This window comes from Malania oleifera, chromosome 13, assembly GCF_029873635.1.
Source record: "Malania oleifera isolate guangnan ecotype guangnan chromosome 13, ASM2987363v1, whole genome shotgun sequence".
Taxonomy (NCBI): domain Eukaryota; kingdom Viridiplantae; phylum Streptophyta; class Magnoliopsida; order Santalales; family Ximeniaceae; genus Malania; species Malania oleifera.
The window spans coordinates 7,457,143-7,529,231 of NC_080429.1; the positions used below are offsets into that span (position 1 = coordinate 7,457,143).

At 34.6% G+C, this 72,089-nt stretch overlaps 1 long non-coding RNA gene across 1 annotated transcript; it reads left to right on the forward strand.

Moving 5' to 3' along the window:
• The first annotated feature begins 32,114 nt into the window (after positions 1 to 32,114).
• Positions 32,115 to 44,871, forward strand: LOC131146811 (uncharacterized). Its single transcript, XR_009134462.1, has 3 exons — positions 32,115 to 32,283; positions 32,683 to 32,730; positions 36,694 to 44,871. It is a non-coding gene; the product is annotated as an uncharacterized LOC131146811 (long non-coding RNA).
• Positions 44,872 to 72,089: the final 27,218 nt, after the last annotated feature.

Consider the following 72,089-nt stretch of genomic DNA (forward strand, 5'->3'; position numbering starts at 1 on the left):
TTCCTGAAAGTCGACTTGATCAAAATGAAATTTCATAGGATGAGCATGATAGACATTGTCTGTACATGTAAATAAGTACATATACATAAAATAATGTTTTAACAGACATAATTTTTAAAAATAAATGGTAAAATAATAATAATAATAATAATATATGCATCTTATGTAGGGTCCACAAGACTATGTGGGGCCCACATAAGTCTCGAAATTGTATGGGGTCTACATGAGTAAACTTGTAGGGCTCATAAAATCGTATGCGGACTATTAAAGTTACGTAGGACCTACCTGGGTCTTGAAGTTGTGTGGGCCCACAAGATCATGTGGGGGCCCACATGAGTTTTCGAAATTCAAATTTAATTTTTTTTAAAATACTAAAAAATAATTTAAAAATAATAACAATGATAATAATAATAATAATAATAATAATAATAATGATTTAAAAAATAAAAAAATAAAAAAATAATTAAATTGAAGTATCGGCAAGCACTCCAATTTCTCCCACATGACCTCCATCCTCATCCCATACATAACCCATCCATGCCCATTTCTTAATTTTAAAAAATTATAATTCCACATCTCTTCCTATACTTTTATAAATTTAATTTTTTTTTTCAAATTTTCCTATAAATAGAAAGATCACAACATTCATTTTTCACAAAAAAAAAATTTCAAATGAAGAGAAGGATTAGTGAATGAAAGAATTAGTGGTGGAGGGATAATTTTTACTATAATTAAAATTTTCACTCACCCACTCTTTCCGATCTTATTTTTTAAAGATATTCGTTATGATCGTAACACAAGATTAAGTTAGAAGTAAGTAAATTTGATTATGTTAGACTTCTACTAAAATTCATACCCGAATTTATTTGTAAGTAAATTCGATTATGTTAGATTTTAATCCAAATTTATTTGTAAGTAAATTTTAATTATGTTAAATTTTTATTAAAATTTATACCCGAATTTATGATAAGTAAATTTGTTAGATTTTTATTTCTACTCAAGTTTATTTGTAAGTAAATTTTGATTATACTAGTTATTTTCATAAAATTTTTCTAAATTTATTTTTATGCCTGTTTGATTATACCAATTTTATCTTTAATATATTTGAATTTATTTTTGAGTCAAAAAATATTCTAAATTTCTCGAGTATTTTACAACATTAATTTTTATTCAAGAAAATATTTTTAACATGAAAATTGTGTGGCATGAGTTTATTTTTATGTTACATATTTTACGAAAATATGAGTAAAAATGACATGAGTTATTTTTTTTACTTTGCGTATTTCACAAAAATATGAATAAAAATGAGATTTTCATGATATTATTGTAATTTTATAAATTTTATAATAAGATATTTTCAAAACCTTTTATGGCACATACGACACATAAAATTATGAATGTTCGGTATTACAGTTTAAAGTTTAAACGGATCAGAGTGCATCCACACTGTTTGCAGAGTGATTTTATATGGTGGCGGATTTCTTTCAAGTGCACACTTGGGTTGGATCAGGGTTTAGTAAGAAAAATCTCACTTAATAATGATGTACGTTGATTTAGTTTGGCTAGCAAGCCAGTTAAGTCCAGTTTTCGAACCACACAACTCAGTCATGGAGGTAAACATGACTTACGATTAACAGATCTAAGAGTGATTTTTATAGTAGTATGCGTATATATATATACATATGTGTGTGTGTGTGTGTGTGTATACAGAGTTATTGATGATTTGAAAGTAAAGTATAAGTTTATATGAACATGACTATTATTATGCTTAAATGATGATATAAAGGAAACGTATAAGGAATATGTATATATATAAAATTAAAAATTATAATTACAGTTTTTAAAGTTAAAAGTTTAATTTAATAGTTATAGTATATGATTATAAAATTTTACTGTTGCAGTTGATGATAAAAAATTTTATGCAGAAAATTTTAAATTTACATTTATTTTAAAAGCATTTTTTGAAGTTATAGTATTAAATATTATTTTACAAAATTATAAAAGTTCATTTTGACCACACACTAATAATAATCTTATTTATTTACTGAGCATCGTATCACTCCAATCATTATTTTACATTTCAGATTATTTTGAGGAGCGTACCGAAAATCGAAAATAACAAGTGCATGGGTAAGAGTAGAAATAGTGAAATAGAATAAAAATTTAGCATAATACAATTTAGAATATGTTTGTACATTTTAAAATTTTACATTTTAATAATTGAGAGATATATTTGTAACAAAGCTAATTAGTACTCTGATAATAAAAATAATTTAGATTTATTTATTTCCACTGAAAAATTTATATGTAAGAACCCAATCGGGTTCGGGTGCTTATGATTGGTATCAGAGAATATGATATAGGTTCTGTATACTCTAACATATAGATTTACCAGAATTTAGGCATAAAACATGATTTGAGTAGGATTTGATAGTTTAGAATATTTATTTTGTTATATTATTATACGTTAATAATAGATTTATGATTTTAGAATAACATTTGATCATTGTTTAATAATGGATCCTAAAAATAGTAACACTGGAGGAAATGAGATTAACGTGAAGGCTCTCAAGAACAGGTAACAATCTTATATTCTCAAAAAAAAAAAAAAAAATGGTAGTATTATTGAAGACACGTTAATTAAGTTCAATATGTTACTCATGTTTGTAAAAATACGCACCCATATTGATGACTCATAATTAATTGCTAGATCATATGCATTAATAATTTAAAATTTATATATATATTAATATAATAATATTTGAGATTTATTTATTTTTGCTGTTATTATTTTCACTAAAAATATAAGAAGTAACACATTAGACCCTACTGGATTTGAATGTGCTACACATACAAATAGATATGAACAAACAGTCTATTCTAAAATCTAGATTTACCCAAAATTTCTTTGTATGTACAAGTTGAATATGAATATGTATTTTTACATTACATATTCAGTTCTCATCAATACATTAAAGCTTAATTTAGGAATATATATTTTGACAAAATCTTTAATTTTAATTCTGTATTAGTTTATAAAGAATTAAATGAGATTTAAATGTTACTATATGATATTTAAATTCAAAAAAAAATTTCTTAACATGTGCAAGTTAAATATGAATATATATATATATATATATATATATATATATATTTTCATTGCATATTCAATTTCCATCAAGTATCTAAGTTTGATTTAGGAGTACAAATTTTGACGGAATCTTTAATTTTTATTTTGTATAAATTTATAAAAGTTAATACAACTTAAATTTTATAATATTATATATATAAAAAACTTTATATAGTAAAAAAAAAAAAAATAGCCTCATGGGTGTAAATCATCGGTTATATCTCACTTACCCCCAAAATAAGATCCGGGCATGAGACCACTTGGGCATAGCGGGGACTCGAACCCGCGATCACATGGATGTACGGCTGGTAGGGCTGGCTCTGCCTTTAGGCAGTTGAGGTGCCCACCTAGGGCCCCCAAATTTTTTCTTAATATAATAATATAGTTTTTGGGTCTCAAAATTTTTTTAATTAAATAATATTAACATTATTTATTATGCTCTATTCCCATAATTAGTGATTTTGCATCTTAAAAAGTTAAAAAAAATTAATTTTAAATAAAAATTAACAAAATATTAAAGGTCCTTGATTAAATCATTCGCCTAGAACCCTATATTGTGAAGAGTTGGCCCTGACGGCCGGTTCCTTACCACTAGACCACCCACCCAAGTGGTGACTTGAGTATGAAATTAGTTATAGTTAAAATATTAATAAGGATGTAGAAACATGAATAGAACCTTGAGTCCACAAATTTGGCAATACGTGTCGCTTGCTCGATTTTCACAGCACGCGTCACTCTCTCTCTATTTTCGTGACACATATCGCTCTCTCTCGATTTTTGAAAACTGCGTCACTTGAGGCACGCGTCACTCTTTCTCGATTTTCACGACACACATTGTTCTCCCTTAATTTTTGCAAAATGCGTCGCTCGATATCGGTGACACGTGTCGCTCTTTCTCAATTCTTGCGGCACACGTCGCTCTCCCTCAATTTTTTGCAAAACGCGTCGCTCGATAACCATGACACGCGTCGCACTCTCTCGATTCTCACAGCACACGTCTCTCTCTCTCTCTCTCTCTCTCTCTCTCTCTCTCTAAAACACGCGGTCATTCCTCTATAAAAAGGGTTTGCCCTCCTCAAACTCTAAGCATCACAACTTTTTACCATCTTGAACAATCACATTTTGGTTTGTAGAGATTAGTTCTTTCTAACTTTTCTCTTGGTTGTCTCATTACTCAAAAATGTTGGCAAATCACCTAACACCCCAAGCTGCTGAAAGCAGCACTAAATCACTAATCCAAAGATGGAAACCCAGCAAGGCACAATTAGATGTTTTAGAGGAGGCCTTCCGCAACAGTCAAGGGGAACTCCCTTCTTTGGAGCGGGCTATCTTGTTTGTAGCATGATTCTGACGGTATGGTCCAATCGACCCAAGAAATGTACGCTCTTGGTTTGAGAACCATAGGCGTAAGTGGGGATCAGTTGAAGAAGCCACTATTTCAACTATTGCCCCACCAATTATCCATCTTACCTCCTCCTCCACTACCGCCCCGAGCAGTGCCCCTATTAGTTTCCCAACCACTTGTACCCTCATCCCTATTGACAATATTCCGTCTATGAAACTTACAACTAACATCACACCAATGAACCATAACCCTTATAATGACAGCATCGCAGTCACCACACTAAGAGTTTGTGATAATGTTAGCCTACTCCATCATTGCCAAGGGATCCAAAATGCGTTGAGACTCATGTACAGGCCACCGATGGCTCGTTATAAGCATCCCCACCAAAGGCCACAAGGGGAAGAGGGCAGCTCTTCCTTCCTTGCCAAACAAATGGACGTTCTCTCCATTTTTTCGACCCAAGCCGGCGACATTACAAAAGGTTAACTCTGCCAAGAAAGAACCCACACAGTTAGTAGTGAAACTACTAGCTCTTCGATAGATGTTGATGTTGACGTTAACTTAAGGCTCTAAAGGTAAGATTTCATTTCATTTTGTTTTATATATAGAACAAGTATAATATATATATATATATATATATATCATTTTCCACATCTTCTGAATTTTTTTTTTCCCATTTCAACCCCTATTACACCGACGATTCACACTTCAGTTTTCAAAATAAAATATTTTGTCAAATTGATCCTCAATCTATTATAAGACTTAGTCAAATCGTTCATTAATTTACTCTTTCAAATACCGCAACCAATTATACAGTACCCATTTTAAATTAACAAAATTAAGGACAAACTTTTTATAAGGAGGGGAGAATGTGATGACCCAAAAATATATATACGATTAAAGCATAATAATAACAATAAAATAATAAAAATGGTCATTAAGTTAATATAAATACAGAAGTGCTTTTTTATAAGATCCTTGATTTTATGTTTGATGCCTAAGAAAGACTTTGTCTTAACAAGTGCTCAAAGACCATTGCGACTCAGTCGCTCCTTGGAAGTTGACTTGATCAAAATGAAATTTCATAGAATAAACGTGATAGACATTGTCTGTACATATAAATAAGTACATATACATAAAATAATGTTTTGATAGACATAATTTATAGAAATAAATGGTAAAATAATAATAATAATATAAGTATCCTATGTGTGGCCCACAAGACTGTGTGGGGCCCACATGAGTCCTGAAATTGTGTAGGACTCATAAAATCGTGTGAGAACTATTGAAGTTACGTAAGACCCACTTAGGTCTTGAAATTGTGTGGGGTCCACAAGACCATGTGGGGCCCCTATGAGGGGTTCAGAAGATTGTGTGGGGCCCACATGAGTCCCAAAGTTGTGTGGGGTCCACATGAGTCCCAAAACCGTGTAGGGCTTATAAAACTGTGTGAGGACTATTGAAATTACGTAGGACCCACTTGGATCTCGAAGTTGTGTGTGGCCCATAAGACCATGTGGGAACCACATGAGTTTTCAAAATTTGAATTTAATTCTTTAAAAAAAAAATTAAAACATAGTTTAAAAATAATAACGATGATAATAATAATAATGATTTTAAAAAATTAAAAAAAATTAATTAATTAAATGGGAGTGTCGTCAAGCACTGCCATTTCTCCCACATGACCTCCATCATCATCCCATACCTAACCTATCTATGTCCATTTCTTAATTTTAAAAAATTATAATTTCACCTCTCTCTCCTTATACTTTTACAAATTTAATTTTCTTATTTAAAATTTTCCTATAAATAGGAAGCTCTCAACATTCATTTTTCACAAAAAAATTTCCAAATGAAGAGAAGGATTAGTGAGCGAAAGAATTAGTGGTGGAAAGATAATTTTTTCTATAATTAAAATTCTCATTCACCCACTCTTTTCGATCTCATTTTTTAAAGATATTCGTTGTGATCGTAACACAAAATTAAGTAAGAAGTAAGTAAATTTGATTATGTTAGACTTTTACTAAAATTTATACCTGAATTTATTTGTAAGTAAATTTTAATTATGTTAGATTTTTATTAAAATTTATACCCGAATTTATTGGTAAGTAAATTTGTTAGATTTTTATTTATACCCAAGTTTATTTGTAAGTAATTTTTTATTATGCTAGTTATTTTCATAAAATTCTCTCAAATTTATTTTTACACCTATTTAATTATATAAATTTTATCTTTAATGTTCTTGCATTTATTTTTTAGTCAAGAAATGTTCTAAACACCTCAGGTATTTTACAGCATTAATTTTTATTTAAAAAAATATTTTTAACATGAAAATTGTGTGTCATGACTTTATTTTTACATTACATATTTTATGAAAATATGAGTAAAAATGACATAAGTTATTTTTTTTTACATTGCGTATTTTACGAAAATATGAGTAAAAATGATATTTTCGTGATATTGTTGTAATTTTATAAATTTTATAATAAGATATTTTCAAAACCCCTTATGGTACAGAGGATACAAAAAATTACAAATGTTCGGTACCGCAGTTTAAAGTTTAAACAGATCAGAGTGTACCCACGCTGTTTGCAGAATAATTTTATATGGTATTGGATTTCTCCTGAATACACACCTGGGTCAGACCAGGGTTTAATAGGGAAAATCTCACTTAATGATAATGTACGCTGATTTAATTTAATCGATGAGTCAGTTAAGTCCAGTCTTCGGACCCCACAACTCAGTCATGAGAGTAAACATGACTTACAATTAACAGACTTAAGAGTGATTTTTATAGTATATGTATATACATATTTAATTACGTGTACGGAGTTATTGATGATTTGAAAGTAAAGTATAAGTTTATATGAACATGACCATTATTATTCCTAAATGATGATTTAAATGAAACGTATAAGGAAAAGTATATATATGTATATAATTAAAAATTATAATTACAGTTTTTAAAGTTAAAAAGTTAATTTAATAGTTATAGTATATGATTATAAAATTTTACTGTTGCAGTTGATGAAAAAAGTTTTTATGCAAAAATTTTTAAATTTACATTTATTTTAAAAGCATTTTTTGAAGTTATAGTATTAAATATTATTTTATAAAATTATGAAAGTTCATTTTGGCCACACACTAATAATAATCTTATTTACTTACTGAGCGTCGTTTCTGTGACGACCTGCTTATTTTTCTCAATTTTTTTTGATAAAATAAAAACCAATATAACTATCGAGTAGATCATAATCAACCTGAACCCGTGGGTACCAGGGATACATCAGAAATACAATACGGAAGCTTAAATAGCAGGAAACATATACATACCACAACACTAGATCAGTGCAATACTAGAGTTTACTACAAATATCATAAAATACACATAACCCAAAATGTCCAAAAGTAGCCTAGGGTCACCGCCCACAAATCAGTCAAACCCTAGAAAAAGGCTTACCCTCTAGACAGGGTAAAATGGCTGAACTTTAATGTTGCGGAGCTTTATCCGCTCTCCTACCTGGGGCTCCTAAAACGTTTGTATAATTTTAGGGTAAGACACCTCAAAGTAAGGGAAATAAACTAATACTAGTGTGTAGCAACATGAGTTCATCCGTATTATACATAAAAGCATATATAAGTATATCAAGTAAATATGTTTGCATCATTTCTGGGAAAAACATGTATAATCATAACATGACATAACATAATGGATTTTCATAGCATAATTCATCTAATATAATAATAATACGAAAACAATCCTAGTAGGTTAGCTGACTGTTGTCATGTATTACCCCTACATGACTGGGTTGTGTGGCCCGAAGGCGGGACCTGATAATGGTTGGCCGACCACTGCCAAGTCAAAAGTACAGTCTGTAAGTCCAATGGGTCTGCTAGATTTGGTTCGTACACCAGGGGCGTCCACACTTCTTTAAACCACATCGACTACCCATCCTCAAGCTACTCCGTACAGCAGCGTTAACATAATATCATGATGATCATGAACACATAGCAGTGGTACTGTGCAAGTGCTAGTCTAGACCAAGCCAACCAGGTTCTAATAACAAATAACATATAATCAAACTGTGATACATGGATATCTCATACTAATAATTGTCAAGTTAATATCATCACATCATTTTGCACATATATATATATATATATATATATATATATATATATATATATATATACGCCGACATTTCATATTTTACCATAGCTTGGCTCGAATGCCAGAAAATCATATCCATAGCTCGGCCCATACGCCGGTAAAACATACCCATAGCTCGGCCCGTACGCCGGTAAATCATACACATAGCTCGGCCTATACGCTGACAAATCATATACATAGTTTGACCCGTATGCTGGTAAATCATACGCACAGCTCAGCCCGTACGTCGGTAAAACATATAAAACTCTCGGTGTGTACGCCGATTTTCCATTATAAGAATCCATAATATTATCATGTTCCTAGAAAACGGTAATTTATCATAAAATCTACTCATGTCACACAAAATGGGTATTATATATATATCCAGAACATATCATCATTTTCAGCAGTATTTCCCAACTTAATACTTATAAATATATTTATATACATATATTTTCATGAAATCAAATGCTATACAATTTTACTTATAATTTTCATAAAACAATTAGCTTAGTTTATCCCCTTACCTGATTCCTGATAAGCCCTAAAGATAAACAGTCATGCACCTACAGGGTTTCTCGTTCAATACCCTGAAAATGATATTTCCTAGAAATATACTTCAGCATTTCTACACATATGACGCTTTCTACAACTGTTAGGAAGTCAAATATTGAGTAGAAAGTCTTACCCTGGATCTGGAATGGATTCCGAACTAGCCCCACCTACGATCCACTTTGGCAGATATGCAGAGAACTTCCCCAGGAGTGTCGTGGTGGCTTCAGATCGTCGAACCAGCAAAAGATTAACCTGATATCTTAAAGAGAAGTAAGGAGAACCGAAGGGAGGAAGAGAGAGACGTTCTGCGGCAAAAATCAGCTAAGAAATGACATTTAGGGCTATTTATATTATAACCTTCGTCGACGAGCCACGTCATCTCGTCAACGAACTCACTCCTTGTCGACGAAATTCAAAATTGTCCTATAAGAACTTGAACCGTAATATATGAATTTGAATAATTAAGAGAGAGGGGCCAAATGATAATTAAACAAGCTTTGTCGATGAAGGCCCTATATTTCTCGTTAACGAGGTGCAGGGGTTCGTCAATGAGGAGAAGCTGAGAAGTTTTGCGAATGCGACAAATTTCAAGTGTTCTTCGACGAGGAAAAGCCGAGGGATTTTGGGAAATTAGGAATCTCAAGCTCGTCGACGAGGTCACCGCTTCGTTGACGAGGTGTCTATAGGGACTCATCGATGAGGACGCCATTCGTCAACGAGGACGACTGATTCAAAGGTGCTATAAATAGATATTTTCATTACTTCTCAGCTAAGAAATCTCATTTTCTCTCTCTATCTCTCTAGAAACTTCTCTTACTCTCCATCTTTCAAGATTTCTTCGCCATTTGTCGCGGGAATCACTAATCTGATGTTACCACGAGGATCGTGGAAGGATTCTCTACAAGTTCTATGGATCGAATTTTCGATTCGACTATTTTTGGGTTTTGGCATAAAATCGAGGTAAGGCTCGATTTTCATTTCCGTTCTAGTAGTTTTGTAGAGAATGGAGTCGTGAGTATATTTTGTACTATACGTTATAGGTTTTGGAACTCGATTCGCTGTTTAGGGACCTCAGAGTTTGGAATTTGCCATTTAGGTAAAAGGTAAGGGGATTCAGTTTATGTCAATTATTTTTAAAATTAGTCTCGGTAGAACTGTGATCCACGGTTCTGTGTGCGTTTTGGTTACTCATTTGGGGGATCTAATGGGTAAAACTATGGGTTTTTCATGATTTCAATTTTTGGGAAAAGAGGGTATTGGGTTGCATCCCCGGTTTTGTTGGAAAAATCGTAGGTATATGGTGATTTATACTGTGTAGTAGGGATGGTCGTGCCTTGACTTTATTTAAACTATATATATTTGGAAAACCATGATTTTAGATTACCAAATGGGTGTGGTATGTTTGATTATATGAGCATGCATAGTTGTGTTTTGTGGAATGCAATTGGAACTAGGTTTTGAGTTGTTCCAGGTATTGAGAGTATCTGGCTCTATATCCGTGGGCGTATGAAATCGCTAGGCCATGTTTGGCCAGAGTGTTCATGTGACGACCTGCTCAATTTCCACATTTAAAAAAAAAATCAATATAATAAACCCTAGCTTAGCAGATCATAATCCACTTGAACCCGTGGGTACCAGGGATACATCAGGACACATAACAGAAACTTAAGCAGTAGGAAACATATAATCATAATATAATAAATGCAATACATCCATCACATTATTATAAATACTAGAGTCACTATATCCACTATATTTCAGTATATACATCCCAAAAGAAGCAAAACCTAGGGACACTTCCCAAAAAAATCCAACCGTCTCTACTAAAACTTACCCTTCAAAAAGAGCAGACAACAGCTCTAGATTAGTGGGGCTTTTCCCGCTCTCCTATCAGGGGTTCCTGAAAAGTTTATAAAATTTTGGGGTGAGACACCTCTCAATAAGGGAAATAAACTAATACTAATGTGTGGCAATATAAGTATTTTGTGTTATACATATACCATACATAACATATTCAGTTTTTGTTTTGTCAAATCTGGGAAAACATATATATATATATATATATATATATCAAATCATGGCAGAACATATTGCATTTTCATCAGCATGTATCATCTTATATAATAATAATAACATAAAAATATTCCTGGTAGGTTAGCTGGCTGATGTAATGTTTTACCGCCACATGACTAGGTTGTGTGGCCCGAAGGCGGGACCTAACAATGGTTGGCCGACCACTGCCAAGTCAAAAGTACAGTCTGTAAGTCTGATGGGTCTGCCAAACTTGGTCCGTACACCAGGGGCGATCACACACTTCTTAAAAACCACATCAACCATCCAATCTCACACCACTCCGTACAGTGGCGTTAACACAAATATCATGATCACGAGGACCATGGACACATAGCAACGGTACCGTGCAAGTGCTAGCCTAGACTAAGCCAACCAAGTTCTGATACCATATAATATATATTGAAACTGTGATACATGGATATTTCATATCATTAATTTTCACATCAATCATATCATTTTGCATATATACGTATATCAAGAAAATCATCTGCCCGTACACCAGTATTACACATTTTATCATAGCTCGGCACGTACGCCGGCAAATCATAGCACAACTCGTACGCTGGAAAACCAATCCATAGCTCGGCCTGTACTCCAGCAAATCATATCATAGGATAGCCCGTACGCTGGCAAATCACATCCATAGCACGACCCGTACGCCGGTAAAATATAACCATAGCTCAGCCCATACGCTGGCAAATCATACACATAACACGACCCGTACGCCAGCAAATCATACACATAGCACAGCCCGTACGCTAGCAAATCATATCATAATCGCATTTCCAGAAAACAGTATTTCATAACATTTTATACTCATGCCACACTAACAGATTTTTCGCATATTCAACGTACGATCATTTTCAACAGTATCTTCCCAAGTATAATTCATATATGAATATATTTGTTTTCCTGAAATCAAATTCTATATATATACATACATTTTCACAAGAAGAACTAGCGTAGTTTATCCCCTTACTTGGCTACTGAGAAAGCCCCCAAAATAATCTAGTCTAACTCTCGTAGGATTTCCTGACCAATACCCTGAAAATGAAAACTCATAATATTAAACTTCAGTATTTCCACGTGTATATCATTTCCTATAACTATCACAAAACCAAATTTGGCTTAAAAAGCCTTACCTCAACACTGAGATGATTTCCAACTTGCTTTCACGAATGATCCACTCCGGAAGATTTGGAGAGAACTTCCCTAAGAGCGTTGTGGTGGCTTCAAACTGTTAATCCGGCATAAATTTAGGCCGAAATCGAAGAAAGAGAGAGATAGAACCGAAGGGGAGAGAGAGAGGAGAGAGTTAGCTTCATTAGTAAGTTAAAAATCCAAATTTTGATATTTATAGAGCAGGGAATTCGTCGACGAGCCATGTCATTCGTTGACAAATCCTTTAATAATTTCGTCAACGAAATTCAATCCTCGTCGACGAAATTCAGTCGACTCAAACCTCTCTCGGTATTTCCTCGTCGACGAATCCCCTGTATTTATCGACGAATTCTCTTATACCCTCGTCGACGAATCCCCTGTATTCGTCTATGAATTCTATGATAATTCCCTTGGTTATTCTGTCATGCCACGAACCCCGAAATGGGACCCAGGGGTGAAAAAGTAACCTAACCTGTCCCTGTATCATACAAATCATCACAGATACAGTACAAAGGATGAAGGTCTAACCCCGTGGGGTTACCAAGCACCCTAAACACATCCAATCATAATCATATACGCAACAGAAAAAGTCATTCTATATCAACATATGTAGTACCATACCAGAGTATATACAAGAGCAGAACATGACTCTAACAAAACAGACAAACTGGATGCCCAAGTACAACTCAAAATGGCAACCCAACAAAACTACAGTCCTAGCACTTACCCAAGCGCTAACGTAGTACACCGGCCACTACGCTCCCTACACCAAGACGCTAGTTCTAGTTATCTGAAGGACCTGTAAAAATGTACATACAGTAGGGGTGAGACACCTCTTAGTAAGGAAGAACACAGGTTATATCGGTGTGTGGCATTTGAGTGTTATCATGATACAACATACACGCAGTTAAATGCATTTCAGTACTAATTTACATAGTGTATACACACACACACATACGAAGGCCATTTATACACAGCCCCGTCATAATACACACACATGATCAGTAACCCGATGTCGTCAGACCCATCGGCCCGAAGCCAGTCAGGCATTCTGGCGTTGGCCCATATTCGGCATGATCTGCCGAAATAGGCTCACGCCCTCAGATATAGAGTTGGCCACTCTCAGTACCTGGAACAATTTCGGAACCGCGTTCCTACTAGCACTTCAACATATCACACACACATGCATGCTCATATAACCAAACAAACCATACTCATTTGGTAATCTAAATCATGGTTTTCCAAACAAATACAGTTTAAACAAAGTCAAGGCACGTTCATCCCAATATCACAGTATAAATCACACATATACTCGGTTTTCAACAAAACCCGGGATTCAGCCCGTCGCCCCTTTTTTTTCCAAAACTGTAATAATGAAAAACCCATAATTTTTCCCATTAGATACCCCCAAATGAGTAGCCAAAACACACACAAGACCATGGACCACAGTTCCACCTAGTCCAATTTCAAAAATAACCAATATAAACATAGTTTCCCTTACCTTAACCCCGTAAGCAAATCCCGAACTCCAAGGTCCCTAAACAGTGAACTGAGTTTCAAAATCTACAAATCATAGTACAGAATATACTCACAAGACTGATACCTACAAAACTATAAGATCAGAATTAAAAACCGAGCCTTACCTCGATTTTACGCCAAAACTCGAAAATCTCCAAAACGAGATTCCGATCCGTAGAAGTTTTAGAGAATCCTTCCACGATCCTCGTGGTAGCTTCCGTTTTTCGATTTTGTCAACGATCGGCAAAGAATTCTAGAGAGAAGGAGAGAGTAGAGAGAGTTTAGAGAGAGAGAGAGAGAGTTAGGATTGAGTTTACTTAATGAAGAAGTAATAGAATTTTCCTTTTATAGCCCTTGACCGGAAAATTTCCAATTTTGCCCCTCTTAATATTTAAACCCATTTTTCATATTTTGGGTTTTTACATATTCCTTTCAAAATGCACGTTCGGCAACGAAGTCGACCTCCTCCTTCTATTACTGTTTTCCATTTCTTTTCCTCTTTATTATTTAAATCCCATTATTATTCAGGTCATTACATTCTTCTCGAAATTTACTGTTCACGTAACTTGTCATCCCTTAACAAGAAAATGGTCTACTTATCTTATTACTTACCCTCACTTATGGCGGAGGAATACCATGGTTACATTCCGAGTTCTGGGAGATTACATATACAAAAGAAAACTTCTCCCAAAACTAAAATGTTATACTAATTAAACCATTACATGTACCTGCAAAAGAAAATACTACCTAACTAATTACATTTTACTCAATCAAACTTCTTGGAATAGATGCAGATACTTCTGTTTCATTTGTTCCTCAGATTCCCATGAAACCTGTTCAATTGCGTGATTCCTCCATAAAACTTTTACCTGAGGAATCTTCTGGTTACGTAACTCCTGTACTTTCCTATCCAGAATCTGTATTGGTACCTTTTCATACACTAGTGAATCATTAAGCTCTAATTCATCATAACTGATGATATGAGAAGGATCTGGGACGTATTTTCTCAACATAGCAATATGGAATATGTCGTGGATCCTGGATAACACAGGTGGTAAAGCCAGCCTGTAGGCTACCGGTCTCACTTTATCTAGAATCTCAAATGGATTGATAAACTTAGGACTAAGTTTACCCTTCTTCCCAAATCGCATAGCCCCTTTCATTGGAGCTATCTTAAAAAACACATGATTACCCACATCAAATTCTAGATTCTTGCGGCGATTATCAGCATAACTTCTCTGTTGGCTTTGAGCTGCACTGATCCTGTCTTTGAAAAGCCAAACTTTATCACGCGCTTGCTGCACAAGCTCCGACCCCACTACTCGCCGCTCACCCACTTCATCCCAAAACAAAGGAGATCGACATCTCCTACCATATAGAGCCTCAAATGGTGTCATGCCAATGCTGGACTGATAACTGTTATTATAAGCGAACTCTACTAGAGGCATGAACTAATTCCAACTACCCCCAAAATCTAATACGCACGCACGGAGCATATCCTCTAATGTTTGTATCATCCTCTCAGTCGGCCCATCTGACTGCGGATGGAATGCCGTGCTAAACGATAGCTAAGACCCTAAAGCTTCCTGTAAGCTTCTCCAGAACCGTGACGTGAAACGTAGGTCTCGATCTGACACAATCGATACAGGCACCCCATGAGAACGAACTATCTCCCGAATGTAGATCTCTTCTAAATGGTTGAGGGAGTAGCTGATCTTGACATGTATAAAGTGGGCGGTCTTAGTCAAACGGTCAACAATCACCCAAATGACATTCTGACCATGTTATACCGTCGGCAGTCCTGACACGAAGTCCATAGATATATGATCCCATTTCCACTCCAGGATAAATAACAGCTGCAACTGCCCTGTCAGCCTTCGGTGTTCAGCTTTTACCTACTGGCACGTCAAACACTGGGTTACATACTCAGCGGTCTCTCTCTTCATACCACTCCACCGGTACGATTCTCGCAGATCTTTGTACATCTTCGTACTGCCGGGATGAATTGTATACAAAGATCTGTGAGCCTCCTCTAAAATGGTCTTCCTGATCTCTGCATTAGTAGGAACGTATAATCTGGAATGGAACCGCAAAGCTCCGTCATCTGCAATACTGAATTCCTCCCTCTGACCATTCTGCACTCTATCCATCACCTCTGCTAATTCTCAGTCTTCCTTTTGAGCAGCTTTAATTCTTTCTTGAAGAGTAGGCTGTACTACTAGGCTGGAAATACACACTGGAAGATCACTTTCTACTGACTCTATGCCAAGTCTCTCCAGATCCATCATGATCGGATACTGGATCTCCATAGCTGCCAATACTGGTTCCTTGGATTTCCTGCTCAACGCATCAGTTACCACATTTGCTTTCCCTGGGTGATAACTGATGGTACAATCAAAATCGTTTATTAGCTCCAACCACCTTCTCTGCCTCATATTCAGTTCCTTCTGCGTGAAGAAATACTTTAAGCTCTTGTGGTCAAAGAAAATTTCACACTGCTCGCCGTACAGGTAATGCTTCCAAATTTTCAATGTGTGTACCACTGTAGCCAATTCAAGATCATGTGTAGAGTAGTTCTTTTCATATTCTTTCAACTTTCTAGATGCATACGCCACTATCCTGCGATGCTGCATTAATACACAGCCAAGTCCCTTCAAGGATGCATGACTGTAAATGACATACCCTTCACCCCTTGATGGGATAACCAATACTGGTGCTGTGACTAGTCTTTGCTTCAGTTCTTGAAAACTCTGCTCACAATTGTCGTCCCACTCAAATCTAACATTTTTCCTCATCGACGAAGCCTCTGTATTCGTCGACGAATTCTCTTATACCCTCATTAACGAATCCCCTGTATTCTTCGACGAATTCTCTTATACCTTCGTCGACGAATCCCTGTATTCGTCGACGAATTCTCTAATAATTCCCTCGGTTATTCCTTTCAAAATGCAATGTCGCGTTCATCGACGAAGTTGACCTCCTCCTTCTATTACTGTTTTTTATTTCTCTTCCTCTTTATTATTTAAATCCCATTATTATTCGGATCGTTACAGTTCGGCTCTATATCTAAAGGCGTGAGCCTTACCGACTGATTACCGAAGGGTGTGGATCCACCAATTTATGTCAGTATGATGCTATGGGAGTCTGGGACTGGTCATGTGTCGGTGACACCGTGTATCGTGGGTCAGCTACGGGATGACACTGGGTATCACAGGTCGACTTTGGGCTGAAGGGTGTGACAACGCTGGGTTGCTTGATTATGTGTGGGTGTACTTGTATGCACTGTTGTAGAACTTGTACTGGAACTGCATTTAATTGTGTATGTGTTCTGTATCATGATAACACTCGAATGCCACACACCGATATAACCTGTATTTTTCCTTACTAAGAGATGTCTCACCCCTATTGAACGTACATATTTTCAGGTCCTTCGGGTAATTGGAGCTAGCTTCTTGGTGTAGGAGCGTAGTGGTCGGTGTACCGCAGATAGCGTTTGGGTAAGTGCTAGGACTTTTGTTCTCGGGTTGTCATTTTGGGGTATGGTTGATAACCGGGTTTATATTTTGTGCTATGGGGCTTGGATTCCTATTAAATAGACTCTAGTATGGTACTGTACGTATATGTATAAAAATGACCTTTTTCTACCGCGTATATTCTATTTCATATGGATATGTATAGGGTGTCTAGGAACCCCACGGGGTCGGACCCTCATTCATTGTATTGTATCGAAGGTATTTTGTATGATATAGAGACATGTTAAGTTACTAATTCACCCCTGGGTCCAATTATCGAGTTCGGGGCGTGACACGTCCAACCCACTCTCGGTATCTTCTCGTTGACGAAATTCACCCTCGTCGACGAGCCCAACTGCCACGCATTTGTCGATGAGGACTTGTTGTGTCCCCTTTTTAATTTCCTTTTCCTCCACATTTATTATTTAAATATTATAATTTCTCTAAGTCACCACATTCTCCCCTTTTTATAAAATTTCATCATTGAAATTTGCTATTCACGTAGTTCATCATCCCTTAAAACAAAATGGGGTACTTATTTTATTACTTACCCTCACTTATGGCGAAGGAATACCGTGGTCACATTCCAAGTCCTGGGAGATTACATATATAAAAGAAAATTCTCCCAAAACTAAAATGCTACTTTCTAATTAACTATTACATGTACCTAGAAATAAAATATTACCTAATTATTTACATTTTACTCTGGTTAAACTTTTTGGAATAGTTGTGGATACTTTTGCTTTATCTATTCCTCGGACTCCCAAGAAGCCTCTTATACTGCATGATTTCTCCACAAAAATTTTACCAGAGAAATCTTTTTATTACGTAATTCCTGCACTTTCCCATCCAGAATTTGTACTGGCACCTCCTCATACCCTAATGATTCACTAAGCTCTAATTCACCATAATTGATAATATGAGAAGGGTCTGAGACGTATTTCCTCAACATGGATACGTGGAATATGTCGTGAATTCTGGATAACACAGGTGGCAATACTAGCCTGTAGGCCACCGGCCTCACTTTATCTAGAATCTCAAATGGACCGATAACCCTGAGGCTAAGTTTACCCTTCTTTTCAAATCGCATAACCTCTTTCAATGGAACTATCTTCAAAAATACATAATTACCAATATCAAATTCCAGATTCCTATGGTGATTATCAGCATAACTCTTCTGTTGGCTCTAAGCTGCACTGATTCTATCTCTGATGAGTCAAACTTTATCACACACTTGTTATACCAGCTTTGGCCCCACAACACGCTGCTCACCCATCTTATCCCAGAATAAAGGAGAATGACATCTCCTACCATACAGTACTTCAAACGGTGTCATGCCAATTTTGGTCTAATAACTATTATTATACGCGAATTCTACCAGTGGCATAAACTGAGTCCAACTACCCCCAAAATCTAATACACACACTCGGAGCATATCCTCTAATATCTGTATCGTCCTCTCAGTCTGCCCATCTGACTGAGGATGGAATGTTGTACTAAACGATAACTGAAACCCTAGAGCCTCCTACAAGCTTCTTCAAAAACGTGGCATGAAACGCGGGTTTCGGTTTGACACAATAGATACAAGCACCCCGTGAGAATGAACTATGTAGTGATCCTAAAAAAAATTAAATTAAATTATTAAATTAAATTAAAATAAAATTAAAATTGAAATTAATTTTTTTTAAAATAATAATAAATAAATAAATTAAATTATTATTATTAATAATATAATATAATATAATAATATAATATAATATATTATAAATTGTAATATATATAAGTTTAAGTTATCTTGAATAATATCAATCCTTTAGGAAACAGAGAGTTACTTTTTTTTCTTTCTTCTTCTTTTTTCTCATTATGTGTGCAGAGGTCTCAACGTCCCTCTCCGTCTCCTCTATCCCACTCTTCTCCATCATGTTTATGATATTTGGCTGATCAAAATTTCAAAAATATCGTTGGGCTCTGCTCGCCGCCACTGATAGTTCTACTAGAGCAGATCTATCGTGGGATTAACGTAATCTCAAACTTACCTCAATTTCTCTTAAACTATAAGCCCTATAAACGAACAAAAATTTCCAGGAGACTCATGGGGAGATTCTCTACAATTTAGCCGGAGCGAGTTTTCGAATTGAAGCTTCAGGGTACCAATCATAAATCGAGAGTAAGTTTAATAATTTAGGCTTTATTAGGCTATTTAGGGTATTCGGAGTTTAGGGAAATTTTGGAAAAAGTTATTCTAGGGATTGGTATGAGTAATATAGTGAATTTTGAATTTCAAGGTTTCAGGGGTTTTTGAACGCCGTGGGGCGTAGGCCGGGATTTTATCGAGCTTTTCAAGATTCAGGTAAGGGAATTAAGTTAAGTCAATAAATTTATGAAATTTGAATTAATTTAATTGTTATGTTTATATAAATATATTTATTTATTTATTTGAGAATTTAAAGGCTATTTTGAAAACCAACTGTTCAAAATGGATTTTACAAACCTAGGATATATGGTATGGTATTTTTGAATAAAATGAACGGTGGAAAGCTTGCTTGTTTATATGGATATGTTAAAACATGGAAAATCATGTGGCAGATGATTTAATTGGTATGGATTATTGTATATCTATATTTGGGATTTTGAAATACTGAATTGTTTGAGAAATATTAAAAATACTTGTGAAAATACTAGAACTGTTTATGAAATGCAGGTGTTTGAATTAACGGCAGGTGGCTGGGTATTGTTTGATTGTTCAAGGGCCAGGATTATTATTTGACGGTCGAGGGCCGAGTTTTAATTGATAGCTATATGTCGGATTGTGTTTTGTGGCCGATGGCCAGGTTTTTGGAATAACAGGAAATATATGTGAATTAATGTTTTAAATGATGATTTTTATTATCTAAATTGCATGATATGCTTTAGGAACCTTGTGGACCAGTGTATTATGAGCACGGTACCGTTGCTAGTTAGATCATGTGCACTCATACTATTTGGATAAAAGTGTAGAGGGTCCTGCCAACTGTCTGCGTGAGGTTGAAGTAAGGGCGTCGAACCTGCAGCTTTGCTGTGGATGCCTGCAAATGTGTTTGCAGAGGATGTTGTTTTTGACTTTGTTTAGGCTGATCACCTAGGCTTAGTCCAGCCTTTGGGCTGCACAACCCGTGCCATGTGGATGTAAATGACGTGTTTGTCGCAGGGAGTGTCTTATATGCATATCTGTTAATTTATATAAATACAGTTAATTAATAAGATAACTTCGAGGGCTTACTGAGAAAGGTGAGTGCCCTGGTAGCAGTAATGGTATTAAAGCAGAGGGAAGCTACTTGTTTGGGCAGGTAATCTTCCCTATCCTCGGCTAATTGTGTGTGTGAGTGTAAAATAAGAATGTTTTTAGAAATGTGTTTATCTGCTTGGTGAACTGGTTATTTTCTTGTACACTAAATGCATGTTGGCTACACACTGACATTAACTTAGTTTTTCCCTTACTGAGCTGTGTCTCACCCCTACTTTACAAACTGTCTTTTCAGGGAATCTTAGAGATTGGGTTTAGCAGGCTAGAAGAGCTGGGCTAGTGGTGTAAATTTTATGTAGGTAATATGTAGATAGAAGTTTTATTTATTTTTAGTTTTATGGGATGTATGTAATAACCCCAAAAAGGAACATAGAAGACTAGTGGAATGATTTCAAAAATTAATTAATTAATTAATTAATTGAATTTAAAAAAAATAAAAAATAATTATAATTTATTTTTATTTTTATTAATAAAATATATTATTATTAATGCCCCTCACCTTTTTCTTCTTCTTCTTTTCTTTTCTTTTCTCGGGCACAGCTCTGAACTCTCTCTCTCTCTCCCTCTCTACTCGATTTTGTGACGGATTTTCACCCGATCAAAAATTCGAAGATACCACTAGACTCCATTCGCCGCTGCCGTCATTTCTACCGGAGCGGATCGGTGGTAGGAGCGGCATAGGCGTATTCCCTGAGGTAAGTCATTTTCCCTTTTTTCTTTAATTTCTTGCAAAATATAAGCCCAATTGATGAACAGACACCACCACGAGAATCTAGGGATGATTCTCTACAAGTCTAGAGGGACAGAATTCTCGTGGGAGTGTCGGGCCAAAACCTCAAATTTGGGGTACGGAGGTTATTAAGGGGCTTATTTTTAATTAATTAACATTAATTTAGAAATGCTAAAATAATGAGCATTTGGGGCTGAAGTAGGATTTCTGGAATTTAGGGCCCAGGTGAGCGCTGCGGGTGTGATTTTGAGACCCGTAGGCAAAATTCAAAAAAATTAAGTGGGGTATTAAATAATAGTTTAAATATTAATTTGAGGTATATGGAGCCTAGGGAAGGCTAGATGAGTATTATTTTGGAGAAATATATTAATTAATCTGGGAAAAATGTAAATTGCAAGAGTTAAATTTCGGGCGCCAAGGGCGTGAGATTTTGGGTTCTAGTGAGACTCTCAGTAAGCCACATAAGGAGAATAAATTATAACAGTCTTTCTATGAAAATTATGGGTTGAGAAATATGTGAAAATGACGTATGCTATTTTACATTAAATTTATTATGATATAAATATCAGATAAAATTTGTGTGGCATGTGATTTATATTAAGATATGTTTAAACTGAGTTAGATGATTTACCCTGTGAAATATGTGATACTGAAATGTGTTTTAATATGAGAATTGAAATGTGGGAAAATGATGAAAGTAAAATGTGCAAGAAATGTATTTTCTGAGAAAATGAAGAAAGGTGAAATATGGAAATGTGTTTTGAGAAATATTGAGTAATTGTGAAATAATATATGTATATGATAGTATGAGATGAGATGAATTATGAACTGAGAAAATATCATTTAAATGATGAAATGTGTTGAGAATATTGATATTGAAATGTGAGTATGTGAAATGAAAATATTGCAATGTTAATTTTGTAATATGAAAATGAAAAATATGGAAATATGTGAAATATGAATGATAAAATGTCAATACCGCATAATGATTACGGGTATGTGGTGGTAAACCCTATTGGATGGTTATGATATTGAGCACGGTACCGTTGCTAGTGGTGTTAGTGCAACCACACGGACTCTTGGAGGGTGTGGCGTGACAGTCGACTGTGTCATTGTGTAGGGTTGTTGGGTCCCTTGAGTCTGGATCAGGGTTAAAGGCTGCCAGTCGTACTACAGATGCAATATGTGATATGATATTTGATCTAATTGGGTCGGCCAACCGCGGTTAGATCCAGCCTTCAGGCTGCACAACCTTGACCATGGGGGGAAGCATGACGTGTATAGAAAGATCCTCAGGGTGGCCGTGAGTTATAGACGCGATGTTGGTATTTGATACCGACGATACTCATGAGCTAGAAAGTAAAGTGGAAATGAAAAGTGAAAGAATGATAAAATTGGCCAAAATGAGAAATGAAAGAAAGAATGAAAATTGAGAAATAAAGAATGATGAAATTGAGAAATGAACTGTGTGAGTTAATGACATATATGATTGAGGCAAAGTGAAACTCTCCGCCTGAGGGCTTACTGAGTAAGGTGAGTGCCCTGATAAGTATCAGATGTGGTCAAATCCGGCTGCATAATGTGTTAGAGCAGAGGGAAGCTACATGTATGGGCGGGTAATCTTCCCTATTCTGAGGAACTTCGTAAGTAAAAATGTGTTGGGATGATTAATTTTGAGAAATGATTTTTAAAGCATATAAAAGGTTGTGTTATATATCTATATGAATATAAGAATGTGTATATCAGTGTATTTTCTTAGATGAAACGATGATTTGAAAAGTAGAGTGTATTATAATTGTACTCATATGGCCACATACTGTAAATAATTTATTCCTTCTTACTGAGATGTGTCTCACCCAAATTATCTAAATTTTTCAGGGGACATAGATAGGCCAGGTGGTAAAGTTTCATGATCATAGGGAGCTAGGACCTTGATATACAGGGTAAGTTTGGACTAGGGAGGTGTGATTTCCTCGGGTTGTATTATTTTTGAATATAAGATAGTATTGTGTATATGTGTATATGAATACTCTGGGTATTGTATTCTGAATGATATGTGTATATTGTCTTCCACTATTAGGTTGTATAATAAAATAACTTTTTACTTGGTACCCAATGCGGGCCGGGTCGTATGAATGATAGTAAGATTGTTGACGTGACCGATTTGTGTATGTTGTGGATGACGTGTAATTATTTATTATTATTGAAAAAAAATTGTATGAAAATTGGGGCGTCACAATGTAATTATGTGAAAATGGATATGTTTGTGTATAAAGATAGTTAGAACTCTGGGAATGTAATTTGAGGATTTTATATTTTATTTCTACTACATACGTGTGTTTTATATTTGATGAATAAAGTATTAGGTACACTGACGTCACTAAAGTAGCACTTCGGGCCCACGTGGTGGGTTGAGGTCGTTACAAACTATCTTTTGAATATATATCTCTACCAAACGATTGAGGGAGTAGCTAATCTTAATAGGTAAGAAATGAGCGGTTTTAGTCAAACGGTCAACAATCACCCAGATAGCATTTTGGCCATGTAACGTCGTCGGGAGTCCTGACACAAAATCCATGGATATATGATCCCACTTCCACTCTGGGATAAATAACAGTTACAACTATCCTGCCAGCCTCTAGTGCTCAGCTTTTACCTGCTGGTATGTCAAACACTAGACTACATACTCGGCAATCTCTTTCTTCATACCACTCCATTAGTACGACTCTCGCAGATCCTTATACATCTTCGTACTACCAGGATGAACTGTATACAAAGATCCATGGGCCTCATCTAAAATAGTCTTCCTAATCTCAGTATCAGCAGGAACGCATAATCTGGAACGAAACTGCAAAGTTCCATCATCTGCAATACTGTATTCCTCCCCCTGACCACTCTGCACTCTGTCCATCACATCTGCTAATTCTGGGTCTTTTTTCTAAGCAACTTTAATTCTTTCCTAGAGAATAGGTTGCACTACTAAACTGAAAATGCATACGTGAGAATCACTCTCAACTAATTCGATGCCGAGTCTCTTTAGATCCATCATGATTGGATACTGGATCTCCATAGCCGCTAACACTAATTCCCTAGACTTCTTGCTCAACGCATCAGCTACAATGTTCGCCTTCCCTAGGTGGTAACTGATAGTGCAGTAAAAATCTTTAATGAGTTCTAACCACCTTCTTTACCTCATGTTCAGTTCTTTCTACATGAAAAAGTACTTTACTCTTGTGGTCGGAAAAGATCTCACACCGCTCGCCATACAAGTAATGCCTCCAAATCTTCAATGTGTGTACTACTGCAGCCAATTCAAGATCATGAGTAAGGTAGTTCTTTTCATATTCTTTTAATTGTCTGGAAGCATACGCCACCACCCTGCCATGTTGCATCAACACATAACCAAATCCTTTCAAGGACGCATCACTGTAAATGACATAACCCTTATCTCATAACGGGATGATCAATACTGATGCTGTGACTAGCCTCTACTTCAATTCTTGAAAACTCTGCTCACAGCTGTCGTCCCACTCAAATCTGACATTCTTCCCCGTTAGTCGTGTCAAAGACCTCGATAACGCTGAGAATCCTTCAACGAAACGACGGTAATACCCAGCTAGCCCCAAGAAACTCATGATCTCCTGGACATTCCTCGGTTTAGCCTAATTCACAACCGCCTTAATCTTACTAGGATCCATAGAAATACCGTCTCCAAAAATTATATGCCCCAAAAACACGACCTTCTAAAGCCAGAAGTCACATTTACTGAATTTGGCATACAACTTCTTCTCCTTGAGCGTCTGCAGAACCTGCCTCAAGTGTGTCTCATGCTCCTCATAGCTCTTTGAATAGACTAGTACATCATCAATAAAAACAACAACAAACTGATCTAAATATGGATGAAAAATCCTATTCATCAAATCCATCAATATAGTAAGAGCATTCGTCAAACCAAATGGCATAACAAGGAACTCGTAATGCCTGTACTTGGTCCTGAAGGCAGTCTTCGAAACGTCTTCTGCTTTCACTTTTACCTAATGATATCCTGATCTGAAGTCAATCTTCGAATACACTCGTGTACCTTGGAGCTGGTCAAACAAATAATCTATACGGGGTAGAGGATATTTGTTCTTAATTGTTACTTTATTAATTTCTCTATAATCTATACACATCCTCATAGACCCATCTTTCTTCTTTACAAATAGAACTGGAGCTCCCCACGGAGATACACTGGGTTGTATAAAGCCCTTATCAAGCAAATCTTGCAGCCGATTCTTCAATTCTGATAATTCTATTGGTGCCATTCAGTAAGGTACTTCGAAAATTGGCGCTGTACCTGGAAGTAGATCAACAGGAAAATCTACCTTGCGATCAGGTGGCAAGCCTGGTAACTTATCTGGAAAAAAATCTATAAATTCCTTTACAAACAGCTTGCTAGCAAGTTTCAATTCATTCTTTGACATCTCCTTCACAACTGTCACAAACCCCTGACAACCACTCAATAATAATCTCCTGGTCTGAATAGCTGAAACTAGCTGAGGCAGGGATTGCACTCGCGACCCTACGAACTTGAATTCTGCTCTTCTTGGAGGTTTGAATATCACTTCTCGTGCATGACAATCTTTGCTGGAAAAATTAGCTACTAGCCAATCCATGCTGAAGATCACATCGAACCCATGCATATCCAACATTATTACATCAGTAGACAAGATTTTTCCCTGAATATCAACTAAGCAACCCCGGAGCACTCTACCACACCTCACTGCTGCCCCAATCGGTGTAGATACCAACAACTTAATGTCTAATAACTGTGTTTCTGCCCCACATAGTCTAGTGCACTCCAAAGACACAAAGGAGTGTGTAGCTCCTGAATCAAATAATGTAATAACTTTAAAAGAAAGCATGCTAACCATACCTGTCACCACGTCACCGGCTATCTCAGCATGACTCAGCATCAGAGCGAACACTTTGGCTGGAGCCGTATTCCTCTGCTGGTCCCCACGTGGCGCCCGATATCCTCCTCAGTACGGTTTGGGAGTAGGAGCGGCATTTGGTGGTGTAGGGTAGTCTCACACCATATGCCCCGGTCTACCGCAGCGATAGTAGACCACTCCACCTGTTCGAAACTCTCCTTAGTGTCTCCTCCCACAAGTTTGATAGACAGGAGGACCCCGTATTGCCTGAATCTTGCAACCTCCAGTTTCCTACCTTCGTCCTCTGCCATGGTTCCCTCTCCTTCACTAATTCTGTCTAGGACCCCACTAGTAGCCTAAAGATGCAGAGCTCTTCCTCTATCCCTGCTCCTCTGCATCCAGATGCTCACTAACCTCTGCCAAGGCTGCTCTATCAACTAGCTCAGCAAATCCTGGATCCGTAGCACTACCACCTGCTTGAATATACTCTGCCTCAAACCTCTTTCAAACTGCCTTGCTTTCTTCACCTCATCAGGGACAATATATGGAGCGAAGCGAGAGAGCTCTATAAAACATGCCTCATACTGCTGGACTGATAACTATCCCTGCTTTAGACTCAGGAACTCCTCCACTTTAGCCTCCCTAACTGTAGTTGGAAAAAATCTATCGAAGAACAATTCCTTGAACCGATCCCAAGTTATAGCTATCGGCGTAGTCCTCTACTGCTCCAGAAGTCTCATAGTAGTCCAACACCTCTTAGCCTCTCCTATCAGTTTATAGGTGGCGAAGAGGACCCTCTGTTCTTTTGTACACTGCAACACAACCAAGACTTTCTCAGTCTTCTGCATCTAGTTTTCGGCGGCTACAGGATCAACTCCTCCCAAAAATGTCAGAGGATTCATCTTCATAAACTTCTCTATGGTGCACCCATGGCCTGCAGATGGACCATCCTGCTTTCTAGAGCTCCTAGCGATCTCAGCCATAACCTACTGAGTCACGCTACGTAATATTGCATTAGAGTCTGTCCTACTTGCACTCGAGGGACCTACCCCATCACTGCCGCTCGCATGGGCACTACCTCCTCTTGGATCCATTCTGAAAAGTAACAAATGCAACTCGGTAATCCTATCCTTATAATTTAACCACTTAACTTAACCTCTTATTCTAACATTCTCAGCTTACTTCTAACCCCAATCCTACATTCTAGGAACATAGCCCAACAATGGTTTACTATAGTTTTCCTGAAATCGTCACCCTAAGAAAAACATAGAAACCACCACGAAAGTCTTGCCTCTAGATTGTAGAACAAAACCTCAAATTCTTTTCCTATACTATGGTATCGTTTCTGTTACATTCTAAAGTCTATGGAACCTAACAATCTAGACTTTGATACCAAACTGTAACGACCTGCTTATTTTTTCTAATTTTTTTTTATAAAATAAAAACCAATATAACCATCTAGCATATCATAATCAACCTAAACCCATGGGTACCGGGGATACTTCAGAAATACAGTATGGAAGCCTAAGTAGCAGGAAACATAACATCATATACATACCACAACACCATATCAGTACAATACCAGAGTTTACTACAAATATCATAAAATACACATAACCCAAAAAAGTCCAAAAGTAGCCCAGGGTCGCCGCCCACAAATTTGTCAAACCTTAAAAAAAGGCTTACCCTCCAAACAAGGTAAAGCGGCTGAACTCTAATGTTATGGAGCTTTATCCGCTCTCCTACCTAGGGCTCCTAAAACGCTTGTATAATTTTGGGGTGAGACACCTCTTAGTAAGGGAAATAAACTAATACTAATGTGTGACAACATGAGTTCATCTGTGTTATACATAAAAGCATATATAAGCATATCAAGTAAATATGTTTGTATCATTTCTGGGAAGAACATGTATAATCATAACATGACAGAACATAATGGATTTTCATAACATAATTCATCTCATATAATAATAATATGTAAACAACCCTAGTAGATTAGCTCGCTATTTTCATGTATTACCCCACATGAATGGGTTGTGTGGCCTGAAGGCGGGACCTAACAATGGTTGGTCGACCACTGCCAAGTCAAAAGTACAGTCTGTAAGTTCGATAAGTCTACTAGACCTAATCCATATACTAGGGGCATCCACACTTCTTAAAACCACATCGACTATTCGTCCTCATGCCATTGCGTACAGCAGCGTTAACACAATATCATGATGATCATGAACATATAACAGCGGTACTGTGCAAGTGCTAGCCTAGACCAAGCCAACCAAGTTCTGATAACATATAACATATAATCAAACTGTGATACATGAATATCTTATACTAATAATTGCCAAGTTAATATCATCACATCATTTTGCATATATATATATATATATATATATATATATATATATATATATATATATCATGAAAATCATTGGCCCGTACGTCGACATTTCATATTTTACCATAGTTCGGCCCTTGCGCCGACAAATCATACACATAGCTCGACATGTACGCTGGTAAAACATATAAAACTCTCGGCCCGTACGTCGGTTTTCCACTTTTAAGAATTCATAATATTATCATATTCCCAGAAAACGGTAATTTATCATAAAATCTACTTATGCCACACAAAATGGGTATTATATATATATATATATATATCCAGAATATATCATCATTTTTAGCAGTATTTCCCAACATAATACTCATAAATATACTTATATACATATATTTTCATGAAATCAAATGCTATACAATTTTACTTATAATTTTCATAAAACAATTAGCTTAGTTTATCCCCTTACTTGATTTCTGATAAGCCCCAAAGATAACAATCTTGCACCCGCAAGATTCCCCGTTCAACACCCTAAAAATGATATTTCCTAGAACTAAACTTCAGTATTTCTACGAGTACTACGCTTTCTACAACTGTCAGGAAGTCAAATATTGAGTAGAAAACCTTACCCTGGATAGGATGGATTCCGAACTAGCCCCACCTACGATCCACTTCGGCAGATATGCAGAGCACTTTCCCAGGAGTGTCATGGTGGCTTCAGATCGTTAAACCGACAAGAGATCGGCCTGATATCTTAGAGACAAGTAAGGAGAACCAAAGGGAGGAAGAGAGAGAAGTTCTGCGGCAAAAATCAGCCAAGAAATGGTGTTTAGGGCTATTTATACTATGGTCTTCATCGACGAGCTACGTCATCTCGTTGATGAGGTCACGAAGACAATTCGTCGATGAACTCACTCCTCGTCGATGAAATTCAGAATCGTCCAACCCACTCTCAGTATCTTATCGTCGACGAAATTCACCCTCGTCGACGAGGACCTGCTGTGTCCCCTTTTTAATTTCATTTTCCTCCCTCTTTATTATTTAAATATTATAATTTCTCCGGGCCACTACAGTTTCACCCCAATCATTATTTTTTATTTCAGATCATTTTGAGGAGCGTACTAGAAATCTGGAGTAACAAGTGCATGAGCGAGAGTAGAATAAAAATTTAGCATAATACAATTTAAAATATGTTTGTATATTTTAGAATTTTAGAACTTTATATTTTAATAATTGAGACATATATTTGTAGTAAAGCTAATTAGTGTTCTGGTAATAAAAATAATTTAGATTTATTTGCATCCGCTGAAAATTTTATATGTAGGAACCCACTCGGGTTCGGGTGCTTACAATAAGGTTTGGTACTTGAGTTGTAAGGTTTGCTCTGCCAGTGATGGAGTTTTATAGTGGATTGTGGAATCCTTGGCTTGGTGCTAAGGCGTGAACGTAGGCTTGGTGCCGAACCATGTTAAAACTCCGATTTTAAGCTTTCTCTCCCTATACTCTTTAATTTATGTCTTGTGCTTGATTTACATTTTATATATTGAGATATAATTGCTTGCAATCTTGTCAAGAGTTTTATTTTGTAGAGAAAATCCAAATACGCAAAAAGAATCTATTCACCCCACCTTTGACTCTATATGCACTCGGGCTGAGACTTCTACCAGTAATAACTCATTTAACTTGTTTACAATTCACTTGTTATAAATAAGATCAATAAGCTTTTTTAATAGGGTTTACTCACCAAGTAAGATCATGCACTTGTTCACATATAAGCTCAAAATTTGACATGTATAAGATGTTCATTGATTTCTATATCTAGTTTAGAGCTCATCCTAAATTTAAATTATTTTACACACATTTTTGAAAAGTATTTTCTCTTAATTTATTAGTAGTTAAATATTTTTATTTATCTTTTAAAACTTTTCTATAACATAAGATTGTAAAACACAAATAAAAAATTGTATTTATTTTTGCAAATGAATGAAATCATTTATATGTTTGCATTAAGAACCAATTTTAGATTTAAGTTTAAAACTCAATAATAATAAAAGAAATTTGAACAAGTTTATGTTTAGCTTGTCTTGGCTCATCTTAGGCTCAATTAATAAACAAATAGACGAGCTCAATTTTTAAGTTACGTTTGATTTTAAGTTTGTTTATAAAAATGAGCCAAACCTACTCAACCTGAAACTCAGCTCAAATTGGTTATAGTCTTATTCTATAATTTTATATATTCACTGAATAATTTTTCATTTCATTTCAATTCAATTCATTCCATTCTAACATACCAAAAATTGAGTCAATGGTTCATGCGTGGGAATAACTAGAATGAATAAACCGCTCTAAATATGTTTTATGTATAAATTTTTATTCTAAAATCTACATTCAACCTATTATATTTCAACATTTAAAACATTACAATTTATGAGTTCAATAATAATAATAATAATAATAATAATAATAATAACTCTTTATTCACTGCAATAAACCAAACAATGTATTGAGTGAGTGGTACTATTAAATTGTAGCAACAACTTCTTGTTGGCTTGTGGTTTATGAGTTTATAACATTGATAAATTCAGCAAAGACAAAAGGAGGATGTATTTGTTTGCCTCCCACCTTTGGAAAGTGATTATAGATTTAGTAAGAGGTTGGTTTGTGATACGAAAAATATTAAAGAAAGAAAAAAATATGAACGAATTTATTTATTTTATTTAATTATTAAAACAAATAAATAAAATAAATAGAAATAACAATGAACAAAATTTAAATTTCACAACCATTAATCATTAATATTCGATTTTTCTTAAATTTTAACTATATTACAATTTTTTTTATTCTAAACAGTATTTAATATAGAGAGAAAATATAATGAAAAATAAATTTTCTTTTAAATTTTCTCCCTTTTTTTTTTCCTTCAACAAAACAAACCAAAAAAAATTTAAGAGAATAAAAAGGGAAAATACTTTTAGAAGAATACATCTTGTATGAAAGGTTACAATTTAAAGCATGCTCTTGGTGTCTAGATAATTTTAGAAGAAAATGGAATTGCAAATTTGCAATAATGATTTATGTATCATATTAAGTGAAGAAGGAAAGATTAAGAAGACAAAAGTCGTTAATTTAAAAAATAGTTTAGAACTATATTTATAAAAAGAAGGACAAAATAAATAGAAAGATAAACGAGATCCCTTCTTCCAAAAGAAGAATAGCAACATTAATTATCAAAACTCAAATTTTAACCCATCAAAAGTAATTTTACGAAAGCTTAATTTGGACGTTTGCATCTTAATTCTTATTTCAAATTCACGAGAAACTCAGTTACACATGTCTCAATCTTGAGTGCTTGGGGTAACATGCTCTACTCGTGGTAAGCGACTATATAATTTGCACTAAGAGAGAGGACGAAAGGAGAGGGCCGGACGAGAGAGAGAGAGAGAGAGAGAGAGAGAGAGAGAGAGAGAGAGAGAGAGAGAGAGAGAGAGAGAGAGAGAGAGAGAGAGAGAGAGAGAGAGAGAGAGAGAGAGAGAGAGAACTAGATGTGATCTAGCAAATTTCAAGATCTACTCATGGATTAGGTATTGTGCGATTTAATTGGCTCTTCTTTGATTCTATTTTTTACTTCGCTTGTATAGCTCAATCCTTTTTTATTTTCATGAGAATTTTTATTTGGATTTTTAGGGTTTCTTGTTGATCGAATTATGTTACGATCCGTTTGAATTAATTTTTTTTTTTAGATCTAGTAATCGATTACTTTTTGGTCTTTTTGTAGCTTAGTCATCGTTCTTTCTCTAAAAAATTTATTTGAAACATCGAGATTTATTTTCTATTGAAGTATTTTTTTTACACGCTTGAGCCGATGTTTTTGACAAATTTAGTTACAAATATTTTTCTCTTTTTGGTTTGATTACTTATAGATCTAAATCTTTTATTTTTTGATTCCTTTTTCCTTTTTTTTTTCTTTTTTCTTTTTTTAGACTATTACATCGGTTGCTGTTGGATGAATCAAAATTTAGAATTTACAGGTGCGCTATTTTCCTAACTATCTTCTTCTTTCATATATGACATGATTTGCATTTCTTTCCTCATAAGACTTGATTTGAGATTTAAAGGGCTTGCTATGAGATCTATAGGATAAACCATATATATATATATATAGATCATGTGTTGCATAGAAGCACAAATTCTTTTATGCATGTTTCTCAACTAACTTGGCACTTAGATCGATTAGGCCATATCATTTACCATACTCTAAATTGGAATGCATTTTTTACTTTGCAAAAGATAGCTTTTCTTTTTACATATGGTGCCGAATAAGAAAAAAAAACTAGAAAACTGTACACACGTATAAATATTTTTAAACATCCAACTAAATAGACCTCAATGAAATACTATTGCATTATAATCAAGATTTTATGACTTTAAAGGTTGAGTACTTTGCCTTTATATAAAATGTAAGGTGGTATGTTTAATAGATAGTAAGATAATATTCAGTTGCTTCCTCTTTTGACGTTTCTACTAAATTGAGAAAATAGTCGTGTAATGGGACTCATAAAGTAATTTAGTTAGGGTGCATTTGGTTAGGTGGCTAAGGCTTATAGGAGTTTGGATTAGATGTAAAAGTTATAGTTTTCTATGCTTGGCTTCTTATCTAAAGAATAGAATAACTATAGGCTAATCATTCAAAAGATTGACATACTCTCTTAATTAAATTGCAATATTCCACCCTCTAAATGAAAAATCTCCATTCATCCAAATAGATAAGAGAATCTATGATGTGAATTCCTTCCACCTTCATCTCCATTCGTCTGACTTGACAAGGAGATCCTATTCCTTCTCTATCTCGCTCATCTTTAATGATTGGCTTTAAAATTGCGCAATCTTTAACCTTCTAATAATTTTACCTATTGGAAATACAATTAACCCAATACTTATCCCTATATTGATGGCGATGCCTTCACACGCCATCACATAAAAGCCCATCTTTTTGAGTTCTTTAACACATGTATTCATCACCCTAAGCTTATGTTTGATTGATTCAAAGATCAAACTCAATTCAAATTCATCTCACTTCATCTTAAATCTTCTATAATGTGAGGAAAATCTAAAAACAGAATTAAATGTAAGGGAGCTTGTCCTTGCTATTATAGATGTAATGGAGCTTCTTACTTTTAGTAAAGTAAGGTCAGATATTGCTATAGTTACAAAGGAACTTTATTGTGTCACTATATCTTTCATTGAGCAGAGCAAGTGATTAGTGGTGGGTGATGGGGTTGAGAAGATGAGTAAGGGACCTTTGTCGATTTGCTTCAATTCCATTTCATTCCTACAATCAAATATGTAATAAGTGTCCTCAATTGAGCTTATCCTAGCCAACAAATCAAACATACCCTAAACTATTTGTTTAGTATAGCATGGATAGTTCCTTTACCATCATTACCCTATTTTTTTCTTCCTCTTTACATAATTTGAATGAACTTGTAATGTCACTTGCCATCCAAGCTCAAATTAAGTAGTGCTAATATCTATTATGTTCTTTTTCGTCAAGCTAAACATTGATATGCATTTTTTTTTTTTGGAATAAGATTTTTTTTTGAAAATTTATTATTTATTTGACACTTAATTAATTTTTCTATTTGGTTTATGGTGCAAAGCTACAAGTAAAGCCACTCTATTCAATTTAATATGTTTATTTTTTTTATATTATTCACAAAGCATATATCTATTTATTCTCAAATAAAATGCTTTACTTTCTTCTTTAATTTGCTTTTTTTTTTTTTTTTTTTTTTTTTTTTTTTTTGCGTAAAGTTACAAAAAAATCACCCAAAAAAATGCTTTCTTAGAGCGACCATTATCTCTAATAACTACAACTTGATAATCAATATCATAATAAGAATCGATATATGCAAGTGTTTAAAATGCGGAAAATATTATGATAAGGGTATTATTTTATTATTAATTTTATCGGAAACTTGTGCATTAAAAAAAAAAAATTATTAAAATATGATGAAAAGGTGATGGTAATTTGCACTAATTGAGACCAAATGATGCACATATAATTTTAACCTATGACCATTTACTTAAGTGAGAAATTTGACCATGTGTCTACGAAGGAATTAAACAATGACAATTTTATTGATGCATTATTTTCATAAAATATTCTATTAAATATAAACCAAACTAACAACCAATAACAATACTATTTTATGCTGTGATATTATTAAATTTCCTTTTGGGGCGATGTATCATATATTAAAGGACACAAATAAAATATATTTGACCGAGTCTAAGCTCTAAATTTTAAAAGATATTTCTCAGGAAATATAAAATATATTTGACCTTTAGAAAGCCTCTAGTGTGAACAAACAAAAAGGCATCTTTGGTGTCTTCCGTGTTGTGGGGCCCATCTAAAATTGCTCCTCGATTTCTGAACCCGAGTTGGTTGTCGTCTCTACAAAAAATTAGGTGTTCTAAAAGTATTGAGTGTTGTGTTCTATCCAATAAGACCATGTCATATAAACTTATGTTAGTTCACATTTTTTACATGACGTTCATACTTCGACCCAAAAATAAAAAAAAAAGAATCTCGGTTTGCTGGATACACGCATGCTAATGCATATCATCACTATTAGTTATTTAGAGTAATGAGTGATAGTAATGTATTTGCTACACGTGGATCGGGTCTCTCTAAATAATTATCTTGCTGTCAATCATCAAGACTATTGTCCACAAAATTATGAGTTTAATTGCATCAAATTTTATAAAATTATTAAATAATTATTAACTTTGATATAAGCAATTATCTATTTTTAGTAAAAGAATGATTAATGCACTCAAAACAACAATAATATTAAATGTCCCCTAAAATTGAGTTAATTGTGCTTTAGGCTATTGAATTTTCAAAATTATCTATTGGGTCATAAAAAAAAAATTGCTTAATTGTATTAGTTTTGCACTAATTGTTTGCCAATTAGAAAAAAAAAATTATAATAATCTTGGTAAAAATTTTCAAAAATTGAGTGACCGAAAATTTGTTTGACTTAATAAAATTTTAGCAAATTATGATATCTATCAAGTCATATATATGTGACATGTGTCGTATATTTTTATCTGTTGTTACAAGTTAATTAAAATTTTTAGTTTTTTTTTTTATTTTTAAAATTTAATTGAATTTCATTTTGAGATTTTGTATTTAATGCATGTGGCAAAATTGCTATATTAGGTGTCGAAGAAATAATTCAATTATGATTTTTTATTATTATTAAATAATTATAATAAAAAATAAATTCTAAGTTATATATATTTATGTTATTGGAATTAACTATAAATTATTTTTGCAATACCTTTACTAGTTAATTGATATTTATATATGAGTATCTAAAAAAATGGAGACCAAAAATGAGTTCAAATTGGAAAAGCAAATAGGCAATAGTATAGTTTTTAATTTAAATATTATAAATCATTAATTAAAATTTCAAATCCTTTAATGCATTTATTAATGAGCCCAAAAATTATTAAAATAAGTCATTAATATATTATATACTTAGGATTCTGCAATTTTTCATTATTTCTTACAGCATTAAATAATTAACTAAATATGTAGAATATTAAAATTGCAATAGGGGCAATTCTGTCTTTTGCACTCGACATATTGTTTCATTTTCGTTGCAGCATTCAATTAAAGTACGTAAAGACTAAACTACCCATGATTTCGAGGAATACTAGTACATCACGATTACCCCGGCATTATAGGGGTTATAATGTCTTTTAGACCCAAAGGATTATGCATTTTAATTACAGCATTTAATTAATCACCCCGCGTAAAGACTAAATTGCCTGTGATTATGTCAAGGATTAGTGTGCGTGGGAGGGCCAATATCGTCTTTTGGTTCGGTCAGATTCACACTAATCAATGTATTCGTGGTGCCAATTACCCCCGCTGATAAATTAAATGCAATAGTTAAAGAAACGTGTTTGCCACGTGGCAGGAGAAAGTTAAGGGTGCTGGGAGATTAGGGAACACGAGAACCCCACTCATTCCCCACCGTCCGATGATCCTTCGACGTGCAAGGTCAGCACTTATCATCCAAAGTACCGCATATATATATTTTTTCATTTGAAAATAAAAATATTATTTGCATTTTGAAAAATACTATTGATAATTTTAATTATTAAGTTTTTTATATTAAATCAGAATTATATTATCATGATTAAATGATAAATTTATTTTTTATTTTTAATTAACAAATTAAAATTAAAGGGTAGAAATTATCATGTAATATATGAAATAAAAACTCTGAAATTCTATGGCATTTTTTAGAGTGCTGGTAGTACCTCCTTTTTTTAAGTATTTATTTTTTATTTTTAAAAATAATTTTATGCTAATTGGATGGCAAATTTTATAATAATATATTGAAAAGGAAGGTGTTATCGACATTCCAAAAAATGTCAATAACACTCCACATTTATTTATTCAGGCATTAATGACAAATTTACTCTTTTTTTTCTAATGAAATTATTAACTTTCTCTCTCCTTTTTTTTTTATTTTTTATTTTTATACCTGTAAAGCAAAAGTCAAAAGATAAATTGTCATCTAAAATATAAAATTGTAGTACCAATATTTGTGAAGTACAATGCAATAGCACTCTAATAAAAATATCTTGTAATGTACAACTGAAAAAATTACTTGTAATTAATATATATAATTATTTCATCATCAACTCTAGATTATTTATACGTATTTTTTATCTCTAAAAAATTAAAGTTAATAAAAATTACTAACCCTTTTATCAATGAAAGGCCGCCAAACTTGGATTACACTATAAAAAATAACTTATTTGACATCTCAATGTAACTAAGGGTTCTCTCCTTAACAAGGGATATATGATGTTTACAATGAATAATTGGATAATTAGTGATAAATATCATAGTAAAATATATACTAGTGATGTACCTAAGAAGTAATTATATGCATAAAAAGTAAAAACTATTGAAATACAAACAAATTCGGAATAAGTTAAGCATACTATCGATCAATTGAAGCTAAGATAAGATATGGATGATCCCACAGTCCCGGGTTTGATCCCACTTAGCTCAAGTGGTAAGAGTGTCTTAGAGACTTTGGTAACCCGACGGTCCCGAGTTCGATCCTACTTGAGAGTTTATCCCAGTGAATTAATAGGGTGTGTCAATTGGTGGGCAGGTCTCACCCTCCTAGGGTTGGTGCCGCACCAAGGGGTTACAAAGTAATGCGGTGGTGGCTTACGAGTCCCTGGGTTAACAAAAAAAAAAAAAGATATGGGCGACTAAGAAGAAGTAAGTTATTGTTATTATTATTAGAAAAAGTAAGAGTAGATATAAAATAATACCATAATGATATAATATAATGATCATTTGTGCTCTCGTTAAATAGAGAATCCTTAGTAATTTGGATTGTATCGTAAATATTTTGAACTCTAACTATTAAGATGTTACCCAAGAAACAAATCTATAAATATTTATTCATAATAACCTTAGAACTCACAATAAAAAAATATTTAAAGCATATTATTTTTAAAAGATAAGTTTCATTTGAATTTTTTTATTGCATGTCACATTATTTCTTAATTTTTTATATGCAAAAATATAAAGATATTGTCTAATTTTGGTAGAAACATTAAAAAATAAAAAATGATGTGATTTTTTTTTCATTATTTTTAGTGTAACTAATTGCCATGAGTCAAACTACAATTAAAAAATATATTATATTCATTGTAAGAAGATGAGAAACATGAGGGTATAACTGAAAAGTTTAATGATTTATAGATATTCATGTTTGTACACAAAGAAAAAGAACAGCAAAAACAAAAATAAAAACAAACAAAACAAATACCAGAAGAAGAAAAAACTATGGGTAATTGGGTGGGGAAGCAGAGAATCTCCCCATCTTTTTCTCCCAATTGGGCAGACTAAAATTAAAAGTAAATTATTTGGAAAAACTCTAAGGCCATGTAAGGTTGTAATTTTGGAATTTATTCATTGCTGTTGAAATTTGGAAGCAAATTTTTGTTTTGGCTCTTTGTTTTCAAAAAGCAAACAAAGCACTTCCAAAGATCAGCCAAACCGCCCCACTGGTACATTCCCCTATCACTTTTCCGCACGCTCAGCGGCCGCCGCCGGTGCCGGGAAATTTGCCGCAGGCCGCCAGAGAAGAATTCGCACGTCCGAGCTCTTGTAACCCCATGAATATATCTTCCGACATTACCATGTTTGGGATGAGAAGCCCATAGTCGTCTTCACCGTCGTCCTCTTCACCATCAACATTGTGATCATGATCATTATTATCGTCGCTGGAGAAGACTCCCATGATTTTTTCTGGGTTTTCTTCGTCCTCGTTAATGGGTTGGTCTTTCACTTTATTGGGGTTTTGGCTCGAGGTGTCGTATTCCATGGACGCCGTCAATGGGGTCGTTGGCGAGAGGCTAGTGGCAGGGACCGGCGAATTAAGAGCAGGGAAAGAAAGCTTGGCGACGACAGATTGATCAGCAGGATTCAAAATTTCACTGGAGTTGAGTCTGGGCACTCCGGAAAACTTCCTGGAACTGCCGGAGAGGGAACTTCGGTGGGTCGGACGGGGATGGGTGTGTTCGCCGGTGTAGGTAACGACGAACACGTTCGGATCAGAGGGGCTTCGCTCCACTTGTTTCCTTGCAGCACACCCTTTCGAGCTGCTGCACCTGTAGTAGTTCCTGAAATTCAAGACCAACATCATGATGGGCACACAATTTTCCAGAGAAAGCGTGGAAAATCCGAAAAGACAATAAAATTTTCGGGGAAACGAGAGAAAACCCATAAAGGGTAAACCTTGGATGTGGCGAACCCTTGATGGGTTTTTGCCCATATTTGCGCCACGCCCACATATCCGCGGACAGTCTCTCTGCAGAGACATGCGAGACCATCCTCTTCTGCTGAACCTTTCTGCACAAAAATAAAAATTGGAAAGCGAAATAAAATTTCAAAATCTATAAAGTTTGAAACTTTGATCATCGTCGCATCAAATCATTGCAAAATGAATTTAAAATTTGAGCACCTTCTTCGAATTGGGCGAGGGAACATAGGAGGGCTGGGGCGGAAGGAAAGTGGAGAGCTTGGGACATGATGAGCCTTCTGGTGACGAAATTGGCGGTGCAGAACTGGCTGTGTCTGCACCGGTTGGGGCTTGTGCTCCGTGAATTCTCCGAGGACAGAAATGGCGGGGGAGGAGGTGTTTGGGTTGATCTGAGTGACTGCAGGTTGAGGAAGCAGAGGACTCGGAGTGTAGGGCTTGTACAATTCTTGCAGTTCCTTAAAATGGTTAGTGTTTGTGGGTGAACTCTCCAAGGGGTCAGGACACTGATGCATATGATATGAATTTTTTGAAGTCGGGGAGCTAAAGCTCGGAAAAGGGTCTGTTCCCAAGTTGGTGGTGGAGATGGTCGTGCCGCGGGCGGAGGATGGGGGGAAGGTGGTGGCGCAACTTCTGACCACCGCCAGCAGATCCCAGTTATTATCTTCGTCCATGTATATATCGTTATAAACACACACACACGCCCGGGGGGGGGGGGGGGGGTGTGGTTAGCTAGCTAGTTTAGGCAGCTTGACAGAAACCCAAAACCTCCATGGCCCGAAGGTTAAACCTTTCTATTTCTCAGTGAATAAGGGTGTTTGTTTCTCGCGAAATGGGGATCAAGGAGGATCAGAGGACGGCGCTGACTTTGGAAGAGAAATGTGCGTGTGTGTGTGTGAGAGGGAGAGAGAGAGAGAGAGAGAGAGAGAGAGAGAGGTGGGGGTTGGGGTGGAGCACTGACCGGGATTTGTTTATTATTTATATAGGAAGGAGAGAGATTGAGCTGGCTGGCTAGCTCCGCTGTCAAGAGGGAGAGAGTGTGAGTTTATTATTATTTTTTTTTTTTTAAATAATTTTTCATTTTTTTTGTGTTTACTGTTTGTGGGAAAAATGGGAGAAAGGAAATGGTGGCGTTGAGGAAATTGATGTGGAAAAAATTCAAATGAATTAGTTTCATGTGTCTCTCTCTAGGAAATTATTTATTTATTTTTAAGATTGACTTTTGGGATGTCAAAAGGGTGAGAGTGGGACCATGGGTCCATCAATTACCCCTCGACACGCACGGAGCACGTGTATCCCAAAACTCTTACCTCTTCTTGGCGGGTGCACTAGAGAAGAGTGAGACATTAGGGTTAATACATATTTTATATTTACATTGAATCTCTCTCTCTCTCTCCCCGTATGTATATATCAAATAATAAATTTTATATTGATATAACAATATTATTTATTATTGCAATTCGATAATATTTCATTGAAAAATAGTAAACTTAGGAGGATGATGCATGATGACTTTTGCTGATGTTTATAGAATACCTTTTTATATTCTTATTGGAAGAAAATCTTATTTAATAATTTAAAAAAAAATGATAAAATTAGCAGTGTTAAAGCTTGATATTTATTATTGGCTCACAACCTAATAGTTTAAACTTTTAGATAAAGTAATAATCTAACATAATATCAGAGTTGGTTACCAGAAGGTCCTGGATTCTAGTCTCATTGCCCGCATTTATTCTGTGGTATTTAAAAAAAAAATTATCACGTGTTTATCTCTACATGTGCGAGACCTAATAACTTAAACTTTTAGGTAAAGTGATAATCTAATAAACGACATGACACGTACACCATGACTCTTGCTGATCTTTAAGTAGGACTGTGTATGAGATGTTTGTGGTATGCCTTTTAGTATGGTGATATGGACTAGGGGATACAATGAGTCATCACCACACTCGCGTCTAAGAATTAAAAACGACAATATTAGTATGCAGCCCACTCTTTTTGTGGGCAATGTAAAACATTTGGAATTCATCTTTAATTATAGCTCATAATGCTACACAACTTAAGCAAACTATTGCAATACTTATGTATATACAAATTTTTTATAAGATAGATTTGATATCTTTAAATTAAAACAAAATTAGGAGGAAATAGTTTTCAACAATGACTTTAATGTATAGGTTAGTTCATAAGACTAGAAATGTAGAAAGAATAATGTGCCTTTTCTTTAATATTTTCTTTATTTCTTTTATTAATATTTTTGGTAACATTCTTCAATGATGGGACAATTATGCCTTCATTGTGGGTATTGTTATTTTTTACATTTATTTATCTATTAGTACTAGGGCATATCAGCTGTCCAGTTAGTATTTCCTGAATTATTGAAAGCTTCATGGTCTACCTATCCAAGTTGTTATAAGATTGCAGATTAAGTAAATATGTTCGGTCTCTTTTAATTGAGTAACCCTAATGGCTAAACTCACTGTTGTGTAAGAAGTAAGATGATCATTTTTTTTATATAATTTAGCGGAGTTAGCGAATATCAAATTAGTGGTTCAATTTAACTAATCATCTGAACAACATCAAGTCGTAACCTGAAAATTTTACTTTCCATTCATGGTCGTAAAGTTGAGATGATTTTTACAGTTCAGTTGCATAAGATTAATGTATTGAAATAGGCTTCGAGTGTTGTTTAATTCTAATCTTCATTATAAATCTTGCTATTTGCTTTATGTTTTATTTCTTTTCCCATTTGACTATAATTACCAGCTCAAGCTTAATGGGCACGCGCAAATTTTTAGTTTCTTTTAATTTTTAAATCAGCTATCTTTAATTTAAATAAGGTATTATTTTTTAAAAATAAAGGAGTAAAGTCCATGTATGGCAACCATTTAATTAAGAGAATATGTCTTCAAAATGCACCCATGAATCAACAATAAATTATTGGAGATGATATGCACCCTAAAGTAAATGTTTATTCAATGCGAATCAACTCAAAAACTCGTTTATCTTAACTTAAATAAATATTTCACTCTTTTGCTTATGTAAATGAATTTTTTTACCTTAACTTACATAAATATTTTACTCTTAACTAAAAGATTTTTCATTTAGCAACAATAAATCTCCTTCATGCATGGTTTATTAGATATGCTTTCTAAGATGTGCCATCTAAAAAGACCATATTAATTAAGATGGTGATAAATGAATATTCGCATAACATTTAGCCTAGCAAAGTAATAAATTATTATTGTTATTATTAATTTTTGAAAAAAAAATAATAATTTTCCTTCCTATATTTTAATTTTAATAATTTTGTACACCCTTTTCCTCTCTTGACAAAAGTAAAAATCTTAAATTACTAAAATTTAACTTTTAAAATTATAAAATTAACTTCTTTGCGATGGTCAACTCATGACAAGAGTTTCGGAGCAAAACGATATTAAATCAAATGGGAGATTAGTATTTTTTTTAAATAAAAAATACAATTAAAGGTGTATTGTATAGCTGGCTAAGATTTATGAGATTGGCCTACTGGTTCCAAATTTGGATTGTTATTTATGAAGGTACCTAAGTAAACAATCATTCAAAAGACTAAAATATTGTTAAAGAAAAAATAAAGATAGTCAAAAAATAAAAGTGGTACAAACCTTTTATTGCTTAGTCAATGTTAGCCCGAGGAACGAATTGGCTAGTGAGCTCGATACAAATGAGTTAAGTCCCTCTTCCTTGGGTAGTCTTATCCGACACTTTTGTTATACCAATCTAAGTTGCTTTAGTGCCCAAAATAAGCATACGCTAAGTTACTTGATTCATAAAATGTTTATTCTGAAAAATAAAATGATTATTAATAGAAGAATTTGATATTTTATGCAAAAAAAAAATGTTATTGCCATAAAAAAATAACAGTGCAAAATTTATGAATTCATAAATAGAAATAGATAATAAATAAATAATTTTAAATTTTACTACTAAAATACTTAATTCCTTTCCTAGTCCGAAGGAATAATATAAACTTATGTCTCATTGCATTCCCGTCATTGTTCCTTGTTCCGTGAAGGAAACGTAACCTAAATGAATCGATAAAGATTAGAAAAGCATCCCAATGACCAATGTTCGGTATCATTATTTTCATTGTTAACATATTAAAAATATTATAAGAAGAAAATTAATTCCTCCAAAACTCTAATCACACGGTTGGGACCTTTCTGGGTCCCATATTATTTGCACTAGCAACATCACAATTCTATAAGTCCATATGATAATTTAATATATTTTGAAGTGACTTACAAATTCTCTATAAAAAGGTAAAAAAAAAAAACTTGTAAAAAATGGTGCCTCTATGTAAAATGTTATATTAATGTTATCACTTAGTGATTGAGAGCATAAATTTAGAACTTGAATTTGAACTTATTGAGATTTAGAAGAAAGTAAATTTACTTTTACCATTCATACCAACACTAATTCAAATCCCAAATTTCAATTTCGCACTCACAAATGTATGTTAAAAGAATTTGTAGCTCATATCAAATCATATATCTCCAAGATCTAACTGTGTTATCGTGGTAACTTTTAATTTATGAATTCCAAATTTTACACTAAAGGGATGACCTATTACGTGTATCTAAGTACTAAAGAGTCATTTTATGCTTAAAGGATTATAAATTTCGTGGGAAAGATTTCTTTATGTTGTTCTTGCAATATTAAAGTAGAACATGAGTAGACCCCACATTAATAAAGGGCAAACAAATATTTCTTGCGAATTTAATAGTTACAAGCATTTTTTTTTTTCAATATAAAATGTGGACCGAGGATGGGGCCACCAGCCCATAAATACATTTTCTCTCTCCAATTTAATTGAAAGGTTGTGTGCACTAGTGAGCGTGGGCTGGGCAGGCCCACACAAGTGGGTCGTGCAACCTAAACCGTTCGATGATAGACCACTTTGTCACGTCATAGGATTTCATGGGCCCCACCGAACCCCCATAGTCACACGGACAAACGCAGAAGTGAACGAGCGAGTAGAGAGATGTTTCCATAGTTTTTGTCACATTACAATATTTGTGTTTTCAATGTATGATATCATCGCCATGAATTATGAACCGTTGATGCAGAATTTGATGATTAGAAGATATGCTAACACTGTATGAGTGTAGCGCATGGGAAGATTATATCTCTTGACCAAGGAAGGAAATTTTGTAAATGATAAGAAAGACATAAATATTTATGTTGCTTAGCTAATAATTGTTTGACAAGTTGTTAATTCTCTTATAGAGCAATATAAAAGAGGAATATTATGGTTGACTATTGGTGATGAGGTGAAAGATTTTCACATTGCTAAAGGGGAAAAAAGGATGTTTAATTATTAAAAGAGTGTTTACACCTAAGGTTGTAGTCCTGCTTTTTCGTAAGCATGTCGAGTGCATGTGTCATAAGAGTGGCAAGTTTACAATCTTATGCTCCGTAAGCATATCGAGTATATGAGTAAGTAGATTTGATAAGTTCTTTTATCAACTGTGGTTAAAACTAGGGTTTCACTACATGTACAATTTGACCCTTACCTGCAATGTAAGGATCCGAACCCGAGTGGATTCTTACATATAAATTTTTCAGCGGACGCAAATAAATCTAAATTATTTTTATTACCAGAGCACTAATTAGTTTTTTTACAAATATATGTTTCAACTATTAAAATGCAAATTTCTAAAATTCTAAAATACACAAACATATTTTAAATTGTATTATGTTAAAATTTTATTCTACTCTACTCTTTCTATTTCAGCTCATACACTTACTACGCCAGATTTCTGTTACATTCTTCAAATGATCTGAAATGTAAAATAATGATTGGGGTAAGACGACGCTCAATAAGTAATTAAGATTATTATTAGTGTGTGGTCAAAATGAGCTTTCATAATATTTTGATTTCGTGAAATAATATTTAATATTATAATTTCAAAACTGCTTTTAAAATAAATATAAATTTAAAATTTTCTGTAAAAAACTTTTACTATCATCTATAGTAGTAAAATTTTATAATCATATATTATAACTGTTACACTAAACTTTTTAATTTTTAAAATTATAATTATAATACTCAATCATGTGTATATATATATATATATATATACTTTTCCTTATTAAATCATTATCTAGGCACAAAAATGCCCCCGTTCACTTAAACATATACTTTTCTTTCAATTCATCAATAACTCTATATACGTAATTAAATATGTATATATACGTACTATAAAAACCACCCTTAGGTCTGTTAATCGTAAGTCATGTTTACTCCCATGACTGTGTTGTGCAGTCTGAAAATTGAACTTAACTGATTGACCGGTCAAATTAAATCAACGTATATCATCATTAAGTGAGATATTCTCTATTAAACCCTAGTCCGATCCAAGTGTGCACTCAGGAGAAATCCACTACCATATAAAATTATTTTACAAACAGCATGGGTGCATTCTAATCTGTTTAAACTTTAGGTTGCAGTACTAAACATTTGTAATTTTCTGTATTGTCTGTACCATAAAGGGTTTTGAAAACATCTTATTATAGAATTTATAAAATTATAATAATATCATGAAAATCTCATTTTTCCTCATATTTTTGTGAAATACGCAACGTAAAAATCAACTCATGTCATTTTTATTCATATTTTCTTGAAATATGCAACGTAAAAATAAGCTCATGCCACAAAATTTTCATGTTAAATATATTTTCTTTAATAAAAATTAATACTGTAAAATAGCCGAGGAGTTTAGAACATTTATTGACTTAAAAATAAACGCAAGTATATTAAAGATAAAACTGGTATAATTAAACATGCGTAAAAATAAATTTGGGAGAATTTTATGAAAATAACAAGCATAATCAAAATTTACTTACAAATAAATTTGGGTAAAAATTTTACATAAAAATATAATATAATCGAATTTATTTACAAATAAACTCGGGTATGAATTTTAATAAAAGTATAACATAATCAAATTTACTTACCTCTTACTTAATCTTGTGTTACGATCACAAAGAATATCTATAAAAAAAAAAAAAAGAGATTAGAAAGAGTGAGTGAGTGAGAATTTTAATTATAACAAAAATTCTCCCACTATCACTAATTTTTTCACTTATTAATCCTTTTTTTCCTTTGGAAATTTTTTTTGTGAAAAATGAATGTTGAGAACTTTCTATTTATAAAAAAATTTTGGGAAAGAAAATTGAATTTGTAAAAGTGTAGGGAGGGGTGAAATTATAATTTTTTTGAAATTAAGGAATGGGCATGGATAGGTTAGGTATGAGATGGGGATGCGGATCAAGTGGGAGAAAAGGGAGTGCTTACCGACTATAATACCCCAACCCCGAAGGGTCTGCGATATTTACTTTTTACCATTGATTTACAGCGAAAGTAATAATAAACTCAATTATTATTAAATCAGAGCGCTAATTATCCATATTACAATCATTTATTTCAAAAAAGAAAAATTACATAAGCCTAAATATCTGACATCATACTAATATCTATAATCAAACTTCATTTTTTTTTTGTTCTATTCTATTCTCATTCGCATGCTTGCTATGCCTAATTTCCGATATGTCTTTCAGAGTTATCTGAAATGCAAAAATATGATTGGAGTGAGACGATACTCAGTAAGTAAATAAGATTATTATTAGTGTGTAACCAAAATGAGTTTTTAAAAATTTCATAAAATAATATTTAATACTATAACTTCAAAACTGCTTCTAAAATAAATATAAATCTAAAAATTTCTGCATAAAACTTTTACCATCAACTATAACAGTAAAATTTAATAACCACATACTATAACCGTTAAATTAAACTTTCAACTTTAAAACTATAAAAAAAAAATTTAATTATACACATACATATACATTTCCTTTAAATCGTCATTTAGGGGTTAGTATGACCATTTTCATATAAACTTACACTTTTCCTTCAAATCATTAATAATTATGTACACGTAATTAAATATGTATAAACATATATTATAAAAACCACCCTTAAGTCTGTTTGCCGTAAGTCATGTTTACCCCCATGACTGGGTTGTGCGGTCCGAAGACTAGACTTAGCTGGCTGGCTGATCAAACTAAATCAACGAACGTAAATATTAAGTGAGATTTTCCTTATTAAGTTCTGGTCCAGAACCAGGTGTGCACTCAAGAGAAATCCACTAACATAAATAATCACTCTGTAAATAGTGTGGGTGCACTCTGATCCGTCTAAACTTTAAGCTGCGGTACCGAACATCTGTAACTTTGAACTTTCATTGTCATAAGGAGTTTTAAAATAATTTTATTATAATTTATACAATTTAAAATAATATCGTAACAATCTTATCTTTACTCATATTTTCATAAAAAAATGTAACATAAAAATAAACTCATGCCACACAATTTTTGTGTTAAAAATATATATAATTTTTTTTTTAATAGAAAGAAATGCTGAAAATTTACCCAAGGAGATTAGAACATTTATTAACCCAAAAATAAATGCAAATATATTAAAGATAGAACTGGTATAATTAAATATATGTAAAAATAAACTCAAGGAAATTTTATGGAACTAACAACATAATTGAAATTTACTTACAAAATAAACTCGGGTATGAATTTTAAATAAAAAAAACTAACATAATCGAATTTACTTACCTCTTCTTTTATCTTGTGCTACGAACTCAGTAACTATCTCTAAGAAATGAGATCGGAAAGAGTGGGTGAGTGAGAAGTTACTCAAAAATTCTCTTTCCACCACAAATTCTTTCACTCACTAATCCTTCTCTTTCTTTGAAAATTTTTGTGAAAAATGAAAGTTGAGAGCTTCCTATTTATAGGAAAATTTTGGGGAAGAAGTGAAATTTGTAAAAGTGTAGGGAGAGGGGTGAAATTATAATTTTTTTAAAATTAAAGAATGGGCAAGGGATGAGTAAGGTATGGATTGAGTATAAGATGGAGATGGAGACCATGTGGGAGTGCTTGCCACCATTCCCATTAAATAAATTTTTAATTAATTACTTACTTAATAAAATAATTAATTAGTTAATTAATTATTTTATTATTTTATTATTTTTAAATCATTATTATCATTATTATTACTTTTAAGTTATGTTTTAGTATTTATTTATTTTTTTTAAAAGAATTAAATTTAAATTTCAAAAACTCATGTGTGCCCCACATGGTCTTGTGGGTCCTACGTAACTCCAATAGTTGTTATACGGTTTTATGAGTCTTACATAACTCCGGGACTCATGTGAATCCCACATGACTTCGGGACTCATGTGGGCCCCACATAGTCTTGTGGGGCCCACATATGATACCTATATTATTATTATTATTATTATCTTACTATATATTTCTACAAATTATTTCTATCAAAATACTATTTTATGCATATGTACTTATTTACGTGTACAAATAGTATTTATCCTGTTTATCTTATGAAATTCCATTTTGATCAGGCCAACCTCCAAGGAGCGACTGAGTCGCAATGGTCTCTAAGCACTTGCTAAGACAATATTTTTCTTAGGCATTAAACATGGAATCAAGGATCCTACAAAAAAACACTTCTGTATTGATATTAACTTAATGACCATTTTTATTATTTTATTATTATTGTGCTTTAATTGTATATATATTTTTGGGTCATCACATTCTCCCCTGCTTATAAAAATTTTGTCTTTGAAATTTACTAATTTAAAATGAGTATTGTATAATTGGTTGCGCTATTTAAAAGAGTAAATTGATTAACGATTTGACTAAGTCTTAGAATAGATTGAGGATCAATTTGGTGAAGTATTTTATTTTGGGAATTGAAGTGAGAATTGTCGATCTAATAGTGGTTTAAATGAAAAAGAAATTAAGAAGATGTGGAAAATGATAATTATATATATATATATATATATATATTATACATGTCCTATAAATTAAAAATATATGTATAAAAATGAAACAAAATCTGACATTTAGAGCCTTAGATCAACATCAACATCTATCGAAGTGCTAGCAGTGTCACTGCTAACCGCCTGGGTTCTTTCTTGGTAGAGTTGACCTCTTGTAATGTCGCCGGCTTGGGTCGAAAAAAGGGAAAGAACGCCCGTTTGTTCGGCGAGGGAGGAAGAGCTGCCCTCTTCCCTTTGCAGCATTTGGTGGGGATGATCATAACGAGTCATTGGTCACCCGTATATGAGTCTCAATGCGCATTGAATCTCTTTGCAATGGTTAAGTAAGCTAGCATTATCCGAAACCCTTAGTGTGGTGACTGCGATATTGCCATTGTAAGGGGTATGGCTCATTGGTGTGATATTAGTTGTAAGTTTCATAGACGGAATATTGTCGATAGTGATGAGGGTACAAGTGGTTGGAAAAATGGTAGGGGCACTGCTCGGGGCGGTAATGGTGGAGGAGGTAAGATAGAGAATTGATGGGGCAGTAGTTGAGATAGTGGCTTCTCCAACTGATCCCCGCCTACGCCTACGGTTCTCAAACCAAAAGCGTATATTTCTCAGCTCGATTGGACCATACCATCAGAATTGTGCTGCAAGCAAGATAGTCTGCTCCACAGAAGGGAGTTCCCTTTGACTATTGCGGAAGGCCTCTTCTAAAATCTCTAGTTGTGCCTTACTGGGTTTCCATCTTTGGATCGACAATCTAGTGCTGCTCTCAGCAACTAGGGGAGTTGGGTGATTTGACAACATTTTCAAGTAATGAGACAACTAAGAGAAAAGTTGGGAAGAGCTAATCACTGCAAATAGAAATGTGATTGTTCAAGATGATAGAAAACTGTGATGCTTAAAGTTCGAGAAGGGCAAATCCTTTTTATAAGGGAATGGCCGCGTGTTGTGGAAATCGAGAGAGAGTGACATGTGCTGCAAGAATCGAGGGAGAGCGACGGGTGTCACGGATATTGAGCAACGCGTTTTGCACAAATCGAGGGAGAATGACGTGTGTCACGAGAATTGAGATAAAGCGACGCGTGTTATGGATATCGATCAACATGTTTTGCACAAATTGGGGGAGAACAATGTGTGTCGCGAGAATCGAGAGAGAGTGACGCGTGTCACGAGTATCGATCAACACGTTTTGCACAAATCGAGGGAGAACGACGTGTGTCACGAGAATCGAAAGAGAGCGACGAGTGTCACAGATATCGAGCACACGTTTTGCACAAATCAAGGGAAAGCGACATGTGTTGCAGAAATCGAGCGAGCGACACATATTGCAAAATTTGCGGACTCAAGGTTCTTTTTATGTTTCTATATCTTTATTAATGCTTTAACTATAATTAATTTCATCCTTAGATCACCACTTGGGTAGGTGGCCTAGTGGTAAGGAACCGGCTATGCATCCATGTGATCACGAGTTTGAGTCCCCACTATGCCTAAGTGGTCTCATGCCCTGACCTTGCTTCGGGGGGAAGTGAGCTATAGCCAATGATTTCCACCCATGAGACTTTTGTTTTTTTTAACTGCAAGAGTACCCCTTATATATATATATATATTCCATTATTATTATTATTATTATTTTTATTATTTTTATATTAGATCAAATATATGTTGGGCATGTTTGGCTGATTGATGATTTGACATTGGTTAGTTATTTGAAGGAATTTAGTTAATTTTTATATTGCTTTCATTAATGGAATTTTTACTATATAATTTTTTTTTTAATATAGAAAAATTTTAGTTGTATTAACTTTTATAAATTTGTACAAAATTAAATATTTTGTCAAAATTTGTATTCCTAAATCAAACTTGGATACTTGATGGAAATTGAATATGCAATGGGAAAAAAAAAATAGATATACATATTTAACTTGCACATGCTAAGGGATTATATTTTTTTTTTGAATTTAAATACAATAAGTAATATTTAATTTATATTTAATTCCTTATAAACTAATACAAAATTAAAATTAAAGATTTTGTCAAAATATATATACCTAAATTAAGCTTGAATGTTTTGTTGATAACTAAATATGTAGTGTAAAAATACATATTCATATCCAACTTATACATGTAAAGAAATTTTGGATAAATTCAGATTTCAGAATAGACCGTTTGTTCATATCTATTTGTATGTGTAGTACTTCTAAATTCAGTAGGGTCTAATGTGTTATTTCTTATATATTTAGTGAAAATAATAACAGTAAAAATAAATAAATCTCAGATATTATTATATTATTATATTTATATCTATAAAATTTTAAATTATTAATGCATTTGACAATTAATTATGAATCGTCAATATGGGTACGCGTTTCTACAAACATAAATAACATATTTAAATTAATTAACGTGTCTTCAATAATATTACCATTTTTTTTTTAGAGAATTTATGATTATTACCTGTCCTTGGGAGCCTTCACGTTAATCTCATTTCCTCCAATGCTACTATCTTTAGGATCAATTCTTAAACAATGATCAAATGTTATTTTAAAATCATAAATCTATTATTAACGTATAATAATATAACAAATTAAAATAAATATTCTAAACTATCCAATCCTACCCAAATCATGTTTTATACCTAAGCTCTGGTAAAATTTATATATTAGAGTATGCAGAATCTATATCCTATGCTCTGGTAAAATTATTTCTTAAAGTCTATAGAACCTATAACCTATTGCTCTGATACCAAATGTAATACCCCAACCTCGAAGGGTCTGCGATATTTACTTTTTACCATTGATTCGCAGCGGAAGTAAATAAACTCAATTATTATTAAATCAGAGCGCTAATTATTCATATTACAATCATTTATTTCAAAGAAGAAAAATTACATAAGCCTAAATATCTGACATCATACTAATATCTATAATCAAGCTTCATTTTTTTTTTTTCTATTCTATTCCCACCCGCATGCTTGCTATGCCTGATTTCCGATATGTTCTTCAGAATTATCTGAAATGTAAAAATATGATTGGGATGAGACGACACTCAGTAAGTAAATAAGATTATTATTAGTGTGCGGTCAAAATGAAATTTAAAAATTTCGTAAAATAATATTTAATACTATAACTTCAAAACTGCTTCTAAAATAAATGTAAATCTAAAAATTTCTGCATAAAACTTTTACCATCAACTATAACAGTAAAATTTAATAACCATATACTATGACCGTTAAATTAAACTTTTAATTTTAAAATTGTATAAAAAAATATTTAATTATATACATACATATACTTTTCCTTTAAATCGTCATTTAGGAGCTAGAATGACCCCTTTTCATATAAACTTATATTTTTCCTTTAAATCATTAATAACTATGTACACGTAATTAAATATGTATAAACATATATTGTAAAAACCACCATTATGTCTGTTTGCTGTAAGTCATGTTTACCCCCATGACTGGGTTGTATGGTCTGAAAACTGGACTTAATTGGCTGGCTGACCAAACTAAGTCAACATACGTAAACATTAAGTGAGATTTTCCTTATTAAGTCTTGGTTCGGAACTAGGTGTGAACTCAAGAGAAATCCACTAACATAAATAACCACTCTGTAAACAGTGTGAGTGCACTCTGATTTGTTTAAACTTTAAATTATGGTACCGAGCATCTGTAACTTTAAACTTTCGTTGTCATAAGGGGTTTTAAAATAATCTTATTATAATTTATGTAATTTAAAATAATATCGTGAAAATCTCATCTTTACTCATATTTTCATAAAAAAATGCAACGTAAAAATAAACTTATGCCACACAATTTTTGTGTTAAAACTATATATAATTTTTTTTTTTTTGAATAGAAAGAAGTGCTGAAAATTTACCTGAGGGGATTAAAACATTTTTTAACCCAAAAGTAAATGCAAGTATATTAAAGATAAAACTGGTATAATTAAATATACGTTAAAATAAACTAATGGAAATTTTATAGAACTAACTAACATAATTGAAATTTATTTACAAAATAAACTCGAGTATGAATTTTAAATAAAAAAAACTAACATAATCAAATTTACTTACCTCTTCTTTGTTCTTGTGCTACGAACACAGTAATTATCTCTAAGAAATGAGATCGGAAAGAGTGGGTGAGTGAGAACTTACTCAAAAATTCTCTCTCCACCACAAATTCTTTCATTCTCTAATCCTTCTCTTCCTTTAAAATTTTTTGTGAAAAATGAAGGTTGAGAGCTTCCTATTTATAAGAAAATTTTGGGGAATAAGTGGAATTTGTAAAACTGTGGGGAGAGGGATGAAATTATAATTTTTTTAAAATTAAAGAATGGGCAAGGGATGGGCAAGGTTTGGGTTAAGTATGAGATGGGGATGGAGGCCATGTGAGAGTGCTTGCCACCCTTCTCATTAAATAAATTTTTAATTAATTACTTAATTAATTAATTAATTAATTAGTTAATTATTTTATTTTTTTATTTTTTTAAATCATTATTATCATTATTATTACTTTTAAGCTATGTTTTAGTATTTATATATCTATTTATTTTAAAAAGAATTAAATTTAAATTTCAAAAACTCATGTGGGTCCCACATGGTCTTGTGAGTCCTACGTAATTCTAATAGTCCTTATACGTTTTATGAGCCCTACATAACTCCGGAACTCATGTAAATCCCACACGACTTCGGGACTCATGTGGGCCCCACATATGATACTTATATTATTATTATTATTATTATTATTATTATTATTATTATTATTATTATTATTATTATGTATTTCTACAAATTATGTCTGTCAAAACATTATTTTATGTATATGTACTTATTTACGTGTACAAACAGTATCTATCCTGTTTATTCAATGAAATTCCATTTTGATCACGCCGACCTCTAGGGAGCGACTGAATCGCAATGGTCTCTGAGCACTCGCTAAGACAAGATCTTTCTTAGGCATCAAACATGGAATTAAAGATCCTACAGAAAAACACTTCTGTATTGATATTAAATTAATGACAATTTTTATTATTTTATTATTATTGTGTTTTAATCGTATATATATTTTTAGGTCATCACACCGACACTCCCATTTAATTAATTTTTAATTAATTTACTTAATTAATTATTATTTTTTATTTTCTTAAAATCATTATTATTATCATTGTTATTATTTTTAAACAATATTTTAGTTTTTTTTTTTGAAAAATAATTAAGTTCAAATTTCAAAAACTCATGTGGGCCCCACACAACTTCGAGATCCAAGTGGGTCCTATGTAACTCTAATAGTCCTCACACGGTTTTATGAGCCCTATATAACTTCGGGACTCATGTAGACCCCACACGACTTCGAGACTCATGTGGGCCCCACACAGTCTTGTGGGCCCCGCATAGGACACCATATTATTATTATTATTATTATTATTATTATTATTATTATTATTATTATTATTATTATTATTATTATTATTTTACCATGTATTTCTATAAATTATGTTTGTCAAAACATTATTTTATGTATATGCACTTATTTACGTGTACAAACAACATTTATCCTGTTTATCTTATGAAATTTCATTTTGACCAGGCCGACCTCCAAGGAGCGACTGAGCTGCAATGATTTCTGAGCACTCGCTAAGACAAGATCTTTCTTAAGCATCAAACATGGAATCAAGGATCCTACTAGAAAAGTACTTCTGTATTGATATTAACTTAATGATCATTATTATTATTATTATTATTATTATTATTATTATGCTTTAATCGTATATATATTTTTGGATCATCACATGCAACATATAAGAAGAGAGAGAGAGAGAGAACTTGGGCCAATGACCTTTTCATTGATCATCTTTATTGGATACTCTCTTGTGTTTCTTACGTAATTTTTTTGGGAGTTAGACAATAGATTAGATGATGTAGGGTAATATTACTCTTCTGTCATGTTTGATTTGCGAAATGAAGTGAGGTTGTCAAGGAATGTAATGAAAATTTAAAAGGAGGGGTTGACGATACAGTGATAAATTTGATTCCATTATTCTCAATTCCATTTTATCCGTACATACAAAATGTGTAGTTATAGCTAAGCGTTAGACACAATGGTGTGAAGTTGACATAAATTTTTCTTAGTTTGGTGTTCAAAACTTTCATGCATGAATTATATTTTCTAGTTAAAGGATACCCATTTTGATTTTTAAAAATATTTCCAAGTACTTTACAAGATTTTTATTAAACACCAAGGACCAAATTTTCCTTTAGAAAACAGTTTTTTACATTGGTGGCCAAATAGGACTAAGCCTTGTCATGAAATTGGGATTACTTGGCTCCAAAGATCTTCAAAAGATTTTTTGAACATTCTTGGAATCATAAATTACATATATATATATATATATATATATATATATATATAATTTATATATCTAAAAAACTAGAAGTTTTTAGAAATAAGATTTATAAAAAAAAAGCATGTCAAAATAATTAGGTTGAAACATGAGAGAGAGAGAGAGAGAGAGAGAGAGAGAGGTATTTTATTAGAATTTTTAATTATATGAACTAGTCTTGTTGGTCCAATTAATTTCTTTAAACTTCGATGAGCAGGATAATCTTTTGATGGGAGGGCCGTAAAGCTAGTCTTTGGAATGAAACCTATGCTAGATATTAGCAAACATTCAATGAAAAATCCATAGGAATTCCTTTAGTTAATGAAAGTCAACTAATTATGAACTTCTTTGAAACTAAAGAAGAACGTCAACATTTTTTAGGGACATCACCCGTAAATAAGAGTAAAACGGATAATAAAATAGTTGACTATAACATAATGAAAGGGAAGTTTTCAAGTTAATCACAATGATTGACGCATTCAATTTGAGAACGCTTAGAATATGAATTTGATATGTGCTTATTACTTAATAAGGTCTATCATATTAAGATCAACGAATTAATAAAAAAAATATTACATAATCATGAAGGAGTATGATGAATTTAGTAGATCATTAGAATTGTACTTTGCTGTTCAAAAGTTGAGCATCATTGAGAATAGGGTTATGTTGATTTATTCCAACTTTGAGTACTAAATGATCCCCTTTTAGATAGGTCAATTTATGGTCCAGGTCTAGAAAATATATCATGGATATATAATATTATTGAATATGTTAGGTTGGACAGCCGCTACTATGATTTTTCACCCTTTTTTTTTTTTTTTTCCGAATAAGAACATATATACTAAGAAAAAAAAATGCAAAAAAAAAAAAATGAAACCTCTATGTGTAATTGTAATTTTTCGTATTAAGTCCTTGTTTGGTTCATTGGCGCTCTTGGGGGAAAATTTGTAAACCTACCTCAGAAGAGGGTATGGACCTGAAAGATCTTAAGGAAGTTCAGAAATCTCTTCTAATGAAATTTGCCTTCAGACAACTCACTTTTAACAATTTATGAGCAGGTTTTTTCAGGGCTAAATATTGCAAAAATAAACATTTATTAATAAGAAAGGAGAGACCAAATGACTCTCGGTTCTAAAAATCAATTATGGCTAACATTCCAAAAGTTATGGATAATGTTAAAATTTTGGTGAGAGGTGGGAACTCTTCTTTTTGGTTCGATAGACGGCTGTCATCAGGCCCGTTATTTGTGAGCATTGAGGATATTGTGAATAAGAAATTGTGTATTAAGGATTGCTAGCTGAATAGTAATTGGAACTCTGATTTATTATTGGAATTGGTTAGTGTTGATAAAACAATGAAAATTTTGCATCAGGTGCTGGCCGATAAAAGTGGGCAGGATATTTTTGTTTAGAAGCCTGCCCCTGATGGTAATTTTTCTACAAAAACGGCTTGGGAGGCAGTGAGGAGCAGAAGTGATAATTTTTTGTGGAATGATTGGTTTTGGCATTCTTTATTGCCCAAAAGAATCTCAATGTGTTTATGGAGAGCATGATTTAGATGTTTGACTGTAGATGATAGAATTCAGGCCAAAGGAATATCGATGGCTTTGACTTGTGATTGCTGCGTACAAAGAAGTCAGGAAAACATTGATTATATTCTTTCTTTAGGCGAGATGGTTTCAGAGGTTTGGCGTCGGGCTAGTGTGGAATTGGGGATTCCTTTCCAACGATCCCTTCCTTGGAAAAATAGAATGGCGAATTGGTTCCACTATGCTCAAAAATTGTTTATTAAAGGTATTTTAATTGGGCTGATTCCGTGTTTGATTACGTGGTGCTCTGGAATTGAAGATGTAAAGCGAGAATGGAAGAAGATTATCAAAGTGCATATCAGGTGTAGAGAAGTGTTCGATTCTGGGTTAGTTTTATAACTGAGAGCACCAATTATTTTCAAAAATTGAAGAAGTCGGACATTAAGATTTTGAAAGAGTTTCAAATTAAGCATCAAGGAGTCTGCTACAGGCCTGGAAAAATTATTTCGTGGGTTAAACCTCCAGCAGGGTGGATAAAACTTAATTGTGATGGGAGCTGTAAGGGCAATCCAGATACTTCAGGAGGTGGAGGAATTATTCAGAATTGTCATGGCATGACCAAAACGGCTTTTTCAAGTTATTTTGGCAATGGTACAAATAATAGTGTGGAATTAAAAGCAATCAGGGAAGGAATTCAATTATGCAAACGATCGCATTATTTTAATGTGATTATTGAAAGTGACTCGCGAATTGTAGTTAATTGGTTTTGGAAAGGTAGATGTACTTTGTGGTATCTTTGAGATTTTTGGGAGGAGCTCGTGGTGGAGCTAGAAGGAGTGAACGTGGTGACACACCAATATAGGGAAGGCAATAGTGCTGCTGAATTTCTTGCTAAAGAAGGAGAAATGGGAAACAATGTAATCTACGAAGAACAACACATTCTACCACGTTATCTGAAAGGTATTCTTCGAATGGATAGGTGGGGTCTCACCTCCGTTCGTCATTAGTTCAACCCTCGAGTTTTGTTTGGTGAATTTTGATTTGTTTATGGTTGTTTTTCGTGTCTATATCTTCTTTGTTAGCTTTGTTTAGTTTTGCTGTCCTGGTTTGGTTGGTTACTGGTGTTGTTTCTAGGAGAGTTTTATTTTATTTTTCTGTAATCTCCCTTTTGATTATCTTACAACCACGGTATTCCTTCGTCAAAAGTGAGGGTTTATTAATTAATAAATGGAGGTGCCACCCTCTTTTAGTAAAAAAAAAAAAAGTCCTTGTTTGGTTGGGGAGAATTTTCATTTTCTTTAAAGATAAATTTTCTATTTTTAATTATTTGATATCTTGCAGAAATAAAAATATGTAAGAACCCAACCCGAGATAAGTGTATTAAATAAATGAGGAAAAGAGAAAAAAAAAATAAAAGGTAAAATTCTGCAGGGCTCGTCAACGAGGCTTCCTTACTTGTCGACAAAGCCTCTTGTTTAGCTCGGCGATGAGATTCAGTAGCTCATCAACGAGGAGATGCCGAGAGATTTTGGGAAATTCTGAAATCTCAGGCTCATCGACGAGGCCACCTTGGCATCGATGAACTTCCTTTTGCGGCCTGTCGACAAGGGCGCCGTCTCGTTGACGAGTTTGGCCAGGTCAACTTGTTTATAAATATCTTATTTCACTTGCTTAATGGTTAAGAAACCAAAAACCTCTCTCTCTCTCTCTCTCTCTCTCTCTCTCTAGAACTCGAAAACCCTCTCTCTCTCTGTCTAGGATTTCGGGCTTCCTGTTGCTGGAATCAATGATCCAACGTTACCACGTGGATCAGGAATAGAAGCTCTACGTTTATAGCAGATCAAAAATTCGTTTTGGGGATTTTTGGGTTTTGACCCAAAATCGAGGTAAGGTTCCGATTTTGTTTTCATTTCAGTAGGTTTGTAGAGAATAGTATCGTAAGGAAGTATTGTTCTTCATTGTTTAGGTTTTGGTGCCTCAGTTCGTAGTTTTGGAGCTGTAAAGTTTGTGTTTTTGGTATTCGGGAAAAGGTAAGGAGATTCTGCTTATATCAGTTATTTTTTAAATTGGAATCAGTAAACATGTAGTTTACGATTATGTGTATGTTTTAGCTACTTATTTGGGAAAATCTATCAGGTGAAAATGCGAGATTTTTGGGTTATAGTTTTGGGGAAAATTGGGGGTTTCGGGTATCATCTCTATTTCTATTGGAAAATCGTATGTTATATAAAAATGTAGTAATGAGATGACTGTGCTTGTATTTGTATTAAACTGTATTCTTGAATTGAAAATGATATGGTTTTTTGTAAACTCAAATAATTGTGGAATGAACTGTTGTATGTAAATGTTCCAAGTTTTGTAAAACAGTTATGACGACTAATTACCGTAGGCTGAGGGGTATAGTGTAGAGACCCAAACCCGTAATAGGCTGGGTTCGTCAACTAAGGAGTCACGTTCGTTGACGAAGTCCTTTAGAGTCTCGTCAACGAAATTCAGAGCCTCGTCGACGACAAATACCGAGCGGATCAGAAAAATATCTAGAACTTGGACTCGACAACAAAGGGATGGCTTCATCGATGAGTTGTGTGGTGGATTCGTCGACGAAGACGCCGCCTCATCGACGAGTTGGACTTGGTCAAAGGCCCTATAAATATCCATTTTAGTTGCTCAGAAGCTAAGTTTCTCTCCAAACTCTCTCTCTCTCTCTACCAACGAAATTTCTCTCTCTCTCTCTCTCTCTCTCTCTCTCTCTCTCTCTCTCTCTCTAAGAATCTTCACCGTTCAACATTCGTTTCTAAAAACAGAAGTTCCTGCGGGCATCAGAGGAGGAAATTCTACAACTTTAGCAGATCAGATCGTTATTTTGAGGATTTTTGGGTTTTCCTAAAAATCGAGGTAAGGATCTTATTCCAATTTCGATTGAATATTTGGATAGTAGTTGAAATTATAGTAAGATTATATTTTATGTTTTTTAGGTTTTGAGGATCTCGGGTTGTCAGTTTGGATTGTTTTCGTACGAAATTTCATTTCGAATTTAAGGTAAGGGGAAATTGATTACAACAACATTTTTTTTGGAAAACTAAACTGCTAAAAAGCTAGTTTATACTTATACGTATAATTTAACTACTTATTTGCTAAATTCTACCGAGTAGAAATGTCAGTTTTACGATTTTACGATTTTTGGTAAAAATGAAGATTTTGGCGTATGATCTCCAAATCTTACAAAAATCACTTATTTGCATTTATATTGTAATAGGAGATGCTTGAATCCTTTACTTTTCCTTTTAAATGATGTTTACTGGATTTATATCATTTAGCGGATTTTTGGACTAGACTCGTGTGATATATGTTGAAATGAAAATATATGAATTTTCTATACTATTGATATAGATTATGGGAACGGAGTTCCAATTTGTTATACTGAGTATATAGAAAACAGAGGTCGGTGATACACCGAACTGTATCAGTAAACAAAAAAGGGTAAACTGAGTGGATAGGCACCGGTTTGAACCCAATGTGATTATCTGAACTTATGAAAATACTGGAATTGCACAGATTACTATATTTTTCTATAAATTGTAAATATGATACTGGAACCACAGCTTGTGACCAAAAGAAGTTGAAAGAAACTTCAATAAAAAGGGGTTGAAAGATACTTCAGTTCGGGGGTTGAAATAAACTCCTAGGGCTAGGTACTAATGCTGGCAGTATAGTTCAACCATACATGAGAAATCAGTATGGGTACGTTAGATGGTCGACCTGCGAGGAATTAGTAAGCTGCTGGTAAAAATAAATCAGGGGGTGGTCGGACTATAAAATATGTTCGGCTTTATTTGCACGAATAGGACACTGTCAGAGGCAATCAGTGCACAACCTGTGCCACGGGGTAAACAGGCAAATTGTCATTTCAAGCTGGAGGTGTTCTAATAATCATATGCATGAATTAAATACTTGATGTGCAGATAAATGTTATATGTTACAGTATTATGAACAAATGTTTCAAACGCATGAGTTTGTATGAAAATGTGCATATATGCAGTCACACAATGTTGTAACACTTTCTTCCTTACTGAGAGGTGTCTCACCCCATTATACAACCTTTGTTTTCAGGTTTATTAGGACGTCGGTCTTAGTGGCTAAAGGGACTAGGGATGGTGTTTTTGGGATTAACTTACGTAAGCATTTGAATCCTCTTTAAACTTAGATGAAGTTCCGATTTGGAGGGTTGTAATAACATGATTTATTATATGTCTGGATTTATGTAATTGTGGATGTATTAGTAAGCTCTGGTATAAGTCTAGTAGAAATCTCAATGAATGTTTATGTTTTTCCGCAACATTTACATTGGAAATTCAGCGCCGCGTTTCCCTCTTTCTCTCCCTCCTACGGTTCTCCTTCCAACTTTCTTCAATTTTGGCCCCGTGAGTCGTCGAATCGATGATCTGAAGCCACCACGACGCTCCTGGCGAAGTTCTCTTCAAGTCTGCTGGGGTGGATTGTCGGTGGGGTTGAGTCGAATTTCTCCCCAGAATCAGGGTAAGGTTTTTTATTCAATTTTTGACCTTCTGGTAGTTGTAGGAAATGATGTAGGCCAAGAAATATTGATATTTTGTTCTAAGAAATGTGATTTTTAGGATGTGGAATAGGAAGCTCTGCGGGTGTAGGATCAGTATACGATAGGAGCTTTTTGACAGTTTGGTAAGGGAAACATGCCAAGGAAAACCTAGTATGATTTCAGTATGAAATTTATGTTTTTACTAGATTATTATTCAAAGCAAAAATTTATGTTATTTATTATTGATGTTAAAGTATTTTAAATTATTGTGTGGCATGAGAGTATGAATACAGTATAGAAACATGTTTTTACAATATTTTCATGAATGTGTTTTATAGAATATACAGACAGTGAAATGCGTTTACAATATCTTTCAAAATAGCATGATTTTATAGTTTTGCAGCACCATAACAGGAAGATTTACAGTTTATCTCAGAAAAATACAGTTGATATAGTTACAGATTATTACAGTGTTATGGTTTACACAGTTATTACAGAATCATGGTAAAACAGTTAGTCGTATATAAAAATATATTATATAGTATCAGACCCTGATTGATCAAACAGCAGAGCACAGTACCGTAGCTATAGATATACAGATATTCAGTTCAAAGTGCAATCACTTAACTCAGATAGTAAGTGGTATGAGATCGATTGTGCCTAGTTGTGGACAGGCTCCCCATTAGATATAGGTTGAGGAGGGCCGATCTAACCGAGGAGTAAAGTGATTTACCCTGGTAGGCCAACCAGGATAGATCCAACCTTTGGGCCGCACAACCTTGTCATGAGGAGTTAAATCATGACATATAACCATCCAGGGAAATATTCTCAGATATTATAGTATTATCAGATTTTCCGAAATAGTAGTATTATTATGAAAAGTAATTTTATACAGTTTGACATGTTAAATTATGTAGTTAAAGGTTTTATAATATGTTATGTAGTATCAGCATTTTCAGTTTTAGTTATTTGTACTACTCTTAACTCTGATTAATTTTTACAGATCTACATCTCAATAGCCACACACTAGTGATAGCATGTTTTGTCTTACTGAGTTTTGGCTCATCCCAGTGTTGAATTATTTTTCAGGTGAGCCAGTAGGGCGAGCGGAGCAAGCTGACAAATAGAGGAGCTATTAGTCTGCCTTTTTTGAGGGTAAGTGTTTTTGGGGTTCAATTTTATTAGCCCTAGTATTAGTAAGAGTAGTTCTTGAGAGTACAGTGAAATATGTAATATTTGTGGAATATTTAGACACTCTGATATTGTATATATGTATAAGGTTGTGTTTCATGTTACTTGTTTTTTTCTGTGTAGGAAATTGTTTTAATTTAAAATAGTAGAGAATTTATTTTTATAAGGACGTCGTTACACATGAGGTATAATTGGACGGATGAGTGTGAGCTGAGTTTCCAGGAGCTGAAACGGCGACTGGTCACAGCTCTCGTTCTGAATTTTCCATCCAGTGATGGTGGTTTTTTTATATATAGTGATGCTTCGAAAAGGGTCTTGGATGTGTTCTATTTTAGTAGGGCAAAGTAGTTGCTTATGCTTCTCTTCAACTCAAAGAATACGAGAAGAACTACCCGACGCATGATTTGGAATTAGTAGTGGTAGTGTTTGCACTGAAAATTTGGAGGCACTACTTGTACAGTGAAAGGTGTGAGATTTTTACCAACCATAAAAGTCTTAAATACTTTTTCACCCAGAAAGAGCTCAACATGAGACAACGCATATGGCTTGAGTTGATTAAAGACTATGATTGTATTATTAGCTATCATCTAGGAAAGGATAATGTAGTAACTAATGCTCTAAGTCAGAAGTCTGTGGATGCGTCTGTTTTGGCAGTGGAGGTTCAGCATCAGATCTGTATAGAGCTTGAAAGGTTGAGTTTGGAGGTGGTATAAGGAAACCATTAGGCTGTCCTTGCTAGCTTGGTGGTACATCCAACTTTACAGGAGAGGATCTGTGTGGCGCAGAAGGAGGATCCTGAGTTGGTTGAGGTTATGAAAGGAATTTAGAAGGGGTTGAAGTCGGATTTTAGTGTCGCTGGTGATGGGATATTGAGACTTCATGGCAGGGTTTGTGTACCAAATGATGCTATGATTAAACGGGTCATTCTGGAGGAGGCACATCATTCACTCTACACTGTACATCCTGGTAGTACGAAAATGTACCGAAATTTGAGGGAATTTTTCTGGTGGTCCAACATGAAAAGAGAGATTGCCCACTTTGTAGAGCAGTGTCTGACATGTCAGCGGATCAAAGAAGAACATCATAGGTCGAGAGGACCACTTTAGCCACTCGACGTCCCTGAGTGGAAGTGGGAACACGTCTTGATGGATTTTGTGATGGGTTTACCTGCGACGGTACATAGGCAGAATGCCATATGGGTTATAGTGGATCGACTGACGAAGACTACACATTTTATTCCAATCAGAATCAGCTACTCTCTGAATAGGTTGGCAGAACTTTATGTGCAGGAGGTGGTACGACTCCATGGTGTCCCTATTTCTATTGTTTCAGATCGGGGTCCTCGTTTTACATCTCGTTTTTGGAAGAGTTTACTAAATGCCTTGGGATCACGATTGACGTTCAGTACGTCTTTTCACCCACAGACGGATGGACAGTTAGAGAGGACTATTCAGACATTAAAGGATATGTTATAAGCTTGTGTACTAGATTTCGGTGATCGTTGGATACGATATCTACGGCTTGTTGAATTTGTGTATAACAACAGTTACCAGGCGAGCATAGAGATGGCACCTTATAAGGCTTTGTATGGTCATTGGTGTTGATCTCCGTTGTACTGGGATCAGGTAGGTGAGCGGCAGATACTGGGTCTAGAATTAATACAACAGACCTCTGTAAAGGTCGGATTGGTCAGGGAAAGAATCAAAGCAGCTCAAAGTCAACAAAAGAGTTATGCTGATACTCGTCGACGAGAGTTGGAATTTGAGGTAGGAAATATGGTATTCATGAGGATCGCTCCAATGAAAGGGGTGATGAGGTTCGGGAAGAAGGGGAAGCTAAGTCCTCGGTATATCGGGCCTTTTGAGATCCTTGAAAGGATAGGTTCAGTTGTTCATCAAGTGGCTTTACTTCCAGCATTATCCAGAGTCTATGATGTATTTCACGTGTCTGTACTGAGGAAGTACGTACCAGATCCATCACACGTACTAAGTTATGAACCTCTAGAGATCAGTGATGCCTTATCGTATGAGGAAGTACCAGTGCAAATATTGGATCGGAAGGTGCAGCAGTTACGGACTAAGGAAATACCTCTCGTAAAGGTATTATGGCATAACCATGCAGTGGAAGAAGCTTCATGAGAATTAGAATATGAAATACGCTAGAAGTACCCGCAGTTATTCGATAATACATAAGTATGTACAGTAGTGAAGAAGGTATAGATTAAATGATATGATCTTTGGGAGAGTCTTGTTTATAGATGTAATCTTCCGAAGTATCTTTTGTGTAACCACGATATTCCTCCACCATATGTGAGGGTATGTAATGAATTTGAGTCGAAGTCGCTTTGTACGTGACTGTTGACTCTTTTGTAAAGCAGAATAATAAGAAAAGTTTATGTTGAGCAATGGTTAGTAAATTTCGAGGGAAAAATTCTTATAAGAAGGGGAGATTGTAGAGACCCAAACCCGAAATAGGCTGGGTTCGTCGACGAAGGAGTCAGGTTCGTCGACGAAGTCCTTCAGAGCCTTGTCGAAGAAATTCAGAACCTCATCAACGAGCATATATCAAGCGGGTCAGAGAAATATCCGGAACTTGGGCTTGATGATGAAGGGATGGCTTTATCGACGAAGACGCCGCCTCGTAGACGAGTTGGACTTGGTCAAAGGCCCTATAAATATTCATTTTAGTTACTTAGAAGTTAAGTTTCTCTCCAAACTCTCTCTCTCTCTCTCTCTCTCTCTCTCTCTCTCTCTCTCTGCCAACGAAATTTCTCTCTCTCTCTCTCTCTCTAAGAATCTTCGCCGTTTGACGCCCGTTTCTAAGAACGGAAGTTCTTGCAGGGATTAGAGGATGAAGTTCTACAACTTTAGCGGATCAGATCATTATTTTAAGGATTTTTGGGTTTTCCCAAAAATCTAGGTAAGGATTTGATTTCAATTTTGATTGAATATTTGGATAGTAGTCGAAATTATAGTAAGATTATATACTGTGTTTTTAGGTTTTGAGGATCCCAAGTTGTCGGTTTGGATCATTTTTGTACGAAATTTCATTTCGAGTTTAAGATAAGGGGAAATTGATTACAACAGCATTTTTTTAGAAAACTAAACCATTAAAAAGGTAGTTTATACTTATACGTTTGATTTAACTGTTTATTTTCTAAATTCTACCGAGTAGAAATACCGATTTTACTATTTTACAGTTTTTGGTAAAAACAAGGATTTTGGCGTATGATCTCCAAATCTTACGAAAATCACTTATTTGCATTTATGTAGTAATAGGAGATGCTTGAATCCTTTACTTTTCCTTTTAAATGATGTTTACTGGATTTATATCATTTAGCGAATTTTTGGACTAAACTCGTTTGATATATGTTGAAATGGAAATGTATGAATTTTCTATATTATTGATATAGATTATGGGAATGGAGTTCAAATTTGTTATACTGAGTATGTGGAAAACAGAGGCCGGTGATACACCGAGCTATATCAATAAACAAAAAGGGGTAAACTGAGTGGATAGGCACCGGTTTGAACCTAATGTGATTATCTGAAATTGTGAAAATACTGGAATTGCATAGGTTACTATATTTTGCTATAAATTGTATATATGATACTGGAACCACAACTTGTGACCAAAAGAAGTTGAAAGAAACTTCAGTAAAAGGGGTTGAAAGATACTCCAATTCGGGGGTTGAAATAAACTCCTAAGGCTAGGTACCGATGCTCGCAGTATAATGCAACCATACATGAGAAATCAGTATGGGTACGTTAGATGATCGACCTGCGAGGAGTTAGTAAGCTGCTGGTAAAAATAAACTAGAGGGCGGTTAGACTATCAAAGATGTTCGTCTTTGTCTGCATGAACAGGACACTGTTAGAGGTAATCAGTGCATAACCTGTGCCACAGGGTAAACAGGCAAATTGTCATATCAAGGTGGAGGTGTTCTAATAATCATATGCATGATTTAAATACTTGATGTGCAGATAAAATACTGAGTTGAGGTAAGGTTTTTTATGTCAAATTTGGTCTTTTCATAGTTATGAGAAATGATATTCACGTGAAAATACTGAAGTTTAGTTCTGAGAGTTATTATTTTTAAGGAGTTGAACGGGGAACCCTGCGAGTGCAGGACTAGGAATTTTAGGGGGGTTTCTTTCTAGTGTCAGGTAAGGGAATAAACTAAAGCAGTTATTTTTCACACGTATTATTATTATTATTTATCGGTATATTAATTTTTAGAGAAGCATGTATTATATTTGAATATTATTGAGAAAATGTATTTTTGGGAAAATACTGCTATTATAAAGGAAATGTAATTTTGGAATGGAATGTACGAATTTATTCAGCTATGTGTGGTATGAATATTATTTTTCATGAAGAGTATTATGATATGGCAATTTTACGAATAAAGCATGTCTTCAGGAATATGGAATAAAATAGTACATAATGATGTTGAAAATACATGATGACTGATTTATTAATCAGAATGATATGTATGAGATATTCGGCACAAGGCTGTGATTGATAGCCGGCGCAAGGCCGTGTTTTACGTATGATTTCAGCGCGATGCCATATTTATGAAATGTTCGGCACGAGGCCGTATTTATGAAATTATAGAAAATGCTATCAAGTCATTTATGTTAAATGCTATATTATCATGTATTATATGTTATCAGAACCTAGATGGTAGCTTAGTTCAGTTCAATAGCACAGTACCGTAGCTTATAGATCAAATATCTATGTTCAGATTAGTGCTAACCACCCCACGAGGAGGTGGGCGATGGATAGTCGTTGTGGCTTTCAGTGTAGAGTTGTAGATGTCTTATCACGCCCCGAACCTTGAAATGGGACCCAGGGGTGAAAATGTCATCTAACATGTCCCTGTATCATACAAATCACCACAGATACAGTACAAAGGATGAGGGTCCGACCCCGTGGGGTTCCTAGGTACCCTAAACACATCCAAACACAATCATATACGCAACAGAAAAAGGTCATCTATATACATATGCAGTACCATACCAAAGTCTATACAATAGCAGAACATGGCTCTAACAAAACGTACAAACTTGGTGCCCAAATACAACTTAAAATGGCAACCCAACAAAACTATAGTCTTGGCACTTACCCAAGCGCTAACACAGTACACCGACCACTACGCTCCCTATACAAGGACGCTAGTTCCGGTTACCCGAAGGACCTGTAAAAATATACGTACAGTAGGGGTAAGACACCTCTCAGTAAGGAAGAACACAGGTTATATCGGTGTGTGGCATTTGAGTGTTATCATGATACAACATACACGCAGTTAAATGCATTCTAGTACTAATTTACACAGTGCATACATGCACACATACGACGGCCATTTATACGCAGCCCCGTCACAATACATACACATGATCAATAATCCTCAGTGTCGTCACACTCTTCGGCTCGAAGTCAACCCACGACATACGGCGTTGGCCCGTAGCCAACCCACAAACACTGCACCACCGGCACATAGCTATTCCCCGACTCCCATGGCATCGTACCGGTGCTAAACTGGTGGATTCACACCCTTCGGCCTGATCTGCCGGAATAGGCTCACGCCCTCGGATATAGAGCCGGACACTCTTTCCTACATGGCAGACGATAACACGCCCTCGGATATAGAGCCAGACACTCTCAGTACCTAGGACAATTTCGGAACCGCGTTCCTACTAACATTTCAACATATCACACACATGCATGCTCATATAACCAAACAAATCACACTGATTTGATAATCTAAATCATGGTTTTCCAAAAAAATACAGTTTAAACAAAGTCAAGGCATGGCCATCCCAATATCACAGTATAAATCACACATATACTCGGTTTTCAACAAAACCCGGGATTCAGCCCGTCCCCCCTTTTTTCCAAAACTGTAATAATGAAAAACCCATAGTTTTTCCCGTTAGATCCCTCCAAATGAGTAGCCAAAACACACACAGGACCGTGGACCACAGTTCCACCGAGTCTGATTTCAAAAATAACCAATATAAACTTAGTTCCCCTTACCTTAACCCCGTAAGTAAATCCCGAACTCCAAGGTCCCTAAACAGCGAACCGAGTTCCAAAACCTATAAATCACAGTACAAAATATGTTGACAAGATAGTTACTACAAATCTACCTGTTCAGAATTGAAAACCAAGCTTTACCTTGATTTTACGCCAAAACCCAAAAATCTCCGAAACGAGATTCCGATCCGTAGAAGTTGAAGAGAATCCTTCCATAATCCTTGTGGTAGCTTCCATTTCCCGATTCCATCAACGATCGACAAAGAATTCTAGAAAGAAGGAGTAGGGAGAGGTTTAGAGAGAGAGAGAGAGAGAGAGAGAGAGAGAGAGAGAGAGGTATTTGAGATTTCTTAATGAGGAAGCAAAGGAAATTTCCTTTTATAGCCCTTTGACCCTGTAATTTCCAATTTTGCCCCTCTTAATATTTAAACCCATTTTTCATATTTTGGGTTCTTACAATCTCCCTTCCTTACAAAAATTTCGTCCTCGAAATTTGTCATCTCTCATTCCCAGACTCATACATACAATCAAATACATAGACACAACTCAAGAGCGAACTGGCGATCACCACAGCGCAGTCCCATCATACACATACACATAGACACAACTCAAGAGTGAACTGGCGATCACCACAACACAGTCCCATCATACGCATACACATACATACCCTTACTTATGGTGGAGGAATACCGTGGTTACATATACAACAGTCTCAGGAGTTCACAATACTCACACTCCCGACGACTAACCACCTATCGCAACCCACGGTAAGATCATGTACAAGTGCTCAAAATAATTGTGGATACTTCTGGAGTATTTTCGTTTCCAGTTCCCAAGAAGCTTCCTCAACCTTGTGGTTTCGCCACAATACCTTCACTAGCGGTATCTCTCTGGTACGAAACTTCTAAACTTTACGATCTAGAACCTAAACAGGTATCTCCTCATACGCTAAAGTATCTCCAATTTCCAACTCACCATAACTAATCACATGTGAAAGATCCAACATGTACCTCCTCAACATGGAGACGTGAAACACATCATGGACCCTCGAATGTGCTGGAGGTAATGCAACTCCGTAGGCTACCGGACCCACTCGCTCAAGTGCCTCGAATGGTCCAATATACCTCAGGCTCAGCTTGCCCTCCTTACTGAATCTCATCACTCCTTTCATCGGAGCAATACACAGAAATACCTTACCTCCCACTTCAAACTCTAACTCACGACAGCGAACATCTGCATAACTCTTCTGTCGACTCTGAGGCGATTTAATCCTCTCCCGGATCAAACCCACCTTCTCAGACGCCTGCTGCACAAGTTCAGGTCCTAACACCTGACGTTCACCAACCTCATCCCAACACAAAAGAGATCGACACCTCCGACCATACAAAGCCTCGAATGGTGCCATCCCGATACTAGATTGGAAGCTGTTGTTATAGGCAAACTCCACAAGTGGCATAAACCGTATCCAGATACCACCGAAGTCTAACACATAAGCTCGCAACATATCTTCCAATATCTGTATCGTCCTCTATGACTGTCCATCAGTATGGGGGTGGAACGCTGTACTGAAAGTAAGATTCGTCCCTAATGCCTCCGACAAGCTCATCCAGAATCGGGAAGTAAACCTCGAGTCCCGATCTGATGCTATGGACACCGGTATCCCGTGCATTCTCACAATCTCATGCACATACAAATCTACTAGCCTACTCAAAGGAAGCTAACTTTCATCGGTATGAAATAAGCAGATTTCGTCAATCTATCCACGATCACCCAAATAGCATTCTTCCCATGAAGCGCTGGTGGCAAACCGGTCACAAAATCCATGGAAATATGCTTTCATTTCTACACCGGAATAGGCAAAGGCTGCAACAGCCCTGCCGGCCTCTAATGTTTAGCTTTCACCTGCTGACACGTCAGACACTGCTCCATGAACTGAACAATCTGCCTCTTCATACCCGACCACCAAAAGGTCTCGCGTAAGTCTCGATACATCTTTGTTCTACCAGGATGTACCGTATACATAGAACGATGTGCCTCCTCTAGAATCATCCTTCTGATCTCATCATCATTCGGAACATACAATCTGGTCCCAAACCTCAACACACCTCCTTCAAAGATGTTAAACTCTGTAGCCAATCCATGTTGTACCTTTTCCATAGCCTCTGCCAACTCTGCATCACTAGCCTGCGAGACTTTTATACGCTCAAATAGGGTCGGTTGGACCACCAAACCAGCAAAATAAGTCTGATGATCACCAACCACCAACTCTATACCTGAGCTCTCCAAATCTCATCTGATGTGACACTGAGTTACAACCGCAAATACAGCTGTAGGTCCTGACTTCCGACTCAACGCATTAGCCACCACATTTGCCTTTCCCAGGTGATAACTGATAGTGCAATCGTTGTCCTTAATCAACTCTAGCCACCGCCTTTGCCTCATATTCAACTCCTTACGCATGAAGAAATACTTGAGACTCTTATGGTTAGTGAAGATCTCACACTGCACCCCGTACAAATAGTGTCGCCAGATCTTCAGTGCATACACAACAGCAGCCAACTCCAGATCATGTGTAGGGTAATTCTTCTCATACTCCTTCAGTTTCTGAGAAGCATACGCCACAACCATACCCTGTTGCATAAGCACACATCCTAAGCCCTTCAGAGACGCGTCACTATAAATCACAAATCCACCATCCCCCGAAGGAATGGTCAACACTGGAGCAGTAACTAGTCGGTGCTTCAACTCCTAAAAGCACTGCTCACAATCATTAGTCCACTCAAACTGGACTCCCTACCTGGTCAATCGAGTCAGAGGTCCAGATAGTTTAGTGAAACCCTCTACTAACCGACGATAGTATCCCGCCAGTCCTAGAAAACTCCGAACCTCCTGCACATTCTTCGACCTTACCCAGTCAACCA